Source organism: Bos javanicus, chromosome 27 (assembly GCF_032452875.1).
Source record: "Bos javanicus breed banteng chromosome 27, ARS-OSU_banteng_1.0, whole genome shotgun sequence".
Taxonomy (NCBI): Eukaryota; Metazoa; Chordata; class Mammalia; order Artiodactyla; family Bovidae; genus Bos; species Bos javanicus.
In genome coordinates, this window is record NC_083894.1 from 36,180,882 (window position 1) to 36,238,208 (window position 57,327).

General features: G+C 44.8%; 2 long non-coding RNA genes across 3 annotated transcripts; one reads left to right on the forward strand and one right to left on the reverse strand.

The window, feature by feature from the left end:
* Positions 1–1,696: 1,696 nt before the first annotated feature.
* Positions 1,697–22,128, reverse strand: LOC133240037 (uncharacterized). 2 transcript variants are annotated; one of them, XR_009734077.1, is made up of 6 exons: positions 21,325–22,128; positions 14,297–14,408; positions 9,648–12,970; positions 6,445–6,794; positions 2,628–4,954; positions 1,697–2,509 (listed from the first exon to the last, which is right to left on the reverse strand). It is a non-coding gene; the product is annotated as an uncharacterized LOC133240037 (long non-coding RNA). The 2 variants fall into 2 exon arrangements; XR_009734078.1 differs by lacking the exon at positions 1,697–2,509 and having other exon boundaries at positions 3,206–4,954; positions 9,653–12,970.
* LOC133240036 (uncharacterized) lies at positions 17,968–26,481 on the forward strand. Its single transcript, XR_009734076.1, has 2 exons — positions 17,968–18,287; positions 25,327–26,481. It is a non-coding gene; the product is annotated as an uncharacterized LOC133240036 (long non-coding RNA).
* Positions 26,482–57,327: the final 30,846 nt, after the last annotated feature.

The following is a 57,327-nucleotide window of genomic DNA, read 5'->3' on the forward strand; positions in this document are numbered from 1 at the left end:
AGATGAGAACGGTGTGTCCGAGGGCCGTCACCCTGCTGGAAATGAGAACAGCGTGTCCGAGGGCCGTCACCCCACTGGGGAAGAGACCGGCATGTCCGAGGGACGGTCACCCCACTGGAGATGAGACCGGAGTGTCCGAGGGCCGTCACCCCGCTGGAGATGAGAACGGCATGTCCGAGGGATGGTCACCCCGCTGGAGATGAGACCGGCATGTCCAAGGGCCGTCACCCCGCTGGAGATGAGAACGGCGTGTCCGAGTGCTGTCACCCCACTGGAGTACTCTGGGCTCCAGGCCACTCCCTCTCTGTGCCCCCACCTGTCGGGGTTCCAATGCCCAGGTGTGCTGCTTCCCTCCGTCCGTCCTTCCACCATCTCCTGCAGGTGGAGAATTGCAACCGGAAGAAGAGGAGCACGGCTGGTGCTCCCAGCTGGAGCTCGCAGCCTGGGGGACCTGTAGGGGATGGAGGGAAGGACCCTCAAGGCTGATGGGGTTTCCATGTTTCAGGGAACTTTCTCCAGAAGGAGGGACGATTTCTCACCTTGCAGGGCAGGACCAACACTTGATCAGCATCTTGTCTTGAGAACTTTATTGGAGCCCTGGCCTTTCTGTCATCCACTCAGCTACTCCGTGCTGGGCCCTCAGGGGGTCCAGGGGATGGCGATCAGGGCAGACACGAGGCAGACCCGCCATCAAGGTAGCCCAGCCGCAGCCTAGAGCCCTTGTGTGCCTTCTGCCAGCTGAGATGAGGTTCAGACTCTGATCCAAGGAGAGTTTGCGGAATCCCTCCTTTGTGTCAGATGCTTAGAGGCTCATTGGTGCATTGATGAGCTTGGCAGAACCTCAGCAAATCCGGGAGGTGAATTCGTGCTGAAGAAATGGAGCCTGAGCCCCTAAACGCTTTGCCCAAAGTCACTCAGCGGACCAGTAGAAGGACCCAGATCCAGGACTCGGAAAGTCTTTGACACACGTGGTGGTGGCAGGGTGGGGGGAGGGGAGCTGCTAGCTGAAAAGGTTAACAGAACTTTTTGAAATCCCTTCTCGGGTACCAAGTCCTGTGCTGCTAGATCTGCACCCAGGAATCAAAAGTTCTCACTTGGCCGAGCACCACTCCATCCCCCACCCACCGAAGAAACAGCCCCAGCCCGGCCAGCAGAGGACCACGGCAGCCTTGGCACTTTTCCGACATCCGTGGCCACGGCCCATGGGGGACACCTTCTACGAGGGCCATGGAGGTGGACGTTTGGACTGGCTTTCCAGTCTGTGCTGCTTTTCCCTTCTGTCTGTCTCTCTCTCTTTCCTCCTTTCTAAAAGGAGAGCAAGGTCTCTATTGTGCCCCATTGTGTGCCCGCTGCCGGGCCGCTGGGTTTTCCCGCCCTGTCTCATTAAGATGGATGGGGTTGCTGCCTTATTAATAATTGGGAAGGTCGTTCTTTGTTTCTTGTTCCTCTCCTCACTAACGAAGCCTGCTCCGGTGGCTCCATAAAGAACTTTGCAGCCCCGGGCGCACCCAAGCATCTCCCCTGTGTGCGGGGCACCGGCTGCCAAGGCAGGCTGGCCAGCCAAGCCTGAGAGTCCCTAACGTGCCCCGCTCCAGGGCCCTGGTGTCACGGGAGGAAGGGCTGCCGTCATGCCGCCCCAGGGAAGCTGTTGGACCCGCCCGCAATCACCCAGGGTGTGGAGGAGAGGACGCAAGCCAAGTCCTAGGTCTGCACGGCTGGCTCCGGGCTTCGTTCTTCCCACTGAGCAACCCCAAGCATCTCTAGTCCTTAGGCAGACAGGCATCGTTCGAGGCACTGGGGCTGCCGTGGTGAGCAAAGCGACCAGTTGCCTTCTTGCCCGACTTTCCAGTGGAGAGAGACAAGGAAGGAACCAACATGCCAGGAAGCAGGACGTTAAGAAAGTGGGAGGTGCTCTGGGGAAAAGAACCAAGCAGGAGGGTTCCATCTGAAAGGCTGGGAGAAGTGACATTTCCCTGCAGAGCTGGAGCAGGACAGTTCCAACGTCCCCGCCAGGGGCAAAGCCCCCAGGACCTCGAGTGAAACAATGAGGGCCCAGCCCGTATTTCATGGTGTGGGGCTGAGAAAGAGGCAGAATCTATGTTGGGTTAAGTCGGGGCTAGAGGGAGAGGGGTCTAGGTGGTCCACGGGAGGGAAGATTGGACTTGGGGCAAGGATGGGGCAGGAAAAGAAGCCCCCAGGCCTGAGTCAGGAGGGTGCGGGCAGAGGGTAACTGTACCCAATGGATGTAGGTGCTTGACCACCCACTCCGCGCCTCACTCCCAATCCTGCCGCTCTCGTCCCGCATGGACGGGATCCGAGTCCCCGCTGTGGCTGCAGAGCCCAGGTGAACAGAGAGGATTCAGGGAGGTAGCAACATCCAGGTAAAGGACTCCATTCGAGAAAGGTGAGGCCTCGCCAGCTTGCCAGCAGTTTGCACAAGCTGTTGGCCATATGAATTATGCTCCGCACGCAAGTTCAGACTGCGTCAGGCCTGCCTTTTCTGCCCCTCCTGCTGATGACACGGATGTCTGTTCTCAGAAAACACTGCAGAATTCCTCCAAGGGCACAGAGCCCACTCCCTGTCTGCCCTTGAAGTGAAACTGAAAGTGTTAGCCACTCAGTTGTACCTGACTCTTTGCGACCCCCACGGACTGTAGCCCGCCAGGCTCCTGTGTCCATGGGGATTCTCCAGGCAATTCCTGGAGCGGGTTGCCATTTCCTTCTCCGAGGGGTCTTCTCAATCCAGGGATCAAACCCAGGTTTCCTGCTTTGCAGGCAGATTCTTTACCATCTGAGCCAGCAGGGAAACCCTGTCTGCCCTTATTTACCTCCCTAAAAAAGGCAATAAGAAGAAAGAGGGGAGACGGTATTTACTTTTTGTAATGCTACTTGATTTTCTTCAAGCCCCCCAACTTTATGTCCTGGGCTTATGAACCAAAGCTTATTCTCACAGTCGAAGGAGACAAGGGTCTCTCTGCTCCCAGGGATGTCCCAGTTTGAGGGATTCCGGCCCCCAAGCCCTCACCCCCCTGCCACGTCAAGAAGATTAATGCCCTTTTTCCAACCTGTGAATGGGAGGCTGGGCTGTCACTGACCTCCTCCAAGAAAAGGGAGCCCGCATGTTTGCATGGGACTGAGGGAGCTTGGTTGAGTGCACGCACACACACACTCACACACACACACACACACACACACACACGCATCCTCCCAGGATCCACCAGGGGAAGCTTTTATTCTCCACGTAGTTTTAGGGTTGCATCAAAGTTTACCATGGCCTCTGAGTGAAGGGATTACATTGATTCTCTCGTAAATCTGCAGGCTGGCAGGTTCCGTGAGAAGAGGACCTGGGTTCTGGCCACTTGAGTCAACCCCACAGTGGGGTGGCAGGCCTCCCACCATCCTTCCTTTGATCCTGCCCCCAGAATTCACTGATGAGAGAAAAAGAGCAAATTCCTCCAGCCTTGACCAAGTGCTTCTCACGCACCAAGCACCATGTGGGCCCAGGGTGCCACCCACCCTGGGCCACCTCAGGGCCTGCCCTGCCTCCCCCCGGCTCTGTTCTCCTGCCCCAGGGTCTGGCTGGCTTCTCTCCTCCTGACCTCACCATGGAGGTCGGGTTTTAGAACAGCCTTCCTATCTGTTAACCCTGCAGACTCAGCGTGGATGCTGGAATCTGGCTAAGTCCGCACCCGGTCGTGCGCCAACCCCTGCCCACCCCCCCAGCTCTCCCTCATTTGATTTTAACACGATGTATACCTGCTTTTGAGCATTTTTCCTCAGCCTAAAATAATAACAATCCTAGTAGCTTCTTACAAGGGTGCATTAATGCATTTAGAGGAGGTAACGCATGGAGAAGCTAACAACACCTGTCAACAGTCCTCATCCCCTGCAGAACGTTAGCGATGCTTCTTCTTCACCAGATTGCAGGATCCTCTGAACAGCTACTGCAAGCGACTGAGATGTATTCATCTTTATTTCCCCAGTCCCAGCTCCGATGTAGACGCTGGCACACTTAACAAGTAGATGCTTGTTCAGTGTTTGTTAAAAATACTCTGCATCCATCCAGTCCTGGGTGCTGGTCCTCGGAAGCTGGCAGCATACAGATTTGCTGACCTGAGGAGTCCATTCATCCTGAGGTGTCAGGACCCCAGAGCTCTGTGGGTTCCCCTTCCCAGGTAAGAGTTTATACACTGGGGGCCGTGTAGTCCTTGAACCAGAAGAAGGCCTAACGGTGCCCAAGGCCTAGGGCAGTGGTGGGGGAGAGATAATTATTGTGGACAAAATACCTTTTCACACTCTTTAAAGTTTTGTAAGAACTAAGCTCACCTCTCATTCAAAAAGACAATCATGACTTGTGGTTCCCAAGGAAGTGTGGGGGAGGGATGGAGTGGAAGTTTGGGGTTAGCGGATGCAGACTATCAAATGGAGAGAATGGATACAGCAAGGTCCTACTCTACAGCACAGGGAAGTAGAGTCAATATCCTGTAATAAACCAGAATGGAAAAGAACATGAAAAAGAATGCGTATATGTGTATATATATATCTGTATATATACTGTTGTTCAGTCACTCAGTCGTGTCCAGCTCTGTAATCCCATGCACTCTAGCACACCAGGCTTCCCTGTTCTTCACTATTTCCCGTACTTTGCTCAGATTCATATCCATTGAGTCGGTGATGCCATTCAACCAGCATATTCCCTGTTGTCCCCTTCTCTTGCCTTCAATCTTTCCCAGCATCAGGGTCTTTTCCAATGAGTCGATTCTTCGCATCAGGTGGCAAAGTATTGGAGTTTTAGCTTCAGCATCAGTCCTTCCAGTGAATATTCAGGGTTGATTTCCTTTAGGATTGACTGCTTTGATCTCCTTGCTGTCCAAGGAACTCTCAAGAGTCTTCTCCAGTATCACAATTCCAAAGCATCAATTCTTCAACACTCAGCCTTCTTTATGGTTCAATTCTGAAAAACCATAGCTATGTAAGTATACATATATATAACTCAATGTGTGCATATTTGTATATAACTATACATAACTGAAATCATTTTGCTGTACAGCAGAGGTTAACACAATGTAAAACAACTATACTTTGATAAAATGCATTTTTAAAAAAAAGGACCCTCACGGCTGCTGCTGCTGCTGCTGCTAAGTCACATCAGTCGTGTCCAACTCTGTGCGACCCCATAGACGGCAGCCCACCAGGCTCCCTCGTCCCTGGGATTCTCCAGGCAAGAACACTGGAGTGGGTTGCCATTTCCTTCTCCAGTGCATGAAAGTGAAAAGTGAAAGTGAAGTCGCTCAGTCGTGTCTGACTCTTAGCGACCCCATGGACTGCAGCCCACCAGGCTCCTCCACCCATGGGATTTCCCAGGCAAGAGTACTGAAGTGGGTGCCGTTGCCTTCTCCGGTCATGGCTGGGACATGTACATCTACCAAGCGATTCCTCTCTGTCTCTGACAAAGTTTAATTGTATCAAACTCTGCCTCCCTTGGACAGGTTCTTCTGGTCAATGTTTTCCTTCCATAAGGGTGACCCATCACTTAGTCATCTAGTCAAGTCTGGCGGGGCTTCCTCTGTGGATCCTCACCTTAATGGGAGCGGCTTGCAGTGCTGGGACAGTGGAGGAGTGACCGGGCAAGTCATGGCAGGCACCTCCGGGTCAGGGAGCAACAGTGGGTGCGGACTCGCCCCTGGGCATCCAAGAAGAGCCACGGAAAGCCCTTTCTGGTGTTGCAGTCCCTGCCAGCTATGTGTCAACACCGCTCAAGACAGGCACCCACCAGCCAGAAACCCTGTGTGGATCCTGACTGCCTCTCCCAGCAAAGCCTAAAGTCAGGGCCCTCTGCAACTTGGCTCCAAACTTCCCCCATCTTTATCTTCGCTCATCCTCCTCCAAGGCCAAACCAAACAGCTCCCCTTTCCCTGGACACCCACAGGCTTCCCACCCTCCCACCTTGACCTTTGCTCTTTCTGATCCCTGACAGGCTGATCCTGTCCCCTCCATCAGTTGAAACCCCGTCACCTACCCCTCCAGGCTCAACTCGCTCACCTCTCTTCCTGACCGCATCAGCAAGACCTCTGCCCTGAAAGCCCGTTATGCTCTGTTCTACAGCCCTGCTGTTGTTTTCCTGCTTTGCTTTGTGTGTGTCTTTATCACACACACCCATCTTCCTAGATTGGAGGCTCTTAAAGGGCAGGGACCTCGTCTTATACATGTCATCCCACATCTCTTACAGAGTGTCATGGATGGGTGGATGGAAAAAGGGGAAAGGAGAAAGGAGGAAGGAAGACACAGGAATGAACGATAAACAAAAGGCCCTGGGGACAGCCAGCTCCTAACCAGAGAGGCCTCGCCCACTGAAGATGCCAGACCTGCAGCCCTTCTCTCAATGGCTCCCTCCCTCCCCTCCCCGCACCTGGTACCCATTTCAGCCGCATCCATCACACAGACCTGGGATCACTGCGCAGAAAACATGCAAAGGCAGAGCAGGGCTGGCTCGGCCCCATGAGGTCCTCTTCCTCTCCAAGGGCCACTGACCCTACAGGAGATCAGGGAGGGACAGACCCATCTGCTGGGCCCCTTTATCCCCTGGTACGGACACACCCCAGAAGGTAACGTGACCACACACAGGACTCGCTGGTTGTCAGTGGCGACGGCAGATACACACTAAACCGATGCTGAGTGACAGGGATAAAAGCTGCCTTCCGCAGGATGCTTCAGTTAGCCAGAACTCCATCAGCCGCAATTCTTATCTCACTGAGGCTTTTGTTTGTCTTGTCTTTTCAATCTGAGTGTCCTTTCTGCAGGAGAAAGAGAAACAACCCAACAAAACAAACGGACAGTAGAAATTGTGGTCAAGAACAGTTTCAGGAGAAGAGAAAAAGGGAGGGTTTGTGATGCCTTACCATCCGGAGTTTCAGAGGTGATTTCAGCAAACGCCGAGCTGGTGACTCCGCTCCAAGTCGGCAAGCTCAGCAGGTCTCCTTCCCCTGCTGCCCCGAGCCTGCGTTAGAAGCTGGAGTCTGCCTGTGTCTGTTGATTGACCAATTCGCGGAGCCACACCCCAAGGATCTAGCTGAACCCTAGTCACACGGCTCGCTTTGGCCTCATTGGTAACTGGAGGATCCGCGGATCATGCTGAAGCCACTGGAGCCGCGGCCCAGCCTCTGCCCAGGAGGAGCTCTGGAGCCCAGCAAACACCTGGCTTAGTCCCTCTCCCTTCAGCCACTCTCCATGTGACCTCAGCAGATAGAAACCAGTCTGCCTTAGGTTCCCTGTCTGCAAAGCGGGGTGATAATAATATACCCAAGACTTCCCCTGTGGCTAGGACTCCGCACTTCTATTGCAGAGGCGTGGGTTTGATCCCTGGTCGGGGAACTAAGATCCCACATGCCACATGACACAGCCAAAAAAGAATTTTAAAAACGCAATAACATACCTTCGGGAATCCACAAAGACTAATGGAGATAATGTATTAGTATATTAATAATGCTCTAACACACCCAGGAGCTAAAAAAAGAGCTGAATTTTTTTCCCCTTCCACCTGCATGCCAAACCTCTCACACCCCAGGCCCCAGGCTGTCCCTCCCAGAAAGTTCTGTCTGCAGCTCTCCAGGCCTCTTAAGGTGAGATGCTCTGATCCGTCACACCCTGAGAACCCCTGCCCTCTGCAGTATGGGGCGGGCACCTCCACCCTGAGCCCCCCGCGCCCCACAGCTTGCTCCCCAGTGCCTCTGCCCAGCAGTGACCCCGCCACTGGCGAGAGACAGAACTGAGAGAGAGGAGACAAAACGGGCAGCCTGTGAAGTCCTCCCCCAGCCCCCTCAAACTATGCTTCTAGCCTGGTACAGTGCCAGCTCCATCATACTCCGAGATCCCTTACTTAATCCCTATGACATAAGGACTGACATTGTCCCCTTACAGATAAGGAAACCAGGGCCCAGAAAAGTAGCTTTCTCAAAGTCACACATCTCATAAGTGTTGGAACCAGCCTTGGAGCCCACGGGGTCTGACTCCAGAGCCAAGCCTGCAGCCCTGAGCCTGGGGGCACCCTGTGTCCCCAAGGCTTCAGGCAGGACGACCCCCTCATCCCAGAACTGCCTTTGGCAGGGACCCACCCTGGGTAACTACTTTTCATTTATTCTTTCCAATTCTCACAGCAAGCCCACACTTGCTAGGAAAAGGTTTACTTTTCCTATTAGATGAGATACTTTCCTATCCAGATGCGAAATACTGAGGTCCAGAGGCATGAAGTGAAACTGTAAGGCACAGAGCTTGTAAGGGGCCAAATCAGATTCATCTGACTCCAAAGCCTGTGACTTTTCTGCTGCCCCAGCTCAGAGGTCAGCGCTAGACACACAGAGGAGGCCTGAATGGCCATACCCTCATGATGGCTTAAGAGGTAGTGAGACCCCATCTGTTCAAGCTCTCCCCAGGATCCCCAGGTACAAACCAAACCCCAGCCCCATGACCTTCTCCAAGAGCCCGGCCACGTGCCTGCAGTAATGAGTGTATTATCTGGGACTGGAACACTTGCAGTAGCATACAGATTAACCGGGCTGCCTTTATCTGGGCTGAACTGTCTGTTGGTAGAGACCAGAGCCCAGAAGGACTGTGACAGAGGAAGGGACATGGATTTGGCAGGAGAGGGTGTTGGATGTTCAAGGTGTTGTCAGGATGACTGGAGTGAAGAAGCTTGAGGTTGGAGGTGGGAGAGCCAGAGAAAGGGTGCCCTGTGCAAGTGGGCAGCACCAAGGCTGGCTGAGCGCAAACCCTGCCCTACAGCACTGCGAGCTCCATCACCCTGCTAGCAGGGCCAGGGACGCCTGATTCCCCCTGTTGTTGTCACTGCATCTCTATAACCACCACCCCTTACTTATGTATCTGCATCACTTATCCATCTTCTTGACAGTCTCCCCAGCCCTAGAAGTCACCCCACGAATGCAGGGACCACTGAATCACAGAGCATCCCCAAAGCAGGCTCCAACTCCACCCTCTGGAATCATCCCCTCTTATAACAAAACACAGATTCCTCAGCTGGGTCTTCGTGCCCCAGAAGCTGAGACTCTGCCCTCACCCAGGGAAGACTCCTGAGTGGGCGGACAGAGATGCTGCCCCTTGGGGCCTTGCAATAGGATGGCCATCCCTGGCCCTTTAAGGCTCCTTGTGGATGGAGGGTGACGGGTTCCCTCCATTCGGGTGCCTGACAGAGTGGAGCCCAGTCTGCAAGGCTCCTTGGTTGAAGGAGCAGCTCTCCCGTGCTCCTTGGGGGTACCCGGGATATGCACACTTCTTCCTCCACTGCACCCACTCCCAGTAGACCGGGGAATTTGGTGGAGACTGCTCATACTTTGCGTCTTGTGAGGCGAGGCCAATAAATAGTTATTGTTGATTTCAAGCCAGAGGTTGGAAGAGAGCAAATGGCTTTCAAGGAAGTGTGAACAAGGGGCTTCCCTGATGGTCCAGTGGCTAAGACTCCACACTCCTAATACAGGGGGCTGGGTTCCATCCCTGGTCAGGGAACTGGATCCCGCATGCCACAGCTAAGACCTGGTGCAACCAAGTAAATAAGTAAAAAAATTTTTTGAAAGAGTGAACAAGGGGAGGAGGAAGGAGAGGGTGGGATGAATGGACAGAGTAACACGGAAACTTACATTACCATATGTAAAATAGATAGCCAAGAGTCTTCTCCAGCACAACATTTCAAAAGCATCAATTCTTCTGCGCTCAGCTTTCTTCACAGTCCAACTTTCATATCCATGGCATCTGGTCCCATCATTTCATGGGAAATAAATGGGGAAACAGTGGAAACAGTGTCAGACTTTATTTTGGGGGGCTCCAAAATCACTGCAGATGGTGATTTTGATGGGAATTTGCTGTATGACTCAGGGAACTCAAACGGGGGCTCTGTAACAAACTAGATGGGTAGGAAGGGGTGGGAGATGGGAGGGAGGTTCAAGAGGGAGGGTACATATGTATACCGATGGCTGATTCATGCTGATGTTTGGCAGAAACCAACACACTTCTGTAAAGCAAGGATCCTTCAATTAAAAAATAAATAAAATTAAAATTTTAAAAAGAAGTGTGAACAAAATAAAGTGAGATCCATAGCTGGAGAATGATTCGGGGACTAAAGCATGGCACATTCTGATGCAAGAATAAATTTTTAGTTGGAAAGACATTAGAAGCTCACTTTTCACAGCCTCTCAAGGATGATGGGTGTCCCTGGTGGCTCACATCCATACATGACCACTGGAAAAACCATAGCCTTGACTAGACAGACCTTTGTTGGCAAAGTAATACCTCTGCTTTTTAATATGCTATCTAGGTTGGTCATAACTTTCCTTCCAATGAGTAAGCGTCTTTTAATTTCATGGCTGCAATCACCATCTGCAGTGATTTTGGAGCCCCCAAAAATAAAGTCTGACACTGTTTCCACTGTTTCCCCATCTATTTCCAATGAAGTGATGGGACCAGATGCCATGGATATGAAAGTTGGACTGTGAAGAAAGCTGAGCACAGAAGAATTTACGCTTTTGAACTGTGGTGCTGAAGAAGACTCTTGCGAGTCCCTTGGACTGCAAGGAGATCCAACCAGTCCATCCTAAAGGAGACCAGTCCTGGGTGTTCATTGGAAGGACTAATGTTGAGGCTGAAACTTCAATACTTTGGCCACCTAATGCGAAGAGTTGACTCATTGGAAAAGACCCTGATGCTGGGAGGGATTGGGGTCAGGAGGAGAAGGGGATGACAGAGGATGAGATGGCTGGATGACATAACTGACTCAATGCACATGAGTTTGGGTGAACTCCAGAAGTTGGTGATGGACAGGGACGCCTGGCGTGCTGCGATTCATGGGGTCGAAAAGAGTTGGACACGACTGAGCGACTGAACTGAACTGAAGTGGTGGCTCAGAGCGTAAAGCATCTGCCTGCAATTCAGGAGACCTGGGTTTGATCCCTGGGTCGGGAAGATCCCCTGGAGAAGGAAATGGCAACCCACTCTGGTACTCTTGCCTGGAAAATCCCATGGACGGGGAAGCCTGGTAGGCTACAGTCCAGGGGGTCACAAAGAGTTGGACACGACTGAACGACTTCACTTTCATAAACAGCCCTGACATGTAATGGGATGACTTCCACATCTGGTTGATGGCAGACGGCCGACCAGGATGACAGAACAACCAGGGAGAGTGTCTCCCATTACCAGAAGCTTCTTCACATGGCGGCAGACACAGGTTCTGAAAATGGGGAGAGGACCGGTCTCACCGCACACGTGCTTCTCAGCCTCTGCTGGTTTCCCGGCAGCCAGAGCAAGTCACGTGACAAAGCCCAGGCTCCGAGGGGGAGGGCGGTCAGAGAGCAGGCAGGATGGTGTGAGTTCAGGCAGGGGCGAATCGTGGCCACTTGGGCACCCACCACCTGGGGACAAGAGTCACCAGGCTGCCTTTTGTTTACACACAGTCCTACAGGGAACATCAAGAATGTCTCTTCCTTACCTGACTTACAATAGATGACCAATTAACAATGTCTTCATGGTGTAATTGAAAAAAGAGGAAAAGAAAGAGAGAGGAAGAATGAAAAAGAATTACTGAATAAGGAGTGAGTGAGTGAACAGTGAACGGAGGTCTAACACTCCGGGTGCCTAAAGAAAACTGAGTCGCTCAGGCCTGGAGGAAGACTCTGGAATTTTAAGAAGCTTAAGAAAGACATGCAGCTGTTGAAGACACAAAGTCCTTAAGAAACGGGATGTTTGGGGAGGAAAAGCTTATGGTGCAGTGAGAGGAGACTGAACTCATAATCAAAACCCCTAATTCCTCAAACTTTATTCCTTCTCTAATCACAATGGAATTAATGAATGTCCTCACTTTTTTAAATTTCAACTCATATTTATTAAGCACCTACTCTATGTCAGGCATCATCGTGTTAGTTGCTTCAGTCATGTCCAACTCTTCATGACCCCAAGGACTGTAGCCTGCCAGGCTCCTCTGTCTGTGGAACTCTCCAGGCAAGAATACTGGAGTGGGTTACCATGCCTTTCTCCAGGGGAACTTCCCGACCCAGGGATTGAACCCAGGTCTCTGGCATTGCAGGCAGATCCTCTACTGTCTGAGCCACCAGGCCCCAGCTCATGGTCCTGCCAGGTGGAGATCACCTCCATGAGTCATTTCTGCACCTTTTTAGCAGCTTGGTTCCCCACTCCATCTCTGAAGCCCGGCATCACATCTGCCCTGGCAGGGAGACACCAACCCAAGCTGCACCACCAGGCTCCCTCCGTGACCCTGGAGGGCTTCTCCAGCAGCTGCTGGGACACTCAGTCCAGACCTGGTTTCCTGGACAGACAGGTAGGAGGCCCCTGGTCAATATGACCCCTCAGGCCCCGTTCAGCTCTAACACTCTAGGATAAGAACAGGAACTGTGTCAAGCTCCTAGTGAGCTTTCCATCACAGCCAGTTGTGCTGTGCCCTGCAGACAGCACGTGTCCTCTGGGGGTCACCAAGAAGGCCACCGAAGAACACAGAAATGCAAGCAGGGTCTTCAGAGTGTTGCGGGGCAGAGCTCCTTGGCATGGCAAACCTACCCTCTCCAATCTATCCAGCCACCATCCTGCCAAAGGGCTCGCTTCCCCAGAAAAGACAAACAGCCCAGCCACCCAATTCAGAGCTCTGTACTCCAGGGAGGAATGGTGGAGACACAGCTCCCAGCTGAGCCCAGTGGACCTTCAGTTCAGCCGCTCAGTCGTGTCCAACTCTTTGCAACCCCATGAACTGCTGCCTGCCAGGCCTCCCTGTCCATCACAAACTCCCGGAGTTCACCCAAACCCATGTCCATCAAGTCAGTGATACCATCCAACCATCTCATCCTCTGTCGTCCCCTTCTCCTCCTGCCCTCAATCTTTCCCAGAATCAGGGTCTTTTCAAATGAGTCAGCTCTTCTCATCAGGTAGCCAAAGTATTGGCGTTTCAGCTTCAACATCAGCCCTGGATAAAGAATAAAAACAGAGGCAAAACGTGAGGCAGAAGGTCCTGACCACTGCTCCCTGCCAACCTGGTGCAGCACCAACCACCTCCCCAGATCTCAAGGTGGCTCTCTGTGTCCTCTGACCTCATCCGAGGGAGGACAAGCTCATTTTTTTTAAGTTACTTTTCCCCCTATTCATTTATTTATTTTATTTTTTAACCACACAGCATGTGAGATCATAGTTCCCCAGCCAGGTACTGAACCCCTGGCCCCTATATTGGAAGCTTGGAGTCTCTCAACCGCTGGACCAGCAGGGAACTCCCCAGGCACTCTCTTGACTCCCCTCTCTCCCCACCTCGACTTTCCCGGACATCCGCTCATGAGAGCCCAGGCTTCCTCCTGCAGGCTTTTCACCCCTTCTTTTCTTACCCCTCCCTTTCCTCAGCCTCTCCCCACGGGGGCTCCATCCCCTTCACCTGCAAACACCTCACACCTTCCCTGGCCCCAGCTGTCAGCTGCCTAAGACACAGTCGATTGTCCTTTGTGATTCTCTCCCCCAAGCAGGCATCACTTCCTAACTTCCCTGCTGACCCCCAATTCCCTGCAGGCAGACTCAGACTGTGACCATTAAAGACCATCATCTTTAATAGCATCACACACTGGAGAAAGGAAATGATCTTAACATTACTGCTTGAGGATCCCTTCATCTGCCTTCCCACCCCGCAACACCCACACGATTAGATGCCAACTTCTGTCTGTCACCCTGCATAATAGGTGTGGAGCATCCCTTTCTCTTCATTCCTGCAACACCGTCTTCCTTAGATCTTATGAGAAGCACTTTCAGTGGTCCTCGTTTCCCTGCCTCCCTTCCCACCACCAACCCCTCTTTAAATTCATAGCCTGTTTGGGGCCAAGCCTTGTATCTGTCTATATTTGATCTTCTCACACTCCATTCATCCTGGAAGGATTCACCCCTGCCCTGCTAAATCCTTCCCAGACTTTGAGATTCCGCTCGGTGGGGTTTCCTCTAGAAATCCTCTCATCTCCTCCCCTGCCCCCCTCTTACCACTGCCTGCCCCCATAAGCAGGAAGTCATCCTCTGGATTCCTAGTGCCCTGTCTGTGTTCCTGCCCTAAGATGCTTATCGCTTTCCGCATAGTATCCTAGATGTTTGAGTATTTTTCTGTCTCTCTAATGACAAAGATTCCTTGGAAGATGTAATCGAATCCTTTATATCTCTATAGCCCTCAAAAAATGAGGATGATGCCTTTGGATAGATTTGTTGAATGAATGAATGAATGACTCGTGCCTCTAGCGTTCACAGAAGGCAGTTGCAGAGCACCTACCTCAAGAGGAAGGGTCTTTGGGATCTTGCCCAGAAACAATTTGGTGATTGTAAAAGCATCACTTGAATTATTTGCCAGAGCTATGTCTCTTGACAGCCATCTGCAGCCACCTCTGCATAGAGGCAATGAAATTAAAATCTGCTGTATTGAACCAAATTCCTCGAGCAACCCTCCTGTTATCCCCGCCACCCCCACGTACGGAAGATGGAAAGCTGCAGCCCCTCTGTAGTTTCTCCCCAGAGCTGTGAGCGGTTACCCCACAACCCTGGCTCACCCCACCCCCACCCCAGCTCAGCCACTGAGCTCACGCCTTCTGGCCTCGTTCATTTTCTAGATGGATGGAGCAAATACCTAGCGAATATTATTTATGACTTTGTGATAAATAAGCCTTTTACAGAAGTTATTCAAGGAGTTCTGGGGAATTTCAAGGATAACTTTCAGCAAGTTTCAAAGGTCAGGTCAGCCTGGGATACTGAGCCCATAGTATTTGCCATTCGTTCATCTGTTTTGAATTATTGGCCTTACCCAGCTTCAGTCAGCTCTCAATGGACTGCCTGTGCTTTAGCTCTCTGGCTGTATTTTATTTCGATAGTGGGGAAAGGGCTTTAATAATTATTATTTGTGCTAGGCTGACAGTGGGAGAGGAATAAAAGGGGTCATAAATGAAATTTAAGTTCTAGCAAATGTGCTGGAAAAGATGTGCTCTATCTGACCAGGCACATTGCCCCCGTGCACCCCCACCCCCGGCCATACGCGTGGAGCTTACATCTGTGCAGAGGTAAGAAGGCACTGGCCCCGAGCTGGCAGCGCAGAGGTGGGGTCATAAGGGCAGGGCTTTCCCAGAGGGCCAGGAAGCAGTGGACGAGCCCGGGACCTCTTCTCATATATGAATGTACATCTGATCCTCTGCAGATGCTGCAAACAGGGCTGCTTGGGAGCAGAGTGTGTGTCCCACTCTATTCCAAATCCACAGAATCTAACAGTCTGCCAGCATATAGTAGGCACTCAATAAATATTAGATTAGGTTGGATGAGGCTGGATTGGATTGGAATGGACTGGGTTGAGTTGGTTTAGGTTGGGCTGGAGTGGGCTGGGTTGAGTTGAATTACATGGAATCAAATCGAATTAGGCTTCCATTTCTCCTCCACCCTAACTGTAATTTCTTTCCACAAAGCCTTTTATTTTTTAAATTTTTTTTCACTTTTGTTTTTGTTATGGTCAGCTTTTTTTTTTTTTTTTTCCTTCTGGTCTATTTGTTTAGCTTGGTTGTTTGGATTTGATTTTGATTTACCCTGAGAATGAGTTTGTCTGAGAAGTTTAACTTAGAATCTAAAGGTCTTCACAGATAGATCTAGACATTTCTGTGTAGATAATTCGGCAAAATTCATTTTCCATTCCTGAGACCTAAGAGTATCAGCCTATTTTTATAGAGATGATATGGAATAAAGAAATAAAGAATATTGCCTCATGTTACCCCCTTTACAATAGTAAAATTTGTTTCACCTTGTTATATTTTTTTAAGAAGGCTTCTTCCTAGTACGTATACTTTACTAGTTTGAAACTCTTTACTTGGCATATTCCAAATGGGAGCATATAGGTTCTTTTACAAAGCACTTGGTGAAGTGAATTGACGACAGAAAGCCTGTTTTGTCCACCTCTTTGGCTGTTTGTTTTCAACTCCAGAAGGTAGAAAAATATCTCCCCCTCTGAGAAATCAATCAAGGGTTCCCTTTGTCTCTAGACTGAGGCACTTTCTGCTAGATTCCCTTCTTATAAACATCTGTCCCTCTCACTTTACATGGTAAACACAGCCTGATGAAATCCTACTTTGGTGAAGGTTTAAAATCAAATTATATTTAAATGCACTGGTGGACGCTTAAAGGAATACCTCCTACAGCATGAATAGCTCTCTAATTTACCTTCTATGAAATCTGAATTTTTCATATTGAATTTTCTCGAGGAAAATCCATCTCCTCTTTGTTCTTCTTTCAGAAGAAACAGCTAGCAGAGTGCTTTGCCTGCAGTCTCCCTCCAGGCTGAGGCCTCAGGAGGGCATGCCTGTTTGCCAGAGTTGGATGCAGGTCCACCTGGGAGCCTGACTCCGAAAGGGAGGTTTAGAACCAGAAAGGGCTGAGACCATTCATTTCCAAAGAGGTCTTTAAAGCACCCCGGAAGGGTCTCTGCTAGAAGGTGCAATGGGATGGAAAAGCAGGGAAAAGGAAACAAGAAATAAGTCCACCGGGCAAGAGAGATGGGAACCCCAAGCAAGGACCTTCGATGTCGCTGACTTGTGCTTGCTCCTGCATCCAGCACTGTGTAGGGTCAAGGGACTGAGCTGACAGAGTCCCCAGACTGTTTTCCTGATGAACCTTGGATTTCTGCAAATCTCTCCAGCTTCTGGATGCGAACTCTCAAAACTCATCACTCAGGTTCGTGAAAACATCCTCAACCTTTACTTACCCCATACGGAGAACCCCATACATTATACTCCCTTCCCGTCAAGGGAAACGAGTGTGTTGTCATTCAGTTGCACAGGATGGGGAGGAGAGGCTGCCTAACATGGTGAGTCCTTCAGATGGATTTCATAGGGAAAAGCACCCTTTTAATACGAAGGAGAGAAAAACATGCCGCTGTTCCCCTAGCACTTCAAAGCATGTGGGGCCAGCGGCACGTCTTACATCAGCTGAAACATCCTTTGGACCATAGAATTTCTGCCTCCTTCTTCTAGGTCTCTGCTTTATCTACTGTGCATAGACAGTACTCTATTTCTCCTACCTCTTCTGGAGTCCCCCTTCTCTCTTTAGCTCCTTCCCTGAGACAAGGTTTTAGAGCCAGAGCCTCATTTTGTGTGTGTATGTGCTGGTCACCTGGCTGATTAACAAACAATTCCAAAACATCGTGGCTTGAAACAAAAATTTGTTACTGCCTCTCGTGTGTCTGTTGATGGGGCAGTTGGGCTGTGCTCATTTAAGATGTCTCCTGGGTTGTATTCGGATAGAGAGGGGTCAGGGCTGAAGTCTTCTAATGGCTCAGTCTGCTCACGGCTGAAAAGCAAGACTCGAGGGGCAAGTGTTGGTAGAAAGGAAAGGTTGCTTTGTTCAGAGACTGGAAACCCGGGGAGAAGGCAGACTCATGCCCAAAGGCCAATTCCCCTCTCGTCCCCTCCCCATATAGCACTGGGCCAGAGTTTTTAAAGGGGAGTTTCCTGGGTGTATAGACAGAGGAAGGGGACTACATGCAGAAAAGAACAGTCAGCTATAACAGTTATGTTGAAATTGGTCATCTGTGGTCTGATCAGCGTCCTCTTGACTGTTTTAAGTCAGTTCATCTTTAGTTCAAGGGTTAGTCTGTTCCCATTTCTTTGAGGCCAGTTCTTGGAACGGTGTCAGCTTGTATCATGGCTACAGTCTAATAGTAACTTCTTCCACCTGGTAAGGGTTTCAGTATCTACAAAGCAGTTCAAAGAATATGGCTCAGAGTGTTATCGAGAACCCTTGAGGAGGAACTAAGGGTCCTTGGCTTTTCTTAATGACTCGGTCATTATTATTTTATCTTATTTACTGCTTTCCTTTGCATCTACATTTTCTGACTTCTCTGATTAAATGTATTCTTTGACTCAAGTTTTTCTACAGACAAAAACCAGGCAGAAGACATAGGGGTGGGTGGAAGTTCCATCCCGGGAAAGCCCCAGAGGGTCCTTCTCCATTTCAACTGGATGGCCGACAGTTGGCAGTTGGCAGTTGGCAGACGGATGACAGTTGCCAGTTGACTGTCAGCTGGAGGTCCGTTGGTTAAGGACCGGAACAACTTCATGTGGCTTCTCCATACGGCTTCTCATAGCATGCTGGCTGGGCCACAAGAAGGGATGTCCCAAGAAGGAGTGTCCCGAGAAGCAACTATTCTACGAGACCCAGACGGAGAAGCTGCAAAGTGCTCATGACCTTGCCATAAAAGTCCTTGAAAGTCACTTCCGCTATATCCTACTGTTCGGGTAAGGTCAGTCCTACAGGAAGGGAATCTGAGTCCATCTCATGATGAGATGAGAAGCACGCAAGTGCCAGGGAATTGAGAACAGCCATGCTTGAAAACTCGCCATAGAGCCATGCTGTAATCTTATCACAAGATGCTAAAACCTTTTTATTCACTGCTGATCCTGTGCTGCTCTGTTCCCTTCCCCTCACACTCACAACCCCTCCAGTTAATAGCTAGGATCCCTGGGTTGAGAAGATCCCCTGGAGAAGAAAATGGTAACCCACTGCAGTATTCTTGCCTGGGAAATTCCATGGACAGAGAAACCTGGTGGGCTACAGTCCATGCAGTCACAAAAGAGCCGGACGTGACTTAGCGCGCGTGCACACACACATACACACACACACACAGAATATATATTTTGTAAGTCAGTCAAAACCAGTCTTGAACTGAGCACAGCAGAGTTTGACCCAGGGAATGACTGCCTTAAAGCCACTGGAGAGATTTTTTGTTCTTTTTTAAGTTATTGGATTTTTTAAACAGTCAGAGAAAGTCCATGGGTCACATACACTGCAGAAATTTTCAGGTATTCCCACCATTATTATTATTATTATTATTATTTTTAGAAACCAAACGACAATCATCTTCTGAGGTTCTCCTCTGGCCTTCTATTTAAGAGTGAAAAATTAAAAAATAAAAAGGGGGGGAGGGCAGGGGGGGAAAGTCCAGGGGGGTGGAGTGAAAATTCAGCTGAAACTGAGAAATCTTGAGAGTGTGTATAATTCTAATACCTTTCCATTGGAAAGAAAAGTGAATCTTCTGAAACATCAAAGCTCCATAGAAAACAAGAGAGGTTTAGACTGAAAATCCTCGGACTCCAATCTACTGTCCACCTCTTCCTGAGCTGCTACAGGCTGAGGACAGGAAGATCAGCCACTCACTCCTGTAAAGTAGAAAGGAGGCTCTTTCCTGGCCCATCTGGCCTGCTCTGGGCTCTCCCTGAACCATCTGAGGCATCTCAAACCCTGGGCCTCTCCTCCCACTCCTGAGAATGACTGCCTGGTGTGTGGGGGAGGACAGGAGGTGTGACACAGGGAAGCCCCTTACCCATCCATCCACTCATCCATCCATCCACTCTTCTATCCATCCACCCATCCCCTTACCCATTCACCCTTCCATCCATCCACCCACCCATCCACCCATCTACCCATCCACTTACCCATTCATCCATCCATCCACCCATTCACTCACCCACCCTTCCATCCATCCACTCATCTATCCATCCACCAACCACTTAACCATTCATCCATCCATCCACCAACCACTCACCCATTCACCACACCCATCCACATACCCATTCACCCATCCACTTATCCATTCACCCACACTCATCCACTCACCCATTCACCCATCCATCCATCCACTCATCCACTTATTCATTCACACACCCATCCACTTACTCATTCACACACCCATCCACTTACCCATTCACCCACCCATCCACCCATCTACCCATCTACCCACCCACCCAGCCATCCATCCATTCACCCACGCATCCATCCATCCACTCATCCACCCATCCACGTACCCCTTACACATGATGTGCTTCCAGCTTCTCGAAAGGCAGAGGTGGACACAATTTGTATTTGACCTCACAGAAACTTTTTTTCATTATCTCCTAGGAGGCCCTCCTGTTTGAGGCAAAGAGTGCCAGATGGGGAGTTCTCCAACTTGAGGGCTCCCCTGTTTCTCCAGGGGAGAAATGGTATAACCCTCCTGGGGCTTAGCTGGGAAAAGAGATTGTGCTACTACCTAATAATAATCTTTAGCTCTTTTTCACCCCCTAATTTTTCTTCAGGTAAACCAAAGGCAGGAACACCTGATGACACAGAAAACCCCTTACCCCCTTTATTCTGGCAGGATGGGCCCCCAGCCATTTGAAGGGACTCCCTGACCCCAGCCCCCATCCCTCCACACCAGCCAGCCTCCTTTCATGCTGCTGTGGGCAGCCAAACCAAGGATGATGAGTTTGCAAACTTGCTCCTGTGGATAAAATCCACAAGCTATTTTCCTAAATGGCCAGGAACTGGCATTGGGGTGAGATGGGGGCGAGAGCAGGGCCCCCTCTCCCTGGAGGTCTCTATATGCTTCAGCTCTTAATCACTAGATCGGAAAAGAGGGGGAGGGGTGAGCCGGGAGGGGGAGGGGAAGGTAAAGGGGAAGGAAAAAAAAAACCAAAAACACAAAAACGCAGTATCAAGAAAAAAAGAGCCCCTCACTCAGGTCCTCTGGGACCCAGGACTCCATTCAGAGCGTTCAGAAAATAGGGTCAGGCATGTCTTGTGACCTGAGACCCCAGAGCTCCTCTGTTCCCCATAATTATCTAATACAGCACTCTCCCTGCCAAATACAATGAAACAATTTGTCACTTCAATTATCTGTCAGTCAACAGTGAGGCCTTTTCAACAGGCCAGCACATGTGTTTGGAGAGCTCGTCAGGGAGAGCCGGCTGGCCAGACCCATAACCATGGAAAATGGAACCTTTGTTAATGCTGGTGCTTAGAAAAGTAAATCCATTCAATTTCTCTCCTTCTCCCTCTCTCTCCTTTTCTAAATGCCTTCAGCTTGGAATTTGCACAAGGAGCTGAATTGGTCCTGCTCTGAACCTTCAATGACTGGCCAAAGGATTTGCATGGGGAAGCAGAAATTAATTCTTCCTTTCGGGGCTTTTTCCCCCTGGTTTGCTGTAATTCGGTGTTTAGACGCGAGATTACACCGTGCGTTACAGCGGGTTGGGGGTGATGAGGCGCCGGGAAGTGGGCGCTCGACCGGGCTGAGAGGGGGTTGCGTTTCGTCAGCTTCCCCAGTTCAGCCCAGCCAGCGACTCCTGCCCTTCCCCGCCTCCCCGCACTGGGGGTTCCCCCTGGGATCTCCACACTCTCCCCTTGGAGGGATAAAGAGAAAGGAAATCTCATCCAAGGACCGGGCATCCCTTGGAACAACCCTCGGATTCCGTTTCTACGCAGACCTGAAATTGCTACTCCTGGGAGGGGACCCACCTCCTTTCCTGGGAGGAGGAAGCAAACCTGTGGCTGAATGCTGCTGCTGCTGCTGCTGCTGCTAAGTCGCTTCAGTCGTGTCCGACTCTGTGCGACCCCATAGACGGCCTCCTACCAGGCTCCCGCGACCCTGGGATTCTCCAGGCAAGAACACTGGAGTGGGTTGCCATTTCCTTCTCCAATGCATGAAAGTGAAAAGTGAAAGTGAAATCGCTCAGTCGTGTCCAACTCTTAGCGACCTCATGGACTGCAGCCTACCAGGCTCCTCTGTCCATGGGATTCTCCAGGCAAGAGTACTGGAATGGGGTGCCATTGCCTTCTCTGGTGGCTGAATGTGCTGGTAGCTTCCTGTGATTTCCCACAATATTCTGACTTTAAATACTCATCCCAGGGTCAGATCGTGCAGTGAAGCTGCCTGTTTCTCTCTCGGGTTGGGCATACAAGGATGCTATTATTAATACAAAGTGTGTCAGCAAGGGCTCCAAAGACCCTTCCCCGCTCACAGCAAGGCTGGTACCTTTTCAGGATGGCAGCCCCCAGTGGGCACACAGGTGTCCACCCATCATAGGGCTGGATCTTCTACCTCGATTTTTCTAACTAAACTATAGTTGATTTACAATATCGTATTAATTTCAGGTGTATAGCAAAGTGATTCCGGTTTTGTTTTTTTTTTTCAGATTATTCTCCATTTTAAGGTACAACAAGATATTGAATGTAACTCCCTTTTCTATTTTATGAAAAATAGTTTGTATAGTTTTTTAACAAACAAGTTTGTTAATCCCATGCCCTTAATTTATCCTTCCCCTCTCCCTTTACCCTTTAGTGACCAAAAGTTTGTTTTCTATGTCTGTGAGTCTATTTCTTTTTTTATATATACAGATTCATTTGTATTATTTTTTTGATCCCACATATAAGTGATACCATATAATATTTGTCTTTCTCCATCTGATTTTCTTCATGTGACAGTCTTTAGGGCCATCCATATTGTTGCAAATGGCAACGTTTCATTCTTTTTATGGCTAATATTCATATACATGTAAATATTATATATAGAGAGCACATCTTCTTAAGCCAATCATCTCGTTAGTGAACACTTAGGCTGCTCCCATTTCTTGGCCGTTGTAAACAGTGCTGCTATGAACATTCAGGAGCATGTATCTTTTCAAATTAGAGTTTTTGTCTTTTTGGGGGTATATACCCAGGAGGAGGATTGCTGGATCATATGGTAGTTCTATTTTTAGTTTTGAGGATCCTTTCCTTTTCCATAGGGGCGACACCAACTTACATTCCCATCAAGGATATACAAGGGTTCCTTTTTTTCTACACCCTTTCCACTTATTGTTTGTAGACTTTTTGATGATGGCCATTCTGACCGATATGAAGTGACACCTTACTGCAGTTTTGATTTGCATTTCTCTAATAATTAGCAGTGTTGAACATCTTTTCATATTCCTGTTGGCCATCTGTATGTCTTTTTTGGAGAAATGTTTATTTAGGTCTTCTGCTTATTTTTTTGATTCAGTTGTCTGGGTGTTTGATATTGACTCATATGAGCTGTTGATACATTTTGGAAAGTATGCCCTGTTGGTCTCCTTTGCAAATGTTTTCTCCCATTCCATTGGTCACCTTTTCATTTTGTTGATAGTTGTGGTGCAAAAGCTTTTAAGTTTGATTAGGTCCTATTTACTTTCTTTTGCTTTTAGTTATTTTGCCTTGGGAGACTGATCTAAAAAACATTGCTATGATTTATATCAGAGGATGTTTTGCCTATTTTCTCTTCAAGGAAGTTATCGAGTCTCATATTTAGGTCTTTAAATCATTTTGAATTTTTTTTAATTTTTATTTTGTATATGATGTGAGGGAGCATTCTAATTTTATTGATTTATATGCAGCTGTCCAGCTTTCCCAGCACACTTGCTGAAGAGACTGTCTTTTCTCTATTTGTATATTCTTTCTTCCTTTGTCCTATATTCGGAGAAGGCAATGGCACCCCACTCCAGTACTCTTGCCTGGAAAATCCATGGACAGAGGAGCCTGGTAGGCTGCAGTCCATGGGGTCACTAAGAGTCGGACACAACTGAGCAACTTCACTTTCACTTTTCTCTTTCATGCATTGGAGAAGGAAATGGCAACCCACTCCAGTATTCTTGCCTGGAGAATCCCAGGGACGGCGGAGCCTGATGGGCTGCTGTCTATGGGGTCACACAGAGTCGGACACGACTGAAGTGACTTAGCATTAGCATTGTCCTATATTAATTGACTGTAGGTGCATGAGTATATTTCCAGGTTCTCTATTCTATTCTGTTAATCTGCATGTTCATTTTTATAACAATACCATGCTGTTTTGATTATTGTAGCTTTGTAGTATAGTCTGAAGTCTGGGAGGATTATGCCTCCAGCTTTGTTCTTTTTCTTCATGATTGCTTTGGCAGTTCTGGGTCTTTTGTGATTTCATATAAATTTTAGAATTTAATTGTTCTATTTTGATTGTTTTTATAGCGATTTTTAAAAAATACACCATGTGTGCTAAGTTGCTTCAGTTGTGTCTGACCCTGCAACCCCATGGACTGTAGCCCCCCAGGCTTCTCTGTCCATGGAATTTTCCAGGCAAGAATACTGGAGTGGTTTGCCACTTTAGGGAATCTTCCTGATCCAGGAATTGAACCTGAGTTTCTCATGTCTCCTACATTGACAGGTGGGTTCTTTACCACTAGAGCCACCTGGGAGCCCCCTAAAATACATTGTTCTATAGCAAAGCAAAGTGTGTTTAACTTTTATACATATGATTTCATATACATTAGAGTTTAACCCCTCTTTAGATGTTTGCAGGTTTTTGCATATACTCCCCCCAACCTGAGAGTCTGTCTTCTTCCCACCCTGCCTTAGCTCGAGGTCCACATAGCAAGCCAGAGGTGGAAACCTGTCACTTTCTCCTTCTGCAGATGGCTTCCTTCCCTTCCATCCAGCCCCACAGCCCTGTACCACAGGAAGATGGCAATTTGGTTTTTTTCCCAGGCCTTGGAATTCTGTACCCAGCACATCTGTGGAAAATAGATCCCTGAAGATTTCAGAGCAGATCTCTCTCTGTCTCCCCAGGGCTGCCAGGGCTCCTCGGGCGCCCCAAGCTCGGGTCTGATCAGACCATTCTCTCCTCCGCACTTCCTTTCTGCCTCATCCCTGCATTCACTCCCTTCCTCTCTTCTCCCTTCTCAGCTCTTCTCCCATCTCTGCCCTTCCTCCCTATTCCCTGCCAGTCCTGTCTGTGTATTGTTCTGCTCTGTTGTGATTTTCTGCTTCTTTCTCTGTTTTTCCCTTTTCTGAGCCCAGAGAATTTCACAGTCATCTCTATAGCATTGGATTGTACAGAGAAATCATTCTTTTTTTTTTCTTTCTTTCTTTCTACTTTAGAGCTAAGGAAAATATAAGCCCAAGAAGGGAGGTTTTAAATTCAGTCAGGAAGTCAGGAGTGAAACTGCCAAATAAATAAATCACTAAGTAGCTACCAGGTGGACCCAATCCCAGCCAGGCCTCCTCACGGCGTCCCTGCCTGCGTCTCACCCCAGAGCAGGCTGTTCTCCCCATCCTCTCAGGTGGCGGATTCCTCCAAGGAGGGATCCTGGCAACCAACTTGGGAGCTAACTGGGGTTTTTTTGGTTTTTTTTTTCCTTTCGGGGCTGTGAGTAGAGCCTCTCTTCAGCTCTTGAGGAAGAGTCCATCATGGGGGATATGACAACAGAGGAAGAAAACAAGCCTTTCTTTCTAGACAAACACTCTGTGTGCAGACCAGATGCTACAAAATGACCACTCACTTTGAGAAGCTGCACACCTTACCCCAAATGTACTAACTTATTGGCAAAATTATTTTGGAATATTTCCAGAAAAAAATATATACCATGTATATATCACAAAAACATGTCATGTATTACTACTTTCTGGTAACCCCATATTTTCAAAGGGGTTCCTTTGCAGTAAGCCCATGCTTCCTTTTCTACCCCTTTTCAGGTATGATTCTGATTGCTGCAAGACTTCTTCCCCAAAATCAGTTCTACCTTTGCTGTAAGAAAATTAGCAACCCTTCAGGCCATGTGAAGAACTGGGGCCCAGCCCTGAAAGGCATTCTGAAAGCAGAGGATTTCCAGGGAAGCCAAAGGCAAGGCACGATCAGGATACCTTGACAAGCATCCTCTGTGAGCATCCCGTGTATGAGGCTCCAGCGCCGAGGCCAGTGCCAAACCGCAGGGCTGAAGGAGGCAGGCGGGAGATCACAGCACAGCCGCCAACACGCAGATGTAGGGTCTGGAGTTGGGGAGGCAGGCGAGGCCAGCCTGTTTCCCTGGGCTCTGGGTCAGCCTTGCCAGGGCTCTCACCTTCCCCCCTTCCCGACCCCCCACCTCTCTGTGGACCGACTCCCCAAACTCCCCAAACACTGACACCAGTGTTTAACCTCTCCCCTCCCCAACCTCCACTGTCTGCTCGGGGAGATAATGGCGACACGGTTGCCCTCTCTCCCAGGCTCTCCCCAGAGGAGAGGGGCCAGAAAGAGCCCCAAGCTGAGTGGGCATCGGGCCGGGCTGTGTCTAATCCCATCTCGGGCCCTGCACAGTTCAGAGGCATCTCCCAAGGAGGCCCAGCCAGTTCTGTCTCTCTGAAACATAATCTTCTCGATTGTTTCATCTTGCTTTTAGATAGCCACAATTTTTCCTTACAACAGCCAGCCAATCCCCTCCCCAGCCCCCAAGCCTGGAAAAGAAAAAAAATATGAATGTATTTGAACGGAGTGATAACCACCCACTGCAGAAAATGCAGGAACAAGACCTAGCCTGTGGGGGAAAAAAAAGGCTTCTACCCAGAAGGAAAAGGAAGGGGGCGCCCAGAGGAAATAGGTCAAGCTTTGAATCCATGGGTCATGGTCCCTCTGGTGATCCATGTATTTCAGAGACGCTGGGGGACCGGGGGACCTCCAGCCTGAATGCCACGTTTGCTTAGGTGGTCGAGGTTTTGAATTTTTTCTCAGACTCTATCCTATCTAGCCTGGTCTGGCTGTAATCACAAATCTCCAAAAATGGCGATGTATACCATTTCTCTTGAGTGACTCCATAGAATAAATATTTTACATACAATTTACCCAGAAGCCCCAAAATGACTTGTTGAAAACAGCCCAAATGCAAATTGACTACCCTTCTGAGAAACAGTGAATTAAAGCTTCTTGGGCTGTGAAGCCAAGTCGCTTAAAAAGCCACAGTGCAAAATCTTAAAGCACACAGCTTCCCTGAACTCAGTATGGAGAAACCGATTTAAACTATTTTTACCCATTCATTGCTGACGCTAATGAAATTTTATGACTTGCTTTATAATTAATTATCTGCTTGTTATTAAAATTCTAACTCAATATAAGTGCTATACGATCGTATTTTAAAAATCACAGTTTTGGGGGGAAATTGCCACCAAGCTGGGAACAAGGAGAAAAGGGTAGTAAAGGCCAGAAGTCACAAAGCCTGGTCTGCTTCCAAACAGCTGAAGGATAAAGTAGTTATTAAAATAATAACTCATATATAACATGGAAATAAAAATAGTGAGTTGTCTTACTTTCAGGTCTGAGTATCAAAATGTGAGTCTGCAAAAATTCGTAAATTTATAGATAAACCTAATGCTATGCAGGCCCTAAATACAGATTTTAAGGAATAAAAATGAAAGATACTATTTTTTAAGTCTTTAAGGCCTCTAAGTCACCATGAATGTATATACATTTAAATGTATATACATGTATTTATAATAAACATATCTGTGTAACGTATGTATCTATACACATAAGCATATATTACATACATATAGCCACGCAAGTCAGCACAAACATAGCTACTCAGAATCTTGCCTGCTCTTTCCCCCTCTTTCCCTGGACCTGTGCAAATGTGAACTAAATATTTGCAATAGATTTTAATTCCTCTCCCTGAACACAGAGCTGTTTTACAGGCTAATCTGAAATGTTGGTTTCATAATATAATTGCTTTAGATTCATGGACACTTTAACTTCGGGGAGAATTTTTTAAATTTTTATTTGATATTGGAGTAGAGTTGATTTACCATGTTGTGCCAGCTTCAAGTGTACAGCAAAGTGATTCAGTTGCACGTACACACAGATCCACGCTTTTTCAGATTCTTGTGGGGGGAAATTTTCAATTTCTAAAGCACATGAGAGGGAGAGAAACAAGTCTCTTTCATTCTCCCATCCATGTGGCCATCCAGCTTTTTTTGAATGAAGTAAAAATGAGCACTAAGGGGGATCAGACAACATCGTACAAAACAGGAGGTAGCTTCCAAAGAATTTTCCAGGCGGAAGTTCAAGCATTTCCCCACAAATAGCCATCTTAGCAAGTAGAGAAGGTACAACTCTTAAGGAAAAAACAAAATCCCAGAAAACTAACAGGTGTTTCAATGGCCAGGCGAGAAGGACGCTGCAAGTCCTGATTTGGGGTTGTTTTGAAGAACAATGAGGCCATTGGCAAGTACTTGTTGGGGCCACTGGGCTGTGAAAGACCCCTGATAGACATGCAAATGTGAAGGGGCCTGAATAGACTCAGCAAAGCTGGGTTTCCACAGCCTGGGCGGGGAAAGCTTTAGGGAGATAGCTGAAAGCATATGCCCTGAGCCAAAAATAACGTTTGCGCTGTAAGGACATTTAGGTAGAGCTGAAACGAGCCATTGAATGTTTTTTTTTTTTTTAAGTTCCATTGGAATCTGAAAGGGCAGCAATAATGCAAATCTGAAGTTTGCCTTCGTTAATTGGGTAGGGATTCACCAATTAATCGTAGAAAGGCAGAAAACTATTTTTTGGTTACCACTTTTTTTTAAAAAGAGACTTACCGATAATTTTTTTTAAAATACGATACTCCAACATCAAATCTGACAACCAGAAAAAAACAAAACAAAAAACTAGGAAGGCCTTTATGTAGCCTCTTTACTTCACCTGAACTGGGATAAACAGCTAAAATCGGAAGTTTAAGGTTATTTAATGCTTAGGACCAGGTTAGAGAGCCCAGCAGAGCCTCGATCAGTCTTTTCTTGACCTAATCAGTGAGGGAACTGCCAAAGGGGACACCCCCAGTTCCTGCACAGGTTCAGCCCTAAGAAACATCCCTAGGAACCCTGCTCCAACAGAGCAGAATGAAGAAAGCCTTCCTTCTCAAGCCAGCTTCCGAGTGTCTGGTATTAACCTGATGATCCAGAATTTTGGCTTCCTGCCCAGCGAAATGAAAATTTACAAACTGCAAATGTCTTTTATTATTAATAACATTTTTATTGATTCGGAAAACGCACCTGGTGTATTTCTTCCTACGTTCTGTGTTGACATTTGTTGAAATTGTTTCAGGGCTGTGTATAGGTTCCTGTCTCAAAGGAAGGTGTAAAAAGAAATTTCGATAGAAATAATAATGTGTGGATGAGGGAAGCAGAATGTGAGTTGGAGCTATGGAGAACGAACTACTCAATTTTTCAACTTTTTTTCCATCGTGGTTCACAAGCAGTGAAATCATTCTTCCTAAAAGGAACAAATGATCAGTTGAAATGTTTAAATAAATATTTTGACTAAAAATGTGTTTCCCACACATACAGATAATGGTCTGTATTTTTGCAGGGAACGTCTGACAACCCTACCATAGATTTTTCTTTATAAAGTAAATAAGGCCTGAAAAGAGTTTGGGAAAAACCTTGCAACCCTCATTGTCTTCTTCCTGATTCACTAACATCCAGGAAATGAAACCGTCATTTCAAGTGTTGTCTGTTTTGTTTGGTTGGTTTTGGGGATGGATCCTGTTCCCCTCCACCCCAACTTTCCCTTCCAAACTTCCTTATTTATTTCTTTATTTACGGCTGTGCTGGGTCTGTGTTGCTGCGTGCAAGCTTTCTCTAGTTGCAGCGAGCCAGGGCTACTCCCTAGCTGCCCTGTGCCGGCTTCTCAGCTTCTCACTGCAGTGGCCTCTCTTCTTGTGGGGTTCGGGCTCTAGAGCATGGGTTCAGCTGTTGTGACCCATGGGCTTAGTTGCTTCTCAGACCAGGGACTGAACCTGTGTCCCCTGCATTTGCAGGCAGAGTCTTAACCACTGGACCACCAGGGAAGTCCCTTAGGCTTTTTATATCCATTCAGAGAGACATCACAAGCCAGGGAGTCAACAGCCTGCGAACCTGGCAGGTGCCATGTTGCTTCTTGGAAAGCGTAGTTCCCAAAAGTCATTTGTCTCAGGCATGTGACAAAACAGGAGATGCTCAGCCAGAAGGACTTGCAGGAGATTGTTTACTTTCAACTGCAATGTTAGTCTGCTAAGTCGAGTCAGTCGTGTCCGACTCTGTGCAACCCCATAGACGGCAGCCCACCAGGCTCCTCTGTCCCTGGGATTCTCCAGGCAAGAATACTGGAATGGGTTGCCATTTCCTTCTCCAAATCGTGAAAGTGAAGTCACTCAGTCATGTCCAACTCTTAGCGACCCCATTTCCTTCTCCAGTGTGTGAAAGTGAAGTCACTCAGTCGTGTCCAATTCTTTGAGACCCCATGGACTGTAGCCCACCAGGCTCTTCCATCCATGGGATTTTCTAGGCAAGAGTGGTCTAGTCCACCCCAAAAAACAGATAATGGAATAGGAGACAATCACATTTCAGGAGAGAAAAATTATCCCTTAGGAAAATATGCTAAATTGTGGGGAAGTAGCATTTAGCATTCTTAGATAGTGTTATGGTTGGGTTGACCAGAAATCCTTCACTTTACCCGCCGGAGAACTTAAAAAACGCTGTTTGTAGGTTGTACCATCAGTCCATGAGAAGAAAGAAAGAGCCACTACAGATAGCAGGGTGGCTCTGACACTTCTTACTTAAAAAAAAATATGCACTTACTGTCTTTTAAAATAGGACCTTAGAGATCTCTATACAATTTTGCAATTATGGAAATATTTTTCATAATAATAAAGTCCCCTTAATTCTTTATGCCACCGAGCTCACCACTTGGCTCATTGAGTACCGGGTCTCTCTCAGAAGAACTCACAGTGGTGGCCCTGGTGAACTTTGCCCAAACCAATGCTGCCTTCTCCAAGTGTTTAAGCCTGAACATATGCACAAGGCTCCCTCTATGGAAGGAACAATAAACTAGAGGACACAGATCTTAAGACCTTCAGTAGAAGACGGAAGAATGAACGAACATGCATATTATTTTCCTCATCCTCCTCCATAAGACAGACTCTGGACAGAAGCAGAACATCAAAATGTTGTTGGACTGACTCCTTAATCATTATATAAAGACTTTGTCTTTTTTTTTTCTTTACAATCTTTGGCTTAAAGTCTGTTTTGTCTGATATAAAGATAGCTTAGTTCAGTTCAAGTCGCTCAGTGGTATCCGACTCTTTGCGACCCCATGAATCACAGCACGACAGGCCTCCCTGTCCATCACCAACTCCCGGAGTTGACTCAAACTCCTATCCATCAAGTCGGTGATGCAATCCAGTCATCTCATCCTCTGTCGTCCCCTCTCCTCCTGCCCCCAATCCCTCCCAGCATCAGGATCTTTTCCAATGAGTCAACTTTTCGCAAAGTACTGGAGTTTCAGCTTCAGCATCAGTCCCTCCAATGAACACTCAGTACTGGTCTCCTTTAGGATGGACGGGTTGGATCTCCTTGCAGTCCAAGGGACCCAAAAGAGTCTGCTCCAACACCACAGTTCAAAAGCATCAATTCTTCAGCTCTCAGCTTTCTTCACAGTCCAACTCTCACATCCATACATGACCACTGGGAAAACCATAGCCTTGACTAGACGGACCTTTGTTGGCAAAGTAATGTCTCTGCTTTTCAATATGCTGTCTAGGTTGGTCATAACTTTCCTTCCAAGGAGTAAGCGTCTTTTAATTTCATGGCTGCAATCACCATCTGCAGTGATTTTGGAGCCCCCAAAATTAAGTCTGACACTGTTTCCACTGTTTCCCCATCTATTTCCCATGAAGTGATGGGATCAGATGCCATAATCTTTGTTTTCTGAATGTTGAGCTTTAAGTCAACTTTTTCACTCTCCTCTTTCACTTTCATCAAGAGGCTTTTGAGTTCCTCTTCACATTTTGCCTTAAAGGTGATGTCATCTGTATATCTGAGGTTATCGATATTTCTCCCGGCAATCTTGATTCCAGCTTGTGCTTCTTCCAGTCCAACATTTCTCATGATGTACTCTGCATAGAAGTTAAATAAGCAGGGTGACAATATGCAGCCTTGACGTACTCCTTTTCCTATTTGGAACTAGTCTGTTGATCCATATCCAGTTCTAACTGTTGCTTCCTGACCTGCATATAGGTTTCTCAAGAGGCAGGTCAGGTAGTCTGGTATTCGCATCTCTTTCAGAATTTTCCACAATTTCTTGTGATCCACACAGTCAAAGGCTTTGGCATAGTCAATAAAGCAGAAATAGACATTTTTCTGGAACTCTCTTGCTTTTTCCATGATCCAGTGGATGTTGGCAATTTGATCTCTGGTTCCTCTGCCTTTTCTAAAACCAGCTTGAACATCTGGAAGTTCACATACTGCTGAAGCCTGGCTTGGAGAATTTTGAGCATTACTTTACTAGCATGTGAGATGAGTGCAATTGTGCAGTAGTTTGACCAATCTTTGGCATTGCTTTTTTGGGGGATTGGAATGAAAACGGACCTTTTCCAGTCCTGTGGCCACTGCTGAGTTTTCCAAATTTGCTGGCATATTGAGTGCAACACTTTCACAACATCATCTTCCAGGATTTGAAATAGCTCAACTGGAATTCATCACCTCCACTAGCTTTGTTCGCAGTAATGCTTCCTAAGGCCCACTTGACTTCACATTCCAGGATGTCTGGCTCTAGGTGAGTGATCACACAATCGTGATTATCTGGGTCATGAAGCTCTTTTTTGTACAGTTCTTCTGTGTATTCTTGCCATGTCTTCTTAATATCTTCTGCTTCTGTTAGGTCCATACTATTTCTGTCCTTTATCAAGCCCATCTTTGCATGAAATGTTCCCTTGGTATCTCTAATTTTCTTGAAGAGATCTCTAGTCTTTCCCATTCTGTTGTTTTCCTCTATTTCTTTGCATTGATTGCTGAAGAAGGCTTTCTTATCTCTTCTTGCTATTGTTTGGAACTCTGCATTCAGATGCTTATAACTTTCCTTTTCTCCTTTGCTTTTCACTTCTCTTCTTTTCACAGCTATTTGTAAGGCCTCCTCAGACAGCCATTTTGCTTTTTTGCATTTCTTTTCCATGGGGATGGTCTTGATCCCTGTCTCCTGTACAATGTCACGAACCTCCATCCATAGTTCATCAAGCACTTTGTCTATCAGATCTAGTCCCTTAAATCTATTTCCCACTTGGACTGTATAATCATAAGGGATTTGATTTAGATCATATCTGAATGGTCTAGTGGTTTTCCCCACTTTCTTCAATTTAAATCTGAATTTGGCAATAAGGAGTTCATGATCTGAGCCACAGTCAGTTCCTGGTCTTGTTTTTGCTGACTGTATAGAGCTTCTCCATCTTTGGCTGCAAAAAATATAATCAATCTGATTTCGGTGCTGACCATCTGGTGATGTCTATGTGTAGAGTCTTCTCTTGTGTTGTTAGAAGAGAGTGTTTGTTATGGCCAGTGCTTTCTCTTGACAAAACTCTATTAGCCTTTGCCCTGCTTCATTCCATATTCCAAGGCCAAATTTGCCTGTTACTCCAGGTGTTTCTCGGAGAAGGCAGTGGCACCCCACTCCAGTACTCTTGCCTGGAAAATCCCATGGACGCAGGAGCCTGGAAGGCTGCAGTCCATGGGGTTGCTGAGGGTCGGACAAGACTGAGCGACTTCCCTTTCACTTTTCACTTTCATGCATTGGAGAAGGAAATGGCAACCCACTCCAGTGTTCTTGCCTGGAGAATCCCAGGGACAAGGGAGCCTGGTGGGCTGCTGTCTATGGGGTTGCACAGAGTCGGACACGACTGAAGCGACTTAGTAGCAGTAGCATCCAGGTGTTTCTTGACTTCCTACTTTTGCATTCCAGTCCCCTATAATGAAAAGGACATCTTTTTTGGGTGTTAGTTCTAAAAGGTCTTGTAGGTCTTCATAGAACCATTCAACTTCAGCTTCTTCAGCGTTACTGGTTGGGGCATAGGCTTGGGTTACTGTGATATTGAATGGTTTGCCTTGGAAATAGAGATCATTCTGTCATTTTTGAGATTGCATCCAAGTACTGCATTTTGAACTCTTTTGTTGACCATGATGGCTACTCCATTTCTTCTAAGGGATTCCTGCCCACAGTAGTAGATATAATGGCCATCTGAGTTAAATTCACCCATTCCAGTCCATTTTAGTTCGCTGATTCCTAGAATGTCGACATTCACTCTTGCCATCTCCTGTTTGACCACTTCCAATTTGCCTTGATTCATGGACCTGACATTCCGGGTTCCTATGCAATATTGCTCTTTATAGCATCGGACCTTGCTTCTATCACCAGTCACATCCACAGCTGGGTATTGTTTTTGCTTTGGCTCCATCCCTTCATTCTTTCCGGAGTTATTTCTCCACTAGCATATTGGGCACCTACCGACCCGGGAAGTTCCCCTTTCAAGTATCCTATCATTTTGCCTTTTCATACTGTTCATGGGGTTCTCAAGGCAAGAATACTGAAGTGGTTTGCCATTCCCTTCTCCAGTGGACCACATTCTGTCAGACTTTTCGACCATGACCCTCCCGTCTTGGGTGGCCCCACAGGGCATGGCTTAGTTTCATTGAGTTAGACAAGGCTGTGGTCTGTGTGATCAGATTGACTAGTTTTCTGTGATTATGGTTTCAGTGTGTCTGCCCTCTGATGCCCTCTCACAATACCTACCATCTTACTTGGGTTTCTCTTACCTTGGACGTGGGGTATCTCTTCACGGCTGCACCAGCAAAGCGCAGCCGCTGCTCCTTACCTTGGATGAGGGGTATCTTCTCACGGCCACCCCTCCTGACCTTGGACGTGGGGTTGCTCCTCTCAGTCACCACCCCAACCTCGCACGTGGGGTAGCTCCTCTCGGCTGCCCCTGTGCCGATGCAGCCAGGCACTCTCGGTCACCACCCCTGACCTTGGGCGAGGGGTAGCTCCTCTCAGCCATGCTTCTGTGCGGTCCATCACAGCCAGCACGCTATCCTTGCTTTATTTTGGTTTCCATTTGCATGGAGTATCTTTTTCCATCCCTTCACTTTTAGTCTGTGTGTGTCCTTAAGCTGAAGTGAGTCTCTCATAGACAGCTTATGGTAGGGCCTTGATTTTTTATTCATTTAGCAGCCACTCTGTCTTTTGACTGGAGAATTTAGTCCTTTTACATTTAAAGTAACAAAGGTACGTCTAGTCAAGGCCATGGTTTTTCCAGTAGTCATGTATGGATGTGAGAGTTGGACTATGAAGAAAGCTGAGTGCCAAAGAATTGCTTTTAAACTGTGGTGTTGGAGAAGACTCTTGAGAGTCCCTTGGACTGCAAGGAGGTCCAACCGGTCCGTTCTGAAGGAGACCAGTCCTGGGTGTTCTTTGGAAGGAATGATGCTAAAGCTGAAACTCCAGTACTTTGGCCACCTCATGCGAAGAGTTGACTCACTGGAAAAGACTCTGATGCTGGGAGGGATTGGGGGCAGGAGAAGAAGGGGATGACAGAGGATGAGATGGCTGGATGGCATCACTGACTTGATGGACGTGAGTCTGAGTGAACTCCGGGAGTTGGTGATGGACAGGGAGGCCTGGCGTGCTGCGATTCATGGGGTCACAAAGAGTCGGACACAACTGAGTGACGGGACTGAACTGAACATGTAGTGTAAGTGATAGATATAAACTTTCTGTTTCCATTTTATTATTTATCTTCTGTCTGTTTTGTAAATCCTTTGTTTCTTTCTTCTTCACTAGATCTCTTCTTTTGTGATTTGACGATTTTCTGTAGTGGGATACTTAGTGGGATGCTTTTTATCTTTTGCATGTTTACCATAGATTTTTGCTTGTGGTTACCATATGGCCTACATAAAATATCTTACATTTGTAACAATCTATTTTAAGCTGATAACATCTTAACTTCTAACACATACTAAAGCACAACATTCTTACTCTCCTCTCCCAACAGTTTATGACGTCACAATTTACATCTGTTTACCTTGTGTACCCATTAACTAATATTGTGGTTTGATTTATTTTAATACTTTTATCTTTTAACTTTTATATTAGATTTATAGGTGACTTATCCACCACCATATAACATTAGAGCATTCTGAATCTAAACTATATATTTACTTTTAACAATGAGATTTATATTTTCATATGTTTTTCTGTTACTAATTAGTGTCCATTATCTCAGTTTTTAAAATTCCTTTAACATTCCTTATAAGGCTTGTCTAGTGTTGATGAACTCTTTTATTTTTGGCTTGTCTGGGAAGCAATGTACTTCTGCTTCAGTTCTGAATGACACTTTTATCAGGTAGAGTATTCTTGGTTGGGAAGTTTTTTTCTTTCAACACTGACTATACCATGCAGTTTCCTTCTGACCTGTAAAATTTCTGCTGAAAAATCTGTCAATAGTGTGATGAGGGTGTTCTTGCATATAACAAGTTATTTCTTTCTTGCTATCTTTAAGAGTCTCTTTTTAGCTCTAACTTTTGACAATTTAGTTATAATGTTTCTCCGTGTGGGTCTCTTTGTATTCCTCTTATTTGGAATTCTTTAGGCTTCCTGGATTAGGATGTCTGTTCCCCTAGGTTGCTGCTGCTGCTAAGTCGCTTCAGTGGTGTCTGACTCTGTGCGACCCCAGAGACGGCAGCCCACCAGGCTCCCCCATCCCTGGGATTCTCCAGGCAAGAACACTGGAGTGGGTTGCCATTGCCTTCTCCAATGCATGAAAGTGAAAACTGAAAGTGAAGTCGCTTAGTCGTGTCCAACTGTTAGCGACCCCATGGACTGCAGCCCACCAGGCTCCTCCATCCATGGGATTTTCCAGGCAAGAGTACTGGAGTGGAATGGGAAGTTTTTAGCATTTGCTTCTTTGAAAAAGCTTTCTGCTTCTTACTCTCTCCCTCTTCTCTTCCTGTGAAAACTTTAATGTGAATATTGGTTCACTTAATGATGTCACATAAGTTCCTTAAGCTATCTTCATTCTTTACCTTTATTTGGAACCTATTCCTCTGCTTCTTCATTTTCCTTGATTTTTTGTGTTGATTTCTGCATAAGACAGCCACCTCTCCCAGTCTTGCCAGAGTGGAAAGAATGTAGGAAATGGATCCTATTGTTTAGCCCATTTTGCACTCTTGGTTGTCTCTAAACCTTTGTGATTGTCTGAACCACCTTTGTTCTTAGTAACTCTCAGTAGGTGATGCTTTGCCAAGATCTGTCAGTCTCCCGAAGGAAAGGATCAGAGTCATCACTTAGATGCAAACTGATGGAAGATGAACCCTCAGGTAGTAGCTTTTATAATATGCAAATAGAATTCTTTCAGAGGAAGGCTGGAGGGTGAGCATTTCTTTCAACTCCAGCACTGAGCCCTGGGTGGGTGGGGAGTGGGATGGGGAGGGGGCTGGTAGCCAGCTAAAAAATGTTTATTTGTTTGCCACATCTTGTGGGATCTGCAAACATGAGCCCCATTGGCCACCAGAGCCAGGCATTCAAAGGGTGCATCCTCTGGGTGGCAGCCACAGAAGCCCAGGTGCCAGACATGTGCACAGACTCCCAGAAAGGCACAGGTGACCTGGAGCAAGCCAAAGGGAGAATGTGGAGTCAGCACCTTCCCTGTCTCTGGAAAAGATTGCCATCAGCCCTGAAGTGAAGGTGTCCTAGAAGTCTGACCCTCAGGCAGCAGCTTAGAAAGTATACAAATAAGCCTCTTCAGGGAAATAATGGGAAAAGAGTATTTCTGCCTGCTAATCTCTTCACCGAGCCCAGGGGGATGATTATCTGGGTATCAGTATGCCCATTAAGAGCTGTTTTTTTGTGTGTAGTCGTGTGGATCTCATGGATGCAAGTCCAGTGAACCTTCAGAGATAGGTGTTTGGGGGCCCCTCAAGTGGAAGTCTGAAAAGCTGGGACTTCTGATGTGTGTCCAAACCCTTCAGTCTTCAGGGAGAAGCTGGAGTGGTGAGTTCCCTCCTGACTGTATGACACTGTGATCAGGGTGGGGTTTATAGTGAGACTTATGTCTCAACCTTCCCTACCCATTTCACAGTGGGTGTTTTCTCTTTCACTCGATATGTAGGAGTCTCTCAGCTGGCTTCTAGATTTTTTCCAGAGGGAGTTGCTCTGTGTGCAGCTTTAAACTCAGTATATCCAGAAGGGAATGTGAGTTCAGGAGCCTCCTTTGTCACCATCTTGGACTGAACCCAAAAGGTTTCTTTTTAAGAGCAAGGGGAGGAGAGAGCAGATAAAAATCAGAGAGGGGCAGAAAAAAAGGAATTAAAGTATTAATCTAAGAAGTTCAAAAATCTGACAGACTAGAGAAAACTAGGAAATGAAAACTTAAAAAAATGATTCTAGAAAGTTGAATTTGCATGTTAAAAGGCCCCTCAAAGTACCCAGAAGAGTGGCTGAAAGTACTGATATATATGCCTTAGGATATATATCATCCTGATGTTTTAGAACACATGCTAAAAGACCCCAAAAACTTTATAGAGAAAAAGCAGCTTTCATATAAGGGCATAGCATTGGCATCAGACTTCTCAACAGAAGTGTAGAAGACAATTGCCATAATTACTTTAAAACTCTGGGAAATAACCACAAAAATTACACTGCTCTCTTTTCGGTATATCTTACATCACATATTATATATTGTCCCTCTGCTTATTTAACTTACACGCAGAGTACATCATGTGAAATACCAGGCTAGATGAATCACAAGCTGGAATCAAGATTGCTGGAAGAAATATCAACAACTTCAGATATGCAGATGATAGCACTCTAATGGCAGAAAGTGAAGAAGAACTAAAGAACATCTTAATGAGAGTGAAAGAGGAGAATGAAAAAGCTGACTTGAAACTCAACATTCAGAAAACTAAGATCATGGCATCTGGTCTCATCATTTCATGGCAAATATAAGGGGAAAAGTGGAAACAGTGACAGATTTTGTTTTCTTGGGCTCCAAAGTCACTGTGGATGGTGACTGCAGCCAAGAAACCCAAAGACACTTGATCCTTGGAAGGAAAGCTATGACAAACCCAGGTAACATATTAAAAAGCAGAGACATCACTTTGTTGACAAAGGTCCATATAATCAAAGCTATGGTTTTTCCAGTAGTCATGTATAGATGTGAGAGTTGGACCATAAAGGCTGTGTGCCGAAGAATTGATGCTTTCAAACTATGGTGCTGGAAAGGACTCTTGAGAGTCCTTTGGACTGCAAGGAGATCAAACCAGTCAATCCTAAATGCAATCAACCTTGAATATGGTTGAAGCTGAAGCTCCAATATTTTGGCCACCTAATGCAAAGAGCTGACTCGTTGGAGAAGACCCTGATGTTGGGAAGGATTGAAGGCAAAAGGAGAAGGGGTGGCAGAGAATGAGATAGATTGAATCACTGATTCAATGGACATGAATTTGAGCAAATTCCAGGAGATAGTAGAGGACAGAGGAGCCTGGCATGCTACAGTTCATGGGGTCACAAAGAGTCGGACATGCCTTAGCAATTGAACAACAAACATCACATCAGTAGAAAAATTGTTGACTAGTTCTAGTGATGGTCATGTTGGCCTTGATGATCCGCTCAAGTTGGTATCTGCTGATTTGATTTTCTCCATTGTACAAATCACCATATCTTCCTTTGTATTTGATTAGCATTTTGCTGGGAGATATTCTGATATTACATCCATATTCCACTTCTCACATGAAACTTCCTCCCACCAGCCTTAGGAGTCAATGACCACTCCCTACCTATATCAACTACATTTCTGGTGTCTGCTAACTGCTACTGTCAGTTGGCGTTCTGCTTATCAGAAGAGATTTCCTTTCTCCTCAATTTGTTTCTTACACTGCTGTGGATTTAGGCTTTCTTTATTATTCAATAGATTTTAACCCAAGGCTTTCATTGTTTATTTTAATGCTCATATTGATAGGGATAGAGTAGGGTAATCAAACAATTAGCTTAGAAACCCTATTTGTTCAGTCGCTAAGTTATGTCTAACTCTTTGTGACCCCGTGGGCTGCAGCATGCTAGGCTTCCCTGTTTTTCACTATCTCCTGAAGTGTGCTCAAATTCATGTCCATTGAATCGGTGATGCTATCTAACCTGCCACCCTAACCTATCTATCTCATCACCTGCCACCCTCTTCTCCTCTTGCCCTCAATCTTTCACAGCATCAGGGTCTTTTCCAATGAATTGGCTTCATGCATCAGGTGGCCAACGTATTGGAGCTTCCACTTCAGCATCAGTCCTTCCACCGAATATTCAGGATTAATTTCCTGTAGGATTATAGGAAATCTTATAGAAACCCCATTAGGGTGTAGGCAGAGAACTTTAGGGGGTTTTGGGACAATAAGACTAATGATTACTGAAGAACGTAATGGGAAAATTCTGAAATGTGGGCTTGCTTGACTCATAAAGCAAAACAAGTCACTTGTCATCAAAGCCAGATTGGGTCGCTTAACAATAAAATCAAGATAACTTGCTTAATAGCAAAACCTTGCAACAGAAGCACAAGACATACCCCAAACAATGAAACAATGGTGGCGTGATACCTGCATCCTGCCCAGTGAGCTCAGTGAGTTAATGACAGCCAAAATGTGCTCCTTGGCCCTTAAGATATTTTCTTTGTACAATGCCCCCCCCCCCCCGCCAAAATGAAGCAATAATTGAGAATAAGGCCTACAACCCACCCAGAGACGTTCATCAAGTTAACGATCCCCCAGGACATGCTTGGTGTACACAAAAATTAATCATTTCGGAAGATGACTTTTCAAAATGAAAGACCCTCGTTGTAATGAGACCTGACATAATTTTTCCAAAGTGTTATTACAGTCCTGGCCTGACCATATAGGAACAAGAAAACTTCCTGACCCTACCTGGGGTGGGGGTAGGGGGGTAAGAACTGATGTTGGAAGCATGATGTCTACTCAAGAAAAACAAAGGTCTTCTCCCCGCCCCAATTCTCGCTCTTCATTTGGTTATAAAAATGTAACCCACTGAGTAATCGGGGGCAGCCTAAGCCTTGCCTGTCTGTTTGTGAACCTTACAAGCACCCTATTCTAACAAATCACTTCTTGTCTATCATGTTGCCTTTTGCTGAATTTCTTCCTGCACTGAGACAGCAAGGACTGTGGTGCCAGACGGAGCTGTTCAGAGCCCTGGAAAGGACCCCTAATGATTTCAATATTGCCCTGAATCTGGTTAGTTGGAACCCTTCACCTGGCCCCTGTTTCTTTCACATGCTCCCTTTACCTTACTTCCTACCACAATAAGATAGTTCAGGCTCATTTTGTACTTTCCTTGCCCCTGCCTAAACTTGTTCATTTCCCCAAGGAGACGATCTCTATATAATCGTCACCATAACTATGTGGAGACTGTATATATTCCCCATGAGTTTATGCTGATATTTCCAGACTCCAGTAATAACACCTCTGGGTGCTTTTGATGCCCCTTCCCATAATGACAAGTCCCTTCTCATCTCTCTTTCTCCCTGTTCATCTGCTTGACTCGTCTCTTTTTCTCTCTCCGAAGCAGTTTTCTGCACTTCTCCAGTCCACACGATAGAAAACATGACTGAGACCCCTCCTAAAATTTGCATCACAGCTTCAGTGAACCAAAGAGAAACAGATCTCTCCTTACCCTAATAATTTCAAAACTTCCAGTGAAAGAGTGAATGGCCCGGCCAGGTGCCGCAGTGTGGCCTGGAGGCGGGGTGACGGGGTAAAAATTTGGCACTGTGGATGGATTACAGGAGGGCCAGCCTCAAAAGAGGAGTGGGCAGTTCCCAAAAGGGGTGGAGCAGTGAGGAGGAACGATAGACATCACCCCCCGCTGAGAACTGAGCACGCCAGCCGGTCTGAAGAGAGAATGCAGAGAGAGAGTCTCAAAGTCTTTTGGCAAGCTCTGAGTCAACACAGCTATTATTCATAGATTCCAGAGTAAAGGAAATAAACCAAATGAGGTCTATGAGAGGAGACAGCAGAGTGAGAAGAAAGGAAACTGAACCCAAAGATTCAGGGGCAGAACATAACCTCTGAAGAAGGTTTAGTGCAAATGCAGGAGACTCATTTATCTTGTTATTTGCCAAAGAATGCAAAAACAGAAACAAGTACTCTTAAGAATATGACAGGAAAAGATGAAAGGGTAACAAAATGAGGTGAAAAGAAATATGATTGAGATAAGAAAGAACGCTAAAGAAACTGAAAGTGTATCAGTGCATCAAACCAGAGTATAGAGGAAAAAAATCTGAAAAGAAATGTACAAGAAAAATTGCAAGTTATGTGCATGAACCTAGATCAGAGTCCTTTGCCAAATAAGCCCCCCTCAAATATCTGTAGTACAAACAAATAATCAAGCCTAAGGATTATTTGTCATGAAAAATGAGAACTGGAACTAAAGCAAGAGCTGTATATGTATGCAAAATACATATAATTAAAATACATTAAAAAGCCACGGGAAAAAAAGATGTAGGAATGCATACTAAAGGAGTTAACAACGTTCAAGGCAAAAATCAATAAGCAATGACCCAAGTATAAGCATACCTTAGAATTTTTACATTATTGGATGCAGATAAAAATCTTCTAAAGATCCAAGAATAATATATATATATATATATATTTTAAAACAGGTTATCTTCAAAGGAATGAATCCAAGACTTTTAGAATTCTATACTGCTGTAATAAATGTCAGATGAAAAGTTTTACATGGTTTTGAGAAGAAGAGATTATACCCCAAGAATTACTCTCAGGAAATTGATATGTCATGTAGGAAGGAGAGATATGATCACATGAGCAAGGGAGTTGAACATATATATTCTTCCTTGGAGAATCTTAAAATATAATTCAATTAAGTAACAGCTTACAAATGGAAAAGTTTGAGATAAATGTCAGAGGGCAGTTACACCAGACAAAGAAAGGGTTAAGTAACACTGTTAAAGGTTCAGTATAATTGGTGCAAGTCTCCTTAAATAACCAATTGCAAATGTTAAAAATTACTTGTGAAATGGAGGATTCACAATGTAAAAATAACAACTTGGAAACAATAATCTGATGGTTTCACAGATGAATTCTTTCAAACTTTCAAGGAACAGATAATTCCCATGCTGTTTAAACTCTCTCAGAGCATAGGAAAAGATGGAAGGCTTCCCAGTTAATTTTACAAAGTCTGCATAACTCTCAAATCAAACCCAAAGAAAGCACAAAAAGAAAAACTACAAGGCTAATCTCACTTGTTATTTTAATCTAAAAGTCTAACTAAAATATTAGTAATGGAATCCGGCAGTATATTAAAAGAATAATACTCTATGACCAAATAAGGCTTATTCCAGGAGTGAAGGATGATTCAATCTTATTAAATCAATATATATTAGTACAATAATAAGTCAAAACATATGAATATCTTGAGGGAAACTAAGAACTTTACCACCTCCCCCCAAAAAAAGAATTTTACAGTTGTTTCTGATTTGTTTTAAAGACAGTACACTGGAAATAAAAGGATACTCCTTTAACCTAATCAAGAGTATTTACTTTGGATCAAATTCCACGATCACATTTGATGATGAGACAAAAGATAAATCTTCTTTAAAGTCAGGGACAAGACATGGATTTTAGCTATCACTAATGTTTATTAATACGAAAGATCCAACCCATGTAATAAAATAAGAAATTGGAAATTACAGAAATCACGTCTAAACAAAGAAGAGCACATTGCTTGCAAATTATTTTACTTTTTATCTACAAAATTGACTGAAAAGCCAAGCAGAATTAGTTAGGAAGGAAGATGGGTAATTACAAATACATATGCAAAAATCAGTATCTTTCCTATGTCCTACCATGAAGGAAAGGATCAAAATTACAAATGCAACAAAACTGTAAATAAAATACTTGAGATTCTGCTTGAACAAAGTTGTTGATCTCTGGACAAGGTGGTTCTATTAGCTCCTACTTTGACACTTTCCTCATCAATGATGGATAAAAAATAAAAAAGAATACTAGAAGAGCATAGCTAATTCAAAAATAAGTATCACCACAGGTCAGAACTGAAGAGAAATAGGAAGGAATATGGAAAGTGGGGCCGCTGGGCCTGCTGAGGGTTCGCTCATCCAGACAAGCAGAGTTCAGCTCCTTCAGATAAAGGGCCCTGGAAGCACCCTCCCCAAGTCAGGGGGCAGGAGCCAGGCTCCCCGCTTGAAGGCAGGAGACACCACGCCTTCAAAGCCCTGAGGGAAGGGGATTGTCAGCCCAGAATCATAGTTACTCAAGGGTGAGGACAAAGTAGGTCATTCAGACTGACAAGAAATTTTAAGACTATATTTAACAGTCCCTCAGCCAAAGAACGATAATGACGTGAGTGAACAAAAAGACGAGCAAACCCAGAGGGAAGACGTCAGATTTAAGAAATAATGAAGCGAGTGAGTGAAGTCACTCAGTCATGTCTGACTCTTTGCGACCCCGTTGTCTGTAGCCTACCAGGATTCTCCGTCCACGGGATTCTGCAGGTAAGAATACTGGAGTGGGTTACCGTTTCCTTCTCCGGGAGATCTTCCTGACCCAGGGATCAAACCCGGGTCTCCCGCATTGGAGGCAGACGCTTTAACCTCTGAGCCACCAGGGAAGCCCTAAGAAATAATAATGAGAACTAAAATGGGTTGGTTTGTTAGTGAAGCTGACATTAGCTACATAACATACATAGCCCAAGAATACTGGAGTGGGTAGCCTATCCCTTCTCCAGCGGATCTTCCCGACCCCGGAATTGAACCAAGGTCTCCTGAATTGCAGGTGGATTCTTTAGCAACTGAGCTATCAGGGAAGGATATAATATACAGCTATACTACATGTATATATATACACACACACAGAGCATACTATATAATATATATTTGCATATACAATAACTACAATTAATGAGTATAGGTAAATTTTATGTTTGAAATAGGTAAAAATAAAAACTGTACACCTGAGATATCCAATACAGTAGTCACTAGCTCTCAGTGACCCCTGACCACTTGAACTGTGGCTAATTTGAATTGATTAAGTATATTCAGTTCAGTTCAGTTCATTCGCTCAGTCGTGTCCGATTCTTTTCGACCCCATGAATCGCAGTACACCAGGCCTCCCTGTCCATCACCAACTCCCAGAGTTCACTCAGACTCACGTCCATGGAGTCGGTGATGCCATCCAGCCATCTCATCCTCTGTCGTCCCCTTCTCCTCCTGCCCCCAATCCCTCCCAGCATCAGAGTCTTTTCTAATGAGTCAACTCTTCGCATGAGGTGGCCAAAGTACTGGAGTTTCAGCTTTAGCATCATTCCTTCCAAAGAAATCCCAGGGCTGATCTCCTTCAGAATGGACTGGTTGGACCTCCTTGCAGTCCAAGGGATTCTCAAGAGTCTTCTCCAACACCACAGTTCAGAAGCATCAATTCTTCGGTGCTGATTAAGTATACGATGAAGTGTAAAATGGGACTTTCCAGGTGGCTCAGTGGTAAAGAATCCATCTGCCAATGCAGGAGATGCAGAAGACGTGGGTTTGATCCCTGGGTCAGGAAGAGTCCCTGGAGAAGGAAATGGCAACCCATTCCAGTATTCTTGCTTAGAAAATTCCATGGACAGAGGAGCCTGGTGGGCCACAATCCATGGGGTTGCAGAGTCAGATACAACTGAGCATGCACACACAAAGAGTAAAACACATCCCAGATTGTGAAGACGCTGTAATGTAACATATCTCAATGATTTTTGTATTGGTTGCATATTGAAATGATAATATTTTGGATATGACTTAAAGGAAATATATATTAAAATTATTTTCACTCTTCCCTTTTTTAAAAAAAATTGGTTACTACAAAATTTAAAATTACCTATATGGCAGTCAGTGGCACTGCACCAGATACCAATCTTAGACCAAGGGACAGCGAGGCAGGAGAGAGGATTATTCTTTTATAAAAGTTGTCAACATTTGAGAAATTCTCTGTCATGTTTGAGAAGAGGAAAGACATGCTGAGTAACTATAGACTTTGTTACAAAAAATATGTGAAAGTAGAAGTGTCAGCCGCTCAGGTGAGTCCAACTCTTTGCGACCTCATGACCTGTAGCCCCCAGGTGTCTCTGTCCATGGGATTCTGCAGGCAAGAATACTGGAGTGGGTTGCCGTTTCGTCTTCAGGGGGTCCTCCCAACCCGGGAATCAAACCCTGGTCTCTTGCATTGCAGGCAGATTCTTTACCATCTGAGCCACCAGGGAAGCCCCTAAAAATGTATACACAAGTATACAAAAGCAGTGTATACTTAAGTATGAATGTTTCAAAAGAATGGAAGTGACACCTAGAGTTTTCAAACAATTTGAGAAAGGAAATATAGAAAAATTCATTAATACCTCAAAGGAAGGAAATAGCAGGCAGAGAAAAAGAAAAGAAAGGGAAGATGAAAAAGATAGATGGTAGAGAAAAGTCCCAATTTTTAATAATTACAAAAACTGTAATCTCAGCTATTAGAGTCAACTTTCTTTGGAGCACATGTTCATATAAAAGACTTCTCTACCCTCAACATGGAGATGTAATTTTTATTCCAGATAAAAATTTTATAAAAATTGAATATATCTGAGATTTCAAAGATGCTAATGCTAAGTCACTTCAGTCGTGTCCGACTCTGTGCGACCCCAGAGACGGCAGCCCACCAGGCTCCCCCGTCCCTGGGATTCTCCAGGCAAGAACACTGGAGTGGGCTGCCATTTCCTTCTCCAGTGCGTGAAAGTGAAAGTGAAGTCGCTCAGTAGTGTCCGACTCTTAGCGACCCCATGGATTGCAGCCTACCAGGCTCCTCCGTCTATGGGATTTTCCAAGCAATAGTACTGGGGTGGGGTGCCATTGCCTTCTCCAGATTTCACAGATAGCTTCAAGTGATTTCAAAGGATAAATATGACAAACCATATTCTCTGATCTTGATCCAATTATTAATAGAATAGAAAGCAAGAATAAGATATGTATGTTTGGAATTTTTTTTTGGGGGCGCCATGCAGCTCATGGGATCTCAGTTCCCCAACCTGGGATTGAACCAAGGCCATGGCAATGAAGCTGTGGGATCCTAACCACTAGGTCGCCAGGGAACTCCGTATGTTTGGAAATTTTTAAATGAAATCCTAAATAACTCATGGAATAAAGACAGAATTAAAATGGAAAGGTTAACTATTTCCAATGGATAACGATTAAAATGGCACACAGTGAAAACCAGTGAGATGAGTTAGACTGAAATTATAGCTTTAAAGCCACATTGTAAAAAAAATTTAAGATCAAAAGATAATTAGAAACTCACAAAGCAAGACAGGATATTAATTACATATCAAAGACAATAGAAGGAAGAAAAGAATAAGGTTAGTACTCTTGCCTGGAAAATCCCATGGATGGAGGAGCCTGGTAGGCTGCAGTCCATGGGGTCGCTAAGAGTCAGGCACGACTGAGCGACTTCACTTTCACTTTTCACGTTCATGCATTGGAGAAGGAAATGGCAACCCACTCCAGTGTTCTTGCCTGGAGAATCCCAGGGATGGGGGAGCCTGGTGGGCTGCCATCTATGGGGTCGCACAGAGTCAGACACTACTGAAGCGACTTAGCAACATAGCAACAGGAGCTAATAGAACACAAAGAAATATAGTATCAATAGCATAGAAAATGGCTTTGTAAATATTAATAAAATAAATCTACAGTAAGAATAATCAAGAAAAAAAGAGAAAAGACAAGTCAGCAATATTTAGAACAAAAGGAGAGACACAACCTGAGGATAGCAGAGTTTTTTAAAAAATCACTAACATGAATTCCCTGCTAATAGATTTGAAAATTTTAATGAACTTAATAAATGTCTAGAAAATTAATTACCAAAATTGACTTAAGAAGAAATAGAATGCCTTAATATGCAAAAAAACAAAAGTTTAAAGAAATTGAATTGGTAATCAAAAGGCTTCCAAGAGGCACAAGTCTCGAGTGTTTTATGGATGAAATTTTCCAAAACATTCAAGGGATTTGTTTACAAAAATGTTTAAAAGAAAAGAGAAGGGAAACCCCATAATGTATTTTGACTTTGGAATGAGTGTGTGTGTGCTAAATTGCTTCACTTGTGTCTGACTCCTGGCGACCCTGTAGCCTGCCAGGCTTCTTTGTCCATGGGATTCTCCAGGCAGGAATACTGGAGTGGGTTGCCATGCCCTCCTCCAGGGGAATCTTCCCAACCCAGGGATTGAACCTGCATATTCTGTGGCTCCTGCACTGGAGGCAGATTCTTTACTGAGCCACTGGGGAACCCTTACTTTGGAATAGTATACCCTTAATGCCAAATGAAATGAAAGTATGATTTGACATCTGAAGACTACTAGTGTAATAAATCACATTAATTGATTAAAACAGAAAAGTGGATATTTCAAGTGATGCTGAAAAGATGTTTGATAAAAGTCAATACCTATACATGCTGAAAAAAAATTGGGAATAAAAAACGATTTCCTTAATTTCATAATCTATATTATTAAATGTGATCCAGAAAACCTATTAAATATCATAATTAATGGCACAACTTGAGAAGCATAAACAATAATTCAGGAGCGAGACAGGATCTCTACCATCATCACCTGGATTTAACACTATAGGGGAAGTCATGGGTAATACAATGAGAGAGAAGAATAAAGCTAGTAACAATTGGGAAAGAAAATGTAAAACTGTCTTTATTCCCAACTGATGGTTTTCTATGTGGAAAGCCAATCTAAGACTTCTAAAAATTGTTATAACTGATTAGAAATATCAGTAATATTTTAAAACTAATAATTTATATTTCTACTGGCAACTACCAGAGATTATAATAGAAAAATAGAGCCTACTCACAACAGCAATGAAAACCATAAGAATCTATGTATAAATAGTTGAATATATAATTATGTAAATGCAGCAAAAATGTATAAGACACATTTATTGGAAAATCATGAAACATTAAGAAAGGATATAATAAACACTAAGAAATAAATGCCAAGTTCATGGACAAAAGACAATATTATCAAGATGCTAATTCTACCCAAATCTATAAATTGAATACAATTTCAGTCAATATTCTAATACAATTTTTTGTGAATTTGATAAGCAGATGTTAAGTTTATAAAATGAACAGAGGATCACAAATAAATAAATACAAATCTATAGTAATTAAAAGAAATATTGCCTTAGGATTACACACACTCACAAGTGTATACACACAGATAGTTGTCCGTTTAGAGAGTCCAAAAACAGACTCATACAACCTAGGAAACTCGATATACAATGGAGGTGGCATTAGGCCACCTAACAAATAAAGACCTGGAGGTGGCATTAGGCCACCTGAATGAAGACCTAACAAAAGGTGATATCATTTGGAAAATAGATACACTTTATTCTCAACACAAAACAATCAATTCTAAATGTGTAAAATCAAAGAGGTTAAGCTTTTAGAAGGCAACACAGGAAATCTTTATGATTTTCCACACACCAAAAAAAAAAATAATAATAATAAGGAAAATTTTGATAAATTTGACCCCATTAAAAGTTAAAATTTGGTATTTTTGATGCATAAAGCTAACGAAGAATTAAAATCTGCATTTTTAAAGAAGTCACAAATACAATTTCTAAAGAGAAGAAATTACCATAGAAAAATGAGTAAAACATATGAGCAGGCGATTTAGAGAAGAGAAAATACAGTTAACAGACACAAGAAGGGAGTTGCCTGGCAATCCAGGGGTTAGGACTCCAGCTTTCACTGCTGTGGGCCTGGGTTCAGTTCGGGTCAGGGAACTAAGATCCCACAAGCCGTGTGGTGTGGCCATAAATAAATAAATTTGTTTTATACAGAAGAAGAATACTTAAACTCACCAGTAACAAAGGAATTAAAACTAAACAATAGTGAATAGTTATTTCACAGTTATCATATCGCAAAAGTTTGCAAATAAGTGTCAGCAATAAAAGGGAGCAAAGGGAGCTATCACATATGGTAGTTAATTACTGCTGCTGCTGCTAAGTTGCTTCAGTCATGTCCGACTCTGTGCGACCCCATAGATGGCAGCCCAACAGGCTCCCCTGTCCCTGGGATTCTCCAGGCAAGAACACTGGAGTGGGTTGCCATTTCCTTCTCCAATGCATGAAAGTGAAAAGTGAAGTCGCTCAGTCGTGTCTGACTCTTAGCGACCCCATGGACCGCAGCCTACCAGGCTCCTCCATCCATGGGATTTTCCAGGCAAGAGTACTGGAGTGGGGTGCCATTGCCTTGTCCGAGTAAATTACTAATTAATAATAATCAATAACATAGGTCTTCAACTCAGAAATTCCATTGTGTATATATATATATTCTAAGGAACTCTCACACACATATGTATATACACAGACATACAAAAATATTAATTACAACAATAACAATAATAGCAAAAAATTCAGAAAAAGGTAAATATCTATCAATCAAATGAACAGAAAAATTACAATATATGTATTGAACTGTTATACAGCAGTTAAATTAACTGAAGCTACACATATCCACATTCAGTTCAGTTCAGTCTCTCAGTCATGTCCGACTCTGCAACCCCATGAATCACAGCACGCCAGGCCCCCCTGTCCCTCACCAACTCCCGGAGTTTACCCAAACTGATGTGCATCGAGTCGGTGATGCCATCCAGCCATCTCATCCTCTGTCGTCCCCTTCTCCTCCTGCCCCTAATCCCTCCCAGCATCAGGGAGTCAATGACTCAACTCTTTGCATGAGGTGGCCAAAATACTGGCGTTTCAGCTTCAGCATCAGTCCTTCCAATGAACACCCAGGAGTAGTCTCCTTTAGGATGGACTGGTTGGATCTCCTTGAAGTCCAAGGGACTCTCAAGAGTCTTCTCCAACACCACAGTTCAAAAGCATCAATTCTTCGGTGCTCAGCTTTCTTCACAGTCCAACTCTCACATCCATACATGACCACTGGAAAAACCATAGCCTTGACTAGACAGACCTTTGTTGGCAAAGTAATGTCTCTGCTTTTCAATATGCTGTCTAGGTTGGTCATAACTTTCCTTCCAAGGAGTAAGCGTCTTTTAATTTCATGGCTGCAATCACCATCTGCAATGATTTTGGAGCCCAGAAAAATAAAGTCTGACACTGTTTCCATTGTTTCCCCATCTATCTGCCATGAAGTGATGGGACCAGATGCCATGATCTTCATTTTCTGAATGTTGAGCTTTAAGCCAACTTGTTCACTCTCCTCTTTCACTTTCATCAAGAGGCTTTTGAGTTCCTCTTCACTTTCTGCCATAAGGGTGGTGTCATCTGCATATCTGAGGTTATTGATATTTCTCCTGGCAATCTTGATTCCAGCTTGTGTTTCTTCCAGTCCAGCGTTTCTCATGATGTACTCTGCATATAAGTTAAATAAGCAGGGTGACAATATACAGCCTTGACGAACTCCTTTTCCTATTTGGAACCAGTCTGTTGTTCCATGTCCAGTTCTAACTGTTGCTTCCTGACCTGTATACAAATTTCTCAAGAGGCAGGTCAGGTGGTCTGGTATTCCCATCTCTTGAAGAATTTTCCACAGTTTCTTGTGATCCACACAGTCAAAGGCTTTGGCATAGTCAATAAAGCAGAAATAGATGTTTTTCTGGAACTCTCTTGCTTTTTCTATGATCCAGCATATCTGAGGTTATTGATATTTCTCCTGGCAATCTTGACTCCAGCTTGTGCTTTTTCCAGCCCAGCGTTTCTCATGATGTACTCTGCATATCCACATTAGTCGCTCTCAAAAACATAACACTGATTAATAAAAAAGAAAGCTGCAGTCTGATATACAAAATAATATTACATACAATTTGAGACCATGCAAAACAATATATTTTAGTAGTACATTCATATTACAGTCAAGTCAAAAGGTGCTTGGAAATCCTAAACACAAAATCCAGGAGAGTGTTCCTCTGGGCAGGGAGAAAGTAAAGTCAGGAGGCTTCAGCTGCATCAAAAATGTTTTCATGTTTTTTAAAACCTGAGGTAATCACCACAAAAGGTCAAGATTTGAGGAAGCTGGGTGATGGATGTTTCTGTAATATTCTTTACAGAAAGAAAATGTAGTGAGAATGGCTTCCATCCTGGGAGTTTGAATCAAACAGGAAGTATATACTGAATTCAAGAAGATGTCATTACATAGCTATCAAGGGGTGGCCAGAACATACAGATTCAGAATATTAACAGAATCAGGCTGAAAATAAAATTATCAAACTTGAAGCAAACCAGGTGGGAGGCAGCAGACTTCATGTCAGGCAGTAGGGTTAATTAAGGGCAGATCTTAAACTCAGAAGAGATCAATCCCTTCCAAAGGATATGAACTCACAGACCCTGTTTTCTTGTGACTCTCAAAAAACTGAGTGTGTGGCTCAGTGGCTCCAGGAGAATAAGATCTGGTGTCTGGAAAAGAATCTCTGTCCCAACAGCAACCATAGTCTGCTGAGATGTCTCCTGCAATCTGATTGGGCTAATAATTCTAATTGGCTAGTAATCGCATCAGTTTTTCTTTCACAGGTGTCTTTTTAGCCCTAGGGAGGTTTAGAACCAAATACAGAGATGAGTAAATAAAAGAAACTCTCACATTAATACTAAGGTAGGAGACAGTGGGCCTCTGGGCCAGACCACCAGGTCATCAAGTGGAGTAAAACTGAGCCTTTGTTCTCACCCAGACACTCCAAGGACAAGCTAGTGGTAAAGTTGAGCTCTGCTAAAGCAAAGAGATGTGGTGCCCACTCCTGAGGTCAAGGAGGACGTCCCTGTCTGCCCATGCGCAAAAAGGCTTCCTGGGGGTCAAAAAGGAAGCGCAGGCATGATAAGCGCAGGCATGCACCCATAAGCCTCAATGGTGGGATCCGTCTTAGCAAACAGTTGGGCACGCATCTTGGGGAGGATCATGGACCAGTGAGGTGTGAGGAAGGAAACAAGGTAATTGGCCAAAGGTAAACAAGCACCGAAAGGACTGTCCTATACGGATGATTCACGTCACCTCCGTGCTGCGCTCCTCCCGGCTCAGGATGCACTCGTGTGTGTGTGTGTGTGTGTGTGTGTGTGTGTGTGTGTGTGTCCGCCTAGTGTCTGATGTACCGCGCTCCTCGTTAGAGAGGGTGCCCATACCCTTTCTCTCTCCATGTGCGTCCCTGCTGTGCCTCGGAGTTGGACAGTTTTCCTGTGTGCTCTCCCATGCATTGTGCTGTCTCTAATAATAAACTTTGTACCCGTTTTTACAGCTTTTTGACCCCTGGAAACCTTCTGGCTTTCAAACAGGAGCAAGAGCCAGGGCCACTCTGCTTCCAGTCTCTAGCCCCTGGTGGTTTAGTGGCTAGGACTCTTGGTTTTCATCCAGGTTCCCCAGGTTTAATTCCTGGGCACGAAAGTAAGGTCTCTTTTCAGGGTTCCTCACTGCTGTCCCTCCAAGATCAACACTTTTGTGTTTACATTCGAAAATAGGCTTTAGTATCACTGGAACAATCTGTGTGTGTCTGGTGTTTGCAGTGATTGTAGGATTAAGAGTTTTGGCATAGAGAGAATTTAGCAGATTATAGTTGTGATTCCATTTTACAACATGCAATTGAGTAGCTGATTTATAGTTGTAAGTTGAAAGGTATAGAGACTTCAACTGGATTTTTAAACAGCACTGGAATGTTTTTAAAGATTTGCTATATTTATCAGTTTGTTCTATCAGACTTAATACGCTTGTTCAGGTACTTGGGAAGGTAATGCTTTTCAGAGGTATTTGAAGTGCTGAAAAGAAAATCAACTATGTTAAACTTATAAATACAGCTTTAATGATTGAAGGAATTTAATTAACTGAGCTGTAAATGGGACTAAATGTTTAAGGGGATATGTTCTATTCACCCTGAATTAAGTAAACTTTAATCAAAGGAAAATTTAAAATTTTTGTACTTTACTAATTTCATAAGATTTGTAAGTTGAACTTAAAGGATTAAGGAAAATCTTGGGTTTTATTTGCAATTTTAATAAATCAAATATTAATGTTAACAACCTGCAAATAATCTTTCTATGCACATAAGCTATCCTCAGGAATACCTAAAATCTCCACTAATTTCTGCTTCCAATAATGGTGGAGTAAAGTAGTTGGTAAATCCTTTCCTAGATAATAATAATTACAAAATATGGACAAATTAATTTTTAAATAATCAACTATTTGAAGTACCTGGTTAATATATCAGAGACGATTATAAACAAATAATTTATTATAAATAACTATAAGATTATAAATAAATCTTGAAAGGTTGTACTTGCTCCAAGTAAGAATTACAAGTTGATGGGTTTTGGTTTTGTATTTTGTTGTTTTATTTTTGTCTTCCCAAAAACAAAGTACTTTGACAGTACTTTGTAACCCTTATGGCTGTGGACGTGAAAAAAAATTAGTCTTACCAACTCAAAGTGTCAGGGAAAAGAGTTTAGGGATGGCAGAGCAGTGGAAATTTAGGCTCAAAATCCTGGGAGCAAGAGAGTTGTGGAAAGTATAAGAATAAAAATTTGTATGCAAACTATGTCATGATGCTTCAACGACCACAAAACTATGCATGTGTGGGGTGGGAGAGCAAGGAACCTAGGAAGGAGCTTCCCCCACACCTCCCCCCAGGGGGCCAGTCCAAAATACTCAGCAACTAGGAACTGGAAGAAATGAGCACATAGATTAGCTCATAGATTAGCTCCTGCACAGTGCAAAGGAGGCAGCGTTTCTGGTTTCATTCGAGGCAGTTTACTGTATTCTGGAACAACAGTAGCAACAAAACTCTCAGAAGAAAGTAACAGAATACAGAATTGCTACATTTTACCCACTCTACTCAATTTTCAACAAAAATTAGATATGCAAAGAAATAAGAAAGTAAAGCAGTCAACAGAAAATAACTATGCGTGGGCCAAGATTTTGAATTTGGCCAAGATTTCAAATCACTTTTATGAATGTGTTCAAAGTATTCAAGGAAAATAAGTACTAACAATTAAAGGAAAATGTGGTTCTAATGAGTGAACAAACAGAAAATCTTAACAGAGAATGTAAACCATTAGAAATTAATCTGTGAAAAAATAGCAAACAATCCAATGTATGCGTAATTGGAGTCTCAGAGAGAAATAAAAAATATTTAAAGAAATAGTGGTGAAGTTTTCCAAATTAAGAGAAAATCATTACCTTATAAAGTCAAGAATTTCAACAACATTAAGCAGGGTATATACAAAGAAAGCCACATCAAGGCATATCCCTGTCAACTGCTGAAAGTCAAAAGAATGAGAAATCTTGATAACGGTACAAACACTTTAGAAAACAGTTTGATAGTTTCTTAAAAAGATTAACATACAAGCCTACACTTACCATATGACCCAGCATTTCTGTTCCAACATATTTACCCAAGAGAAATAAAGCATATTTCACACACAAATTATGCAAGGATGATAGTAGAGGTCTCATTCATAATAACCAAAAACTGGAAACAATACAAACGTCCATCAGTAGGTGAACAGGTAAAATATTTGGGGTATATCCGTACACTAGAATATTACTCAGCAATAAACATGAACCAGTATCTAACATATGTCACAACATGGGTAAGTCATACGCACAAAAGATATATATTGGGCTTCCCTGGTAGGCCAGCGGTTACGAATCCGCCTCGCAATGCAGGGGAAACCATTTTGATTCTTGGTCCAGGAAGATCCCACAAGTCATGGGGCAGCGAAGCCCAAATATAAGTGCCCTACAACTACTGAGCCTGCGCTCTAGGCCCATGCTCTGCAACAAGGGAGGCCTCTGCAACGAGGAGCCCACACACACAGCTAGACAGTAACCCCCACTTGCCGAAACTAGAGAAAGGCCCTGCCAGCAACAAAGACCCAGTGCGGCCCCACTCCCAAAATATATATATATGTATGTGTCATTTGACATTCCAGAAAGGGAAGACAAATCCATAACGACAGGGTGGTCAGCTGATGAGTGGATACCGGAACTGGAGGCTGGGAGAGGTTGACTGCAAAGGGTCAGGAGGTATATGAGTTATCTACTGCTTCATGATCAATGCTAGCATTTGCTAGTTATCATCTCTCGGTTTCTGGCCCTGGGCATTTCACAAGTCTGTAGTCACGGTTCAGCTGAGGCTGCACTCCTCTGAAGGCTCAACCAGGAGTGGGCCTGCTTCCTAGCCCACTCAAGCTGTTGTCGACAGGATCCGGTTTCTTGCAGGCTGTTGGAGGAAGGGCCTCTCTTCCTCCTAAGCTGTTGGCCAGAGAACGCCTTCAATTTTGGGGGGCCTGTGGGCCTCTCCACAGGGATGCTCACATGACTGAAGTTGGCTCTGTCAGCGAAAACAAGCAAGAGGGCAAGAGAGCGCGGGAACACCAACAAGATGGAAGCCACCAGTGTTTTGTAACCTAATCTCAGAGGCAACGTTCCATCACCTTTGCTGTGTCCTGTTCATTAGAACGACGTCCCTGGATACACCTCACACTCGAGGAAGGAGGTGACACAGGGGAGTGTCTGCTAGGAGGTAGACATCAATCGGCCTGTTCAGTAGCTGCCAACCTCAGGAAGGAAGTGCACAGGCTGATGGAAACGTATATCTTGACTGGAGATAAAACTCATCAAAGGGTGTGCTTAGAATTGGTACATTTTATTACATACATAGAGCTAATTTTTTTTTAAGTTACTAAAAAAAAAGGAGATTAAAGCATAATTTCAAAAAGTTTCGGTGACACGTGGAAGAAGATCCCCTTTATCTCAGCTCAACTCAATAGTCATTAAAGGAATCAAATCTTCAAGTACAAATAGCACAGACAATAATAGTTTCAGAGGTTTCAGGAGAGTTTTAGAAAACTGTGTGTGTATAAAGCCTATTGCCTCTCTTAGCAGAGCAGAGAAAGACGCGATCCCTGGTAGTAAGTAGTACCTTTGAGAAATAAGCCAGTTTCTCCTACCATACCTGAAAGTACCAGAGACCATGTAGCATGGGGCTGAAAGTAAGGGGATAAATAAACATGTAGAACATTCGGACCCTCAGATTCGTTTCCCTACCAGACAATATCCACACTCACTCCATTCAAGAAACTGGAAGTTTATTCTCAGGAGAAGGTCCAGATTGAGCAAAACCATGCCCAAATGGCAAGAATGAGGCATGATGCCAAAAACAGACTAAGTTGAAGTCCAAATACTGACCTTCAGACTCACAGCAGCCACCCCCACTTCCTCCTGAAACGTGGCTGCCAGGCCAATGCTCTCGGACAAGAGACTGGAAATGTTTTCAATGGAAAACGGCATTAACACAGAAAAAAAAGGTCTATCAAAATGCTAGTGTTGCACTGGAATCTCTGCCCAGAGCTCTCTATAGAAGTGCTTCTCAAACTTTGAGGTGTTTAGGAAGCCCCTGGGATCTTGTTAAAGTGCCAATTCTGGTTCAGTAGGTCTCGAGTGGAGGCCCAGAGCCTGCACTTCTAACAAGTTCCCAAGAGATGAAGATGCTGTTCTTCCCAAGGCTCCCTGGTCCTTCACCTGCAGGGTACAACCTGAACTCTTATACGTGGCATCCTTGTCTCTTTTTGGCATAAGTCCCCCATCTTGACTCATCCAAACTTGTTTCCCAGCATCATCTCCCTCCACCACATGCCTAGCTCTACTCCAGTTCAGTAAAGCCTCCTCCCTCTTGCCTGAAATGCATGGTTCCTTCCCTATGAGACAAGCACTCTCTCCTCCTGCAAGGTCAGTTCACGCTTCCATTACCTCTTCTCTGAAGTTATTCCGAATTCCTTTGGGCAGACTTCACGTTGCTGCTTCCATGTTTCCTAATATCCTGGTCTCACCTACACCACCAGACTC